Source organism: Silurus meridionalis, chromosome 18 (assembly GCF_014805685.1).
Source record: "Silurus meridionalis isolate SWU-2019-XX chromosome 18, ASM1480568v1, whole genome shotgun sequence".
NCBI lineage: Eukaryota > Metazoa > Chordata > Actinopteri > Siluriformes > Siluridae > Silurus > Silurus meridionalis.
Genome location: NC_060901.1, coordinates 5,606,858 through 5,678,946, shown reverse-complemented (window position 1 = coordinate 5,678,946; position 72,089 = coordinate 5,606,858). Strand labels below are relative to the sequence as shown.

At 37.0% G+C, this 72,089-nt stretch overlaps 3 protein-coding genes and 1 non-coding gene across 6 annotated transcripts in view; 1 reads left to right on the top strand and 3 right to left on the bottom strand.

Annotated features, from left to right (window-relative positions):
• tmpoa (thymopoietin a) overlaps positions 1-5,913 on the bottom strand; it is a 12,571-nt gene extending 6,658 nt beyond the window's left edge. For 2 of the 3 annotated variants that reach the window (XM_046873850.1, XM_046873851.1), the window contains exons 1-4: positions 5,527-5,913; positions 1,814-1,931; positions 1,311-1,463; positions 721-848 (exon numbers count right to left, since the gene is read on the bottom strand). In XM_046873850.1, the coding sequence (XP_046729806.1) occupies positions 721-848; positions 1,311-1,463; positions 1,814-1,931; positions 5,527-5,757 (630 nt within the window). In that variant the 5' untranslated portion in view covers positions 5,758-5,913. The remainder of the gene's footprint in view (positions 1-720; positions 849-1,310; positions 1,464-1,813; positions 1,932-5,526) is intronic. The other variant, XM_046873852.1, reaches the window with a different exon arrangement.
• A 1,235-nt stretch (positions 5,914-7,148) lies between these two features.
• LOC124401854 (serine/threonine kinase receptor associated protein) lies at positions 7,149-15,448 on the bottom strand. Its single transcript, XM_046874378.1, has 10 exons — positions 15,241-15,448; positions 14,827-14,953; positions 13,233-13,368; positions 12,217-12,298; positions 11,570-11,642; positions 10,979-11,078; positions 10,672-10,809; positions 9,411-9,547; positions 8,935-9,084; positions 7,149-7,896 (listed from the first exon to the last, which is right to left on the bottom strand). Exons 2-10 carry the CDS (start codon positions 14,936-14,938, stop codon positions 7,835-7,837), a joined length of 990 nt encoding a protein of 329 aa, XP_046730334.1. The 5' UTR covers positions 14,939-14,953; positions 15,241-15,448; the 3' UTR covers positions 7,149-7,834.
• Positions 14,064-14,136, bottom strand: trnag-ccc. Its single transcript has one exon. It is a non-coding gene; the product is annotated as a tRNA-Gly (tRNA).
• A 2,794-nt stretch (positions 15,449-18,242) lies between the features above and the next one.
• On the top strand, positions 18,243-46,748 carry etnk1 (ethanolamine kinase 1). Its single transcript, XM_046872927.1, has 8 exons — positions 18,243-18,593; positions 30,219-30,478; positions 32,058-32,198; positions 36,369-36,511; positions 39,705-39,788; positions 40,968-41,137; positions 44,023-44,096; positions 44,193-46,748. The coding sequence occupies exons 1-8, from the start codon at positions 18,447-18,449 to the stop codon at positions 44,263-44,265; spliced, it is 1,092 nt and encodes a 363-aa protein (XP_046728883.1). The 5' UTR covers positions 18,243-18,446; the 3' UTR covers positions 44,266-46,748.
• The last annotated feature ends 25,341 nt before the right edge of the window (positions 46,749-72,089 follow it).

Genomic DNA, 72,089 nt, shown 5'->3' with positions numbered 1-72,089 from the left:
ACACTGGAAATATATCAATCTGTGTATGATGAATGTACTTAATCAACTTTTAATGATATTCTAATTTATTGAGATGCACCTGTATTAATAAAAAAAAATCATATATACAATTCAAATATTAATATACCAATTAGATAATAAACAAAAGAAAAAGAAATAAAGCATGTTGTAAAAAAAAAAAGTCTCCTTGAATCTCATTGTGTATATATACACAGTATACACACAAAATCAACGAAAAAAATTGGGAATATTCCATAAATTTCTTTTTCTCGAGACAATTTAAAATCTTTTATATAAATTTGGTTATCAGTATTGATTATGTTTATATATAACTTTATATATGATGGCAAAAAGACAGCACACACACACACACACACACACACACACACACACACACACACTTTAATGAGGTGTGCAGTGTTGCCAAAGCTATCAAAATCCAGCCAAAACCTTTGTTCAGATGTTATTTGTTCTGCATGTTTGATCTCTGTTGTGTACGATAAACTTCAGTCCAAATACACATGCAAATTTTGTGCTCAGAATAATAGAATAATATAAATAGATGCAATAATTAATGGCATGACATGCGAATCAGAAACACTGAAAGTAAAATACTGTATTCCCCCTCTATGTTTTATAACAGAATAAAAGCGGATTAGGGTTTCATACTTTTGCTTTGTTTGTCGTTTGGGTGTGCAGTATTTTTGCTTCTTTTCTCACCTTGTTTTGGCTGCTTCGAGTTCTGGTGGTTACTGGAGTTTTTCCTCGACTCCTCAAAGGCCTCTCCACCACAGGTACAGGCTCCAGTTCCAGTTCCAGCTCTGGTTCCTGAACTGTTGCTGATGTTTCTGCTCAACAAATCACCAAAATCATTTTAGTCAGCATGGATAAGAAATCATAGACTGTATAATTGACTATGGTCTCCATGCATGCAAAAGAGGGCAAATAGCGAGTGTGTGCATGTGAACATTTACAATGTAAAATAATTAGAGGTAATTTAGAGTGTCAAACATACACTAAATACTGTGCTTAGGTCTGTACCTAAATAATAAAAATGAATCAGTGTAAATTAAACTAAATGACATTCTCCAGTCATGAAGTGTTTATTTAAAACTCCATGACAACGGTGTTCTTTCATGGTTGTAACTTCTAAAATCTTGTTTTGTATTTAATTTTTATTTAAAACATGTAGACACACAAAGCAAACACCTGCTCCTCTATCCTGAGTGCATTTTGGTGTTCTCCCTGTTTGTGGTAAAGAACAGGCCGCTGACAACAAATAAAGCACAGTTTAAAATGAGGGAGTTTACCTTCCTCTTTGTCACTGTACTGATCAGAATCCACGTTCCCATTACGGCTGTTGTGGGTTGAAACTGTTTCTGCGACGGAGATGACCGTGGTCTGAGGAGGACCCTGGTCCAGTAACTTCTGTAACTTCTTCTCGTACACTTTACGAGTGGATGCTAGAAATAATTTTTTTATAAAATTTAAAAACCTATATAATGTTGATTAAAATGTTGATCAAATGAATGGTTTGTGTTAATAATTCTAATACAATATTGTTTCTATAGCAACCGCAGCAGTCACAAAAATCTCTCTGCAATTATTAAAACGGTGAAGTTTTTTTAAAGAGCCGTTTAACATTTGAGTTAACACACACTACGTTTTCAAAAATCTTCGAAGAGAGGAATTGACCCCACTTCCTTTCAACTACTCAAGGTGCAACAATAAGTCAATAATAAAGTGCAAAATGTAAACCTAACAACAACAATTTTCTTGATGATGATGCTCTATCTGGACCGGATCATCTCACCTACGATGGGTCCGGCATTGACTCCGTACTTCAGCAGCTGGTCCTTCAGATCCTCATTGGTCAGTTCGGTCACATCGATCTCCTCGGGACGAACTCTGTCTGTTTTCTTTGTGGCTTTCTACAGGAAAAGAAAGTGACTTTTTTTAGAGAAAGAACAACGAGACTTTTTTTTGGAATAAACTGCAGAAACTCTTGTTTTGATTGGTTTAATCGATTGTGAGCTAACTGCTACATCGTCTGTAACTGAGAGACTTGAAGTTAGTAAACACCTCAATACATCAAAGTTGTTGGACCTATACTTCAGCTATGGAGAAGATTCATAACAACAGATGGGGAAAGAAAATTAATAAAAACAAATTAAAAACTAAAATTAACAAACAAAAATAAACACTTATCTCCGTTAGAGAGCAAATTTGGTTTCCTAGCAAAAAATAAATAAAATAAATAAATAAAAACCCCTGTGCTTTATTTCTGACTATTTCAAAGCATTGACATCAAGAAGAACTTCTATAAAAGAGAAACCTCACCAGATAAAATAATTTTTCTATACGTTTGTGCGAGAGCGAGCTGGTATGATAGAAACGATAGTTATTATATACGCGTAAGGTTTGTAAGATCGTAGTAGTATCGTGCCCCCTAACTATCGATTGATGGCAGTATCTCCAGTGCCTCTGGGGGAGAAACAGGGCACAGCTAGATGTAGACAACACAGTGCACAAACGTTACAGTTTTAGAGCAGAAAAATCCCGGAAACTTGCTACAACTCAGATGTAACTGCTAGCTAAAAGGTTCAATGACAATATTTTGAAAAACTATTCTAATCCACTAAAAACATAAATTACAAAATATAAGAAATAATTTCTCTAATAAGATAGTTGTTTGGTATTGCCATGCCAGCAACCAGTTGATGGTCTTTAAGTTGAATCTTTCATAAGTTTGTGGTGTTAATATAACACTATATTAATATAGTATGTTCCAGTGAAGGCTTATCTGTACATCAGGTAAAAAAAAAAGTAAGTAAATATTAGCTCTTTTCCCTCCCTCAACGCAATCTCGCTCTTCTTTTACACACAGTCTGGGAGAGAGATAGTTCAGAGGAATTTGAAGGACGACAAAAGTCCCATTCTCATTCTACCTTAACGTTTATTAGTCTTAAAAATCAGGGCATAGGATTTTTAAAAGTAAATAAAACACATGTTCTGACCCAAACAAAGTAAATTCCTCAGTAATTGAGTCATGTGCTCCAAGTTTCTCTGGAGCGCCGCCATATCTCACTCTGCAGAAACAAAAGTATGTGATGGAAATTGAAGTGGAATAGAAAGACAGTAAGGGAGTTTGAGGAGGAAGAGGAAATGGAGATGCATGAGTGTGTACGCATGCGTGTTTACATACACTCTTCAGGACTCTTCAGAGCAAAAGTTGTGAGGCCAAAGCGTGGTGATCAGAAGTGACATGCATTTGAAGAACAGCTTTCACAAACTCAATGCTGTGAAGGGGAAGGAAAACAGATGGGAGGGAAAATATTCTTTCCTCAATCCCCTCACCACACCCTCAAACTCAAGTGTGCATGTGTGCTAGAGCCTGAACTGTAGTATGTACAGATAAATCAGTTGAGACACAAACTAGATGGATGGAACTGAGAAATATTATATATAAAAAAAAAAATTCCTACTATCATCATCTCACTGTATTTTCCTTTAACAACTGAAACCATTCTTTCACTCAAATAGTCTTTCTTGATACTAAATCAGGTGGCAGAAATACCTTTGCCATACACATTAAGCTACTAAAAGAAAACCAGTTCAGATGTCTGGCCTCGCTATGACCTTGAATTTGTTGGATCAAGGTTTTAATGATGATGATGATAAAGAAATTCTACAAACAAATATTTGAGATATCAGCAAGAATAAACGCCAGAGTGTAGAAATCAAACGAATGATATTCAACCATAGAATTTTTGAGATTTTATTTTCTACGGGAGAAACGACACACACACACATCTGGCAGCACTGAGCCAGAAAATTCCTCCTTACAGGCAACTATTTCCTCAATAAAGAACCCAAATCCAGAAAAAAACAGCAGTACTGAGATTCCTGAAAACAGAGCAGGAGCAGGATAGAAGTTCCTTTGGAATGATGAAGTTCTAATCTTCAGAATCTTTTGGGGAAAAAAAAAAAATAAAAAAAAAATAAAAAGCAACAGATAAAAATAGAGAGGGATCTAGTCCTGGGATCTAGTCCCAGAAATAAAGTGTGTGTGTGTGTGTGTGTGTGTGTGTGTGTGTGTGTGTGAGAATGTATTATTTACAGCACCTCCATTCAACCTGTAATAAAAAATAAGTGCTATTAACACACCCTTAATAATGCTCATAATTAGGAAGCCCCAAGATAACGTTACAACTGTTTCGAAAGTATATTAGAAACAGGAACAGAAACTGGAATAGAAAAGAGCTACTGCATGTTGGCAAAAAGAAAAAAAGATTTATATCAGATCATTTCGTTTTATAAAACAAACAAACAGAAATAAAAATTCCAGCACGTCCAGATGTGTTTTATCCCTCTGTGGTTAACACACAACTCCCATACGACTTAATAATCTTCCTTAACTTTTTATCCACTTCTAGCTACATTATCATTATTACATTATTATTATCATTTACATTATAGCAGCTATAACCATCCTTTCTATCTCTGGAAGTGAAAGACAGAATGCCATACAAATGAGTAACTGCTGTGTTATATTTTGGAGAAAGAAAAAAAAATTTACAATAGACGAGGAGATGATTGGAAAACAAGATGGGCCTAGACGGAAGAAGGAAAATAAAAAAATGAAAGTGTATTGATTGTCTTTTGGGGGCCTTCCGTGAAACTGCCTGGATTTACCATTGGGTTGAATACATGTGGAAGTACCTATCTTTATTTCTGCTGAAAAAAAAATCATCTTCGTGTGATGTCAACATCGTCTTTGACACCACAAACCAGGATCCTGAACTGTTTCGTTTAATTGCCTTTTTTTTCTTCGTTATTTAATTTGTTACTATTGATAATTTAATTTACTTTAGAAACAGCAGCATATAAAAACAAAAGCGTTTGTAAATGAAGTTTCTTACTAAGGTCAAAAAAACTAATCGAGCTCTTCAGGTCAATCAAAAACATCATAAGCAATTATATAAATGTGTTGCTAAAAAATGCGCTGAATAGAACAAAGCATTAAATAAAATGTGGTGCATAAAATTGTCTAACAACGACATGGTTATTATTGTAAACTTTTTTTTTTACATTTAACTTTTCACTACAGTACCGAGGCGGTACATTATCGCGTTGAGAATATCGTATCGAACCGAGTGGTGATCGATAATCATGACAACCCCAGGATCATAGACGCGGGAAAGCGAAGTTCATATCACAGCATGGCGGCGTGTTTTCCTCCTGAAAGTTCTACCAAAAGCAATCATTTTCATATCCCGTCTGTCTGCACTCGGGATATCAAATAAAAAGTTTAATGCAGGTTAAAAACTTTCATTTGTCCGTCATGTCCATATTTACTGCTGCTATACAGTCAGCCATATTAGAGACACTTGGATAAAAAAAAAAAACGTTTTCCCTCCTGTAAGATTACTGAATACTTTTTGGTGTAAAAAAACAAACAAAATAAAAATAAATATATACACTAATGCATCATTTTGTTAAGGGGAAATAAGAGGTGACCCTCACCCTGCCGGAGCGAGCTGTAATGGAGGCGGCGGGGGCTGGAGGCTCTTCGTCGCTGGAGAAAGCCTCCCCGGAGCCGCTCTTCTTGTTCTGTGAAGTCAGGTTTTTCAGATACAGCTCCACATACACTCCTTTCCGCTGGTCTCCGTTCGGTAACGCCACGTTGTTGGCCACGAGTGCGCTTTTCAGCTTGTCTTTAGTCAGAACAGACGGATCGCTAAGGAATTCCGCCATGACCGCTGCTGCTACTGCTGCTGCTGCTTCTTCTCCCTCTCTCCTTCACTCAGTAGCGCTGTTCCTCGCACGCGCGTGCACGCGCTCGTCTCCACCATTACCCGTTATAGCCCAGTCCCATGTTTAGCGTCTCGAGAGAGCCAGGCTCAGAGCTCCGATTCGATTGGTCAGCCGGAATGAGAAAGAACGCTCCTGATTGGTCAAGAGCTGTCACGCGCTTAACAGTGAGAGCCAATGTGATAGTGTAACAGGTCAACGGGACAAACATCAGGCGGTGATTTCTTACAAATTCTATATAAATTTTGATTGGATAAAATAAATAATAAACACCACTACTAACAGACACAAAGACCGAAAGACAGACAGATAGATAATCTAAAGCTAAACAGACAAAAATAGAGATGGACAGACAGACATACAGATAGATAGACAAATTGATAGATAAACAGACAAAAATAGAGATGGACAGACAGACAAAGATAAACAGACAAAAATAGAGATGGATAGACAGACAGATAAAGAGACAAAAATAGAGATGGACAAACAAACATATATTCATTAAATAATTAATAAACTAAATTAGTTAATCAAATAGATAGATAGATAGATAGATAGATAGATAGATAGATAGATAGATAGATAGATAGATAGATACAGAAAAAAGTTCCATGTTTGACAACAGATTTTGATGGAATTTTCAGCGAGACTCACATTTAACCAAACACAAGATCAAATCGATTTAAAAGTGCTGTAAAAAAAAAAAAAAAAAAAAACGCTTCATAAATACTTTTAATTACTGCATTAATAACAATTGCCTATAATGTGTATAGTCTTTGCTTTCATGGATTGACCCTTTTAGTGAGAAATGTATTTTACCCTCAGATAGGTAGATCATAAACATGGATAAAAACTTATGCTTATTACAAAATGTAAAAGGAATCAAAGGAACTGCTGGTCATAAAAACAAGTTTTTCAGTTCTTTCCTGAATAAAATTCTCAGCTCTGATTGGTTGAAAGAGCAGCAGGTTGAAGTTGCTATACTAATAGATACTGTTATACATATTTCTATTAATGTATTAAAGTTGATACATTTCTTATGGAAGAAGTCTGAGCTATGGGTATAACTAAGTTTCCAGGAAAAAAAAGGTTTACGCTTTTTGCGCTTACTGTGTAACGTGACAAACTTCAAAAGGCGAGAGGGGAAAAAAAAAAGAAAAAAAAAAGACAATGATAGATGAGCATTTATAGCTGCTATAATGTAATGACTGCTTGGGTGTAAAAGCAATAAAAGTGTCATGATATTTATTTTAGGATCATCACAACTACATAGCTGATTGGTGCACTGTATCTTTAATAAGAAATAAAATAAAAAAGGGCTAACAAACACTAACTAGTATTTCATTAACGTTTTTATTGACCACGCATTAAAGCTGGCATGTTGCAAAAAAAAAAAAACACAGCTAAGAACTTAAGTATTTTTTGTTTCAGTTTTACGTTACATTTCAGAAAAACACCCCAAAACTGACATCCTCGACGGGTGAATATTAATACACCAAGACACCATTGTGAATTACGTTTTGACGTTAACACTTGTTTATCAGGATCACCTTCACTGAGAGCGATAAACTGAATAAGAATCACTGCGGATCCCTTTTTTGTTTTAAAAGCACAAATCTTACACGTTCAGGAAAGGAAAAAAAAAACTAAACAAAACAAAACGATAGAAGGATGAAAGTAAAGTAAGCGCGATGGCGATGGTGGAGCTGGATGGTGTTGAACAGCATCAGAGAGAAAGCAGGCAGCTGGGAGTCGGAACGTGAGCACTCCCATCTCTACTACTGCCTCCTGGTGCTTGGTCTGGGGCGTGTGGCGTAACATGCTGCAGGATTCCCCTCATCCCGCTCCCCGTGTAACACTCAGCTCCACGGTCTTGGAATTTCTCTTTTATTTTATTTTACTGGGTGATGGAGATTGAGGTGGCACAGCACTCTGCAGGGGATCTGATCTGGGGCCCGTCTGGGACCTCTCCTTTTCTCCTTGCCGCTTGCTCACTCGCGCGCTCGTCCTGGTCCACACCTCAAGCCTTGATCTCAGCTGGAGGGCAGTACAGAGTGTCCGAGTTTTCTGAAGAGAGCTCTTCTGTTGGACGAGAAATCAAAGATCAGATATTAAAGCTGGGCGATACAACCAAAAACATCACACCACGATTTCCAAGTGCAAAGTCAGTTAAGCAACCAAATCGCAGCAAATACACATCTGCATTTAAAAATAACCATTATAAATAATTATTGGACTGAGTATAATGAAAGAAAGAGAGGAAAGAAAAAAAAAAAAAAACCCTAAATATTGACTGGCGCCACCTTGCGGCTGCATGTAGAGTTGGAATTTGGCCATTAAAAAAAAAGAAAGAAAAAAAAGAAAAAATCTAAATCACAGCAAGATGATGGTGCTCTTTTTTCAGAGAGATATTGTTTCCTCCTCTGGACAGACTGTTGATCAGAGATTTGCCTTTGAAGGTCTTAAGCTGGAAAACATCAAGTGGGGGGAAATAAACGCCTGCTGAGATTCCTTTTCGCTTCAGTTCCAGAAAAAACAGACTGAAGGAGCACAATCTGTCAAATACTGTACAGGGTATGGGATACGGAAGCGTAAAGCACATCATGTTTAGGGTGTGTGTGTGCGCAGGTGCATTGTTACAGTATGAGAGCCACTCCTGACTGCATCACTTCTCAAGATGTGAAGATTTCTCATGCTCCAGTACATGATCAAAAACAGGCCACCTTTGTCTCAATGTATGATTTGACCTTTTTTCTTTAGTTTTGGAGATGCTTTTGGCAGGACATGATTATTTAATCAAGCAAAATCTGCCATGGTGATTTTAGAACAAAAATGTCCAAATTCATGTGCAGGACCCATTAAGCAAGACGCCACTTGGTAGAGTATCCATACACTGTGTCTACTACAGCGTATTCAGCATTACACTACAGAAAAACATACAACAATGGTACATTTGAAATAGAAACCCTTTGTGCTTCACCAGCTAGCTAACAATCTGTTATAACTAGCGAGGTAGCATCTAAGACATGCACACTATATGAAGATGTTTGATGCGGTTGTCAGCGTTAGACAGGACTGAAAGGGATTATAGTGCACAGGTGACGTGAGACGAGGACTCACCGGGGAGCACGCACTTCCACAGTCCGTACGTTTTCCCTACGGCGGTCTGCCACAGGCGCAGCGTCCCGTCCTCAGAGCCGCTGGCGTACAGCTCTCCGTCAGGACTGAAGCGCACACAGTGCACAGGCCCAAAGTGACCCTTATACGACTCTGTGAAGAAGAGATTAAAGCTTAACCGACAGTGGATTTCTAGCTGAACTTTCAATAAAAGACATGAAAGTAAAAGAATGTATTTAAAGAAAAATGAGGAAAATACACATCATCCCCACACGCCGTTTTATCGGTCTGCATATGCAAATCCGGCAATGACGTCACAATTCTCAAAACAATCATTATTACAGTCTGTTATATAGAGTTTTCAACATTTATTTTAATACCGATTTGTTAATAATTGAATACAATTAATTTAGTTGACAATAACAGTTTTATTATATTATATAAAAAAAAATTTAAGTGATATTTCTTTAAGTTCCTACCCATTTCCTCATTAGTGGTGTAGTCATATTTGTAGAGCTTGAAGTCATCTCCTCCGGCGACAAAGAAGTCTTTGTCAGGATGCAGCGAGGCCGAGTGAATGGAGGCCGGAGCGTCCACGCTCTTGATCAGGTCCAGGCTAAGAGCATAAGAGACATCGTTGACGACTGGTTGAATAAAATATATATATTATATTTATTATAAAAATGTGACGTGATAAACTGAACATGAAATACTAAAAATTCATGCAAACTCTGGAAAAGAACAGAGGTTGAATTAGACAATCTTATATTCCTCTGTTTTTTCCCACACAACTCATCATGCTGTAAATTCATAGGTGGCTTCTTGAACAAAAGTCTCTCAATCTTATCATCATCTGGTTTGCAGCATGACGTTGTTCGACTCCACGTTCGGATTGGTCAGCAGTTTATATATAAACACTTGTTTTATTTTTCTCGTTTCTACAGTATCCGATCGTTCAGGGACGTGCTAAATATTTCTGAGAGTTATAAAAAATAATCTCCAATATCAGAAGTATGTTGGACATCTTCAGGTCACTGGAATTTGTTTCTATTTTTAACTTCGTGTTTTCTTTCATAGGGGGGAAAAAAAGGAAGGCTAACAAAAAGATGACTTTATATCTGCTATAATGTAAGAAAAAAAAAATGATGGCATAAGATTAAAAATACAATCAGAATCGCTGGATAATATGAAATATACAGCTTATATCAAATATACATAGATTTTTATTTACTTTTTAAAGCTATGTAAATGAGCTATGCTGCTGCAGAGCAGATCCAATCAGTGGAAATGATTCCACAGTTCGATCTGACTGCCACGACAGACATGTCACTTGCTAATGCGAACACAAGATTAGCTTTTTTAGTCTGCAAAAAAAAGCAAAACAAAATAAAAATAGCTATTTTAATTAGTTTTTACGATCTTTTAAGTATTCTGGCTTTTGACTACAAATGAAACGGATTAATTGATTTTTCTACTTAAAAAAAAAAAAAAAAAAAACGGTGAAACAACCAATATACACAAAAAATACAATATTAGCATTATTGATGGCTCAAGGTACACGTGTGCGCGCACACACACACACACACACACACACACACACACACACACACACCCCACCCCCACCCACCCACACCTAGTTTCCTTGGAAACTCGTGACTGACGAGTTTGCGAGCATGCGCTTTATTATGGCCTCTCATCCACTGCATTTGGATATTGGGAGCGGGGGAGAGATGTATTTACGTTTGTGCGTTGTAAAAGGCGATGGTCCTTCCGTAGGTGATGACGAGGACCTCGCCGTCGGGGACGTACTCCATGCTGCCGACAGATGCCTCGAACGGCAGCGTCTTCACCACCTCTCCCGTGTTTCTGTCCCAGAGCCTGTATAAAAAGATAGAAGCAAATATTGACTCTCCGGGTGAGGAGGAATCGCTACTTTATGTACTACACACATACAAAAGTGAGTCAGATGACTCAAGCACTGCACTGTGTGTGTGTGTGTGTGTGTGTGTATTATATATATGTAAATGCACAATGTACAGGATGTTACCGTATGGTTTTATCCTCCGATGCAGACAAGATCTGCTGGTCGTTGTTACACCACAGTGCTTTCCTAATGGCTGAGGTGTGACCCGAGATCTCTTGTGGCTCTACAGAACAAACACAGTGGTCATGTTCACTCCACACACTGCTTATAAACACAAATACGGTTTAAGGGGGGTTTTACACCACACTTTCAGCATGCAAAGATACTTTGGAGAACCTGTTGCAAATATATATGGGCCACTATTTACACGCTATGACATCACACTTCAATGCTATAATTGGCGTTTCTTCTTAATTTGGGATTTACAGGCCACGACATCTCGCTGTCCTTTGCGCGATAAAAATTTGCAGTTCGAACAGAAAAGTGGTCCCGAATCAATTCAATACGCTGCATATTATTTTTCGGAAAAGTATCTATCAAAAAGTACTCGATATAGATGAAAATATTAGAAATATTATAGAAAAAAAAATAAAAAAAAATACACCTAATCAAATGTATTAAATAAATCTATTATATATATTTTTTTTGGTATATAATTAATATTACTATTTATCAATTTATTGTCTGTCTGAAAACTGCTTATGGGTGTCGTACCTGCTTCAGGTTTGCTGAGGTCATAAATACGCAGCACTTTATCATTTCCTCCGGTCAAAAGGCAGTTACTGTCCTGTTTTTAAAACAATATATGTGAACAGAAAAATTAAAAAAAAAATTACGAGTTATATAGAATTACAGCACTTATGTTATATACACAAAAAAATGCTCATGCTGTTATAGTTAACTACAGTCAATCGATCAGAAAACCAAAATAAGTTCTCTTATTGGAAAGCATTTATTTTTTTATCTAAAATTTCTCAATGTTATCATTATATATAAATTGCTTGATTTGGTAGAGCTACTATGGTTAATATTCTTAAAAAAATAAAAATACAGCGAATAAATGAATGCAATTAAACATTTTGCACACCCAGTCAACATAATGCATTTTTTTTTCTTTATAATTTTCTGTAATAACAGCTCTGACAGCATTGCAGCTTTATATTCATGTGTTTCTTCTAACAATCATGATTAACGTCATTTTAACACCATCATGTAGTCTAAACGCTGTCGAGATAAAAATGCTGTACACAGGACCGGCATGTATAGGAAATTAACCCATATCGCTGTATTATCTGCACCTTATATAATGTGTGTTCCTTTGGGCCAGATGTTTCTTTATCATCACCCAATCAACAACCTACCTGCGTGAAGTTTACAGATTTGACGATGTGCTTGTGGGCCAGGGTGAGGACCTCGTCTCCGGTCACTGCGTCCCACACCTTTCTGCAAAACGATAACAAAAAATCACTGTTATAGAACACATATATACGCTAACGATGCGTTTAACTTCCTGTTCGTCTAAAATATGCCTCGTTTATTCATCTGGGAAAATGTCTGCATAACTAACTTTTGATTAACAGTGTGTTTACCTTCACTATAAGAAGATTAACTGGTATAAAGCTCACCTTGTTTCACTCATCAGATCTACATGAGTTACTTCACTATTGTATATACATGCGGTGATATGTGTCCTGAGTTTATCAGAGACTACATGTACCAGTGTGGTCAAGACCCCTATAACATTTATATTAAAGGGGGAATAATTTATACACATTTAATCCTATATATTTAATAACTTCATTGGTAAATTACTTCTCAATCCTGTTTTTTTCTCCCCCCAAACTTTACCTTGATTGTTTATGTCCAAATGACCTTTTATGGAGTTTTGTGGGCGTCACTATATGCAAATGAGCTTTTACACGAGATCGGCATAAAGCATGCAAATCAGAAGAAAATCAGTGTTTCTGCTGAAATGCTCAAAAAGGTTGGCGTATTACCCGAAATTACCCACAATTCTGTTCCTCTTATAGTGCTGCGGTGGAAATTTAACTGTGGCGTCCTCTCTTATTAGTAACGCAGCAGCGCTTTAGTGTTTCATCTGTTCAAACTGACCGACTTCCATACTTTTAGGCTAACTTTGCTGACTAGCAGGGAAGGTATACATACACATAGCTGAACTGTTTTTTAGACGTTTTTACAAAGTCTACGCAGGGTTTCTAATTTGTACTGGCGCTAGAAAAAAAAATCTTGAGCAAAGTGAAGAAAACGTTGACATTTTTTTTCTTCCATTAAATGTAACTGCAGCTGCATTAGATTTATTGACAGAAGTGTTTCACGCAAAAAAAAAAAAAGTGTACAAATGCTTAGTTTTCCTTACGCAGAGAAATCGGCAGCCGCGGTAGCCGCCTTCGTGGCTTCTTTGTTTAAGGTGGCGCCCCAAACAGCACCTTTGTGACCCAGGAACGTCCCGATCCAGTCCCCTGTGTCTCCCTGGCGCAACATTGGTTTACCATCTGCTCATAAAAAAACACAGCAGCATTATGATTTATGAAAATGTATGTACAGGGGTCAGGGTTATAAGTACTCATTTTCTAGACATCTTGCAAGTTTGCAGTTCTCCAACAGCTAGATTTTAGGTTAACGCCAAAACTGTTTTAATTTCGCTACAGCAATAATCTCAGTCCAAATTTTTGTTTGGTGCAAAAAGATTTGTCGTAGAAAAAAAAAAGATAAAAATTATCTTCTTTTTACAAAATTTAAAATTAAAAAAGAATTGGTAACTGCGTGTTCTTTATGAACATCCATCTTCGTGAATGTTATTTCGTGGTCATAGATTATGAGTATTCTGATCGTCAGGGAAATCTGGTTGAGCAGATTCTGAGGCAGAGATTCATCACACTGAGGGAACGAAGCCAAACTGACAGACGTCGTGGGTCAAGATGGAAACCACAAGATGACGCGTTATGAATCTGATCATGATTTTTGTGTTTTTATGCAAATGCCATGAGGTTCTTTTTAAAGGGTTTCTTTCATTGTCTTCCCAGCTTTATATACACTTTCATTACAAACTTTCTTTCTTTCGGCTTCTCCCGTTAGGGATCCTCCGCACGTTTGATTTGGCACATGTTTTACGCTGGATGCCCTTCCTAACGCAACCCTCCCCAATTTATCCGGGCTTGGGACCGGCACTGAGAGTGGCTGGGGTTGGTTCCCTGACCGGGAATCGAACCCGGGTCGCAGCGGTGGGAGCGCTGCATCTTAACCACTAGACCACCAGGGGACCTATACACTTTCATTACAACACAGTGAAAATTTCTTCACCCTGATAAGGGCCCTGAATCAGAGAAGGGCAGAACAGTGGAGCGTCATGGTGCTGCTGCTAAACCTCCTACCCTCCGTATCTTCCGATCCGTAACCCAAACCCCTAAGAATTGAGCTCAAACTGCCCCAGGTTTTTGTCCTGACTTGAGCCTCCCCAAAGCTGGGCTTAAACCCCTAACCATCTGACCAGTAACCACTTCTCCAGGTTTTCCAGAAAGCAGGGATCAGCGTCCCTGGATCAGAGAGAGCGTTAAGAGGCTTTCTTACAGGCTGAAAGAAACAGCGTGGAAGTGCTGGAGCGTGATCCTCCAACCTTACGATCCGTAACCCAGAGTGCAGCACACCTGGATCAGAGAGAGTTGAGGGCGTAACAACCCAATAGCAGAAGCTTGGTAATGTTGGTGCTTGAACGTCTGACCGTAACCCAGAGTCTTAACCAGTGAGCTATAATTACCCCAGGTTTTTATCAGGGGTTAGAGCGCCCCCTGGATCAGAGAGAGCTAAAGAAACCAACAGTGGCAGCCTGGCATTGCTGGAGCTTCACCTTCCAACCAATCCATAAAAATAAAACCATTATAACTGTCTCCTGTAAAACCAGTGATGGTTGATCCTTTCACATTAAGGAGGATTGGGAGCTCAGTCAGACCCACCTTTACAAGCACTGATGAGGAAATAACCGTAAGGAGTGATCCCACTGAAGGCCAGATCCACAACAGGCCTGGTGTGACCGGAGCATGTGAGAGGAGTCTGCCTCATAGCCATTTCTCCAAAGCAGACCTTAAAAAAAAAAGAACCAGGAAATGAGAGGAAGAAGAAGAAATCGTTAGATAGCTGAAAAACAGAGAGACCTGGGCCTGATAAAGATGCGCCTGTACTATAATATCAGGAATATTTTTTAAAACATAAACATCTCAAATGTGTCCAAATCATTCACAAAACATCTGTATACATGTACACGTGCATATTTTCTTCTCTTGAAGAAGATCGACACACGAAATCAGAGCTACGATAGCTAACCAGCTAGCGAGCCAGCTAGCGAGGCACTTAGCTTAGCATCAAGTCACCTGTACACGCGGACAGAGAAAGCGGCACTGCGGTGTCTTTCCTCCGGGCAGTTACAGAGCGCTGAAAGGGTTGGATCCCGAGTCGCGGAGAGCTTCGCGAAGAGCCGCGCACCCAGAAGTGCTGTGCCACCGGCTGCAGCTCCACCGGAACAGCGCCGCTTGTTTCCACGGGGAAATATTTTTTGCTAATGCTAACGCCAATGCTAATACGGTCACTAGGGGGCGCCGTGGGCTCATTTGAATATTCATTAAGGCGTCGTGAGTATTTGCATATCACAATTTTTTCCCTTTATATTTCATATATCTTTAAATATGTTTAATTATAATGTATTTATTTTAGGAAAATAAATAATTTCACAATAATTACAGTCTCAATTTTCTTATTACAGTAGAAAGCAACAAAATAAAACGGGAAAATCTTTGAATAGGCGGAACAAAAAAGGTTTTGGACAGTGATTGGTTGTCGGTACAGATTAATTGTGATTGGTCATTTCAAACAATAAGGCTCCGTGATTGGTCGTTGGTGAGCTGAGTGATTCTGGTTTATCGTATAAAGTTTCATGTTTGCTCAGAATCGCGTCAAATGTGCGTATTTGGTTATCTTCATCAATACAGTCTTAAAACTCAATAAAAAATACATCGTTTAGCGCCACCAAAAGGTTGCTTAGAGAAATTATAGGTTGAATTCCAATCCGCCGCGTTTTCCCTGTAAATGTGCACTTCTACATAACGCACATAGCGAGTTCTGCACCCTACATAGTGATCTTAGTGAGTAACAGGAAGTCGATTGGGATAGAGCCACAGACCAGAACACGGAGGAGGCACCTAACATAAGAACATGGTTCATAAAATAATGTCCGGGTTGAAAACAAAACCCTGGAAGAATGGTGCCTTCAGTGTACGTTAAATACGTACAAAACCTATAACTTGGTAACGTGTTTATATTTATTTTTACATTTGTTTTCACGGATGTCATGTCTAAAAGTCAAAAATATATATATTTTTTGTGTTTGTAAATGTGTAATAATAAAGTTGACAAATGAATGGGGATGGGGATGAATTTTAGTGTAACATGCTGCACCAAACAAAAGAATAAATAAATACCTCATTTATTACAAAGATTTTAGTTTGTGTCAGTAATAGTAGTCCCCCCGAGAAAAAAACCCAGCAAATCTATTAATTTGTATATTTTAAAAAACGTCGACGTTTTTCATCAACGTGAAAAATAGCATTACTAAGTTTCTAAAAAAGTGTTTGTGATCACACAGGAAAGTCTGTCCCAAAACACGTAGATTTACATAAAATGAATATCTATCTATCTATCTATCTATCTATCTATCTATCTATCTATCTATCTATCTATCTATCTATCTATCTAAATGGAATGTTGAATAGAGGGAATAATGTAAAAAAAGTTGAAACAAAGCCTGTTCAAGAATTTGGGGAAGATTGCAGCCAGAGTCAATGCTTCAAGAGCCACCATGCACAGATTTATCCAGAACATTGGCTACAACTGTCACATTTCTTGTGTCAAGCCACTCTTGAACCAAAGACAACGCCAGAGGCGTCTTACCTAAACTAAGGATAAATAGGACTGGACTGCTGAAAAGTCCTCTTTTCAGATGAAAATACATTTTATCTTTCATTTGGAAATCAATGTCCCAGAGTCTGGAAGAAGAGGCACATAATCCAAGTTGCTTGAGGTTCAGTGTAAAGTTTGCACAGTCAGTGGTGGTTTGAGGAGTCATGTCATCTGAGAGTGTTGGTCCACCGTGTTTTATCAGGTCCGTCAACCGTCTACCAGGAAGTTTTAGAGAACTTCATGCGTCCATCTGCTGATCAGCTTTATGGAGATGCTGATAAAATTTTCCAGCAGGACTTGGCACCTGCTCACACTGCCAAAAGCACTAATACCTGGATTAAGGACCATGCTATACCTGTGCTTGATTGGAACTCGCCCAAACTAAACCCCATAAAGAATTAATGAGGTATTGTTAGGAGGAAGATGCGAGACACCAGACCCAACGAAAGAGCTAAAGACACGCTGTCAGAGCAACCTGGGCTTTATTAACAGCAGTGGCACAGAATGATTGCCACTCCACATTGCTGCAGTAATTCATGCAAAGGGAGCCTCGAGCAAGTATTGAGTGCTGTACATGTTCATACTTTTTAGTAATCCAACATTTCTGTGTAAATTATTTTTTACATTTGTTTTAAATAATATTCAAATTTTCTGAGATAATTAATTTTAGGTTTTCGTTAGCTGTAAGCCATAATCATGCAAATAAAAATAAGGATACACCTAAAATATATCAGTCTGTGTGTAATGAATCAATGAAAACAATGTGAGTTTCACTTTCTGAATTGAATTACTGAAATAAATCAACTTTTGATAATATTCAAATTTACTGAATAATTCTATCTACTATACTCATATATAAGTATATAAGATTTATTATATACAAATCCTTTACCATACTTTATCGATTTAATAAACCAATATTGTTTGTTCATCTTTCTTTTTTTTATAAATCCTAGCTCATAGTAAAAACACAATCATCATATCAACACAGTAGACATTCCCAAAACAATCATAAAACACATCCCTGTTATTTTATTAATTTCTTTATACATATTTATTGTCAATGTTAATGTTACAGATACATTTACAATGGAAATCATTAATAACTGCATTAATCTTGGCACATAGAACAGTAATGATTCATTCATTACTCAGCACTTGGTCACGGTGGAAGTATCACGTGCAGATGTACTGATAGTAAATTATAATATGCAGGAAATGTGTTTTTTTTCTTTGAGACTTGAGAGTCTTAGTATCGGATATTGGTATCGATTGGTACTGTATCGCCGTATCGGTTTATCGGCCAAGACTGGGTGAATAAGTGGATTGAGAGAGGGTTCTGCCCATGCTTTACCAATTGAACTGATGTAACGATGATGAGTCACACATGGCCCAGCATGCACTGCGCGGTTCTTCTTCTATAGGGGCGGAGGGGAGTGGAAGAGAAGGCGTAGCCCGAGCTGCTTTACCACCAGCACATTGACCAGCTTTATAAATTCCGCTCCCGGGGAACGACGCAGTTCATTTTTGCGCAACCCGTTGCAGCAGAGCTTTAGCGATTTTCCAAGAGCGCGTTTTTTTTTTCTCTCTCTTCTTCTTCTTCTCCCGACTCCATTCCAAGCCCATGGCGAACTACATCCACGTCCCCGAAGGTGCGCCAGTCGTGCAAAAACTGGACGTGACCGTGGACGAGAACGACTACAGACCAGTAGCTCTGCAGCTCATTAAGGCGCTCAGACCTCACTGGAAACCGTCCGAGGTCAAAATGAAGGTAATGATCTGCTCGATTGGGTTCTCCCGCCCGTCTTTCATGCACTCTCTATTCTCTTAATAACGCATAAGGAGCAATAAACCCCCTATGAATGCCCCCAATCCCCCCCTCCCCATCCCCCGAGCGCGCACTGTAGAAGCTGCGTCACTGCGCCAATGCGCGCTCCCCGACTTTCAAGAAATTCAGGATATTTCAGGATATACGGGATATATGAGCTAAATATTCGATGTGTCATATTGTATCAAGCTCCAGGAAGCAGGCTGAGTGATGATTGGAGGGATGTGTGTGGGTGGGGGAGCTACAGAGTGAGGTTTGTCTGCCTTCACGTGTCATCCGATAAAAAAAAAAGAAGAAAGAAATCTGTTTGAATTCCCGACATTTAATTCTAAGGTGTATTTCTACTCTTATAAATTATTAATCGCCCCCGAAAGAATGTTAGAATGATCTCAGGACCTTCAGCCTTCATCACACGCACGCAGTTGAAGCTCGATGATGCGGATTTCCTTAAGCGGATCGAACATTCGGTGGTGCGACTGCGACCGACTTCCGCGAATTCCGAATAAAATCATTCAAATCAATTGAAACAAAACGCGACACTTTAAGAAAACACACTACACCTGACCACCAGGTTTATGTTCTTCACATGTTGCTGATTGCGTCTTTTAAAAATGGATACATTTGCAGGAAATGTGCATTTTCAAGAATGCGCAATAAAACGTGTAAACGTAGAAATTCTGATATCTAGAGCTCTGACCACAATGGATGCTCCCCAGTTTGGTTGTCTATACTGATCAGAAGGTTGTGAGTTTGAATCAGACACTCAGCTGCCACTCTTGGACTCTTGAAGTATAAACCATAGTGCTCACCCCAGTGGATAAAAGTGACTAAAATATAAAAAAAATATCCTTTTGATAATGTTCTTCAGTCATTTTGTTGACATCCCACACTCAATAATCGCCATTTTGCAAAATACCATGACGGTCATCAGCGATTTAGCGCTGAAAATGATTGCGATCAGTTATTAGACGTTGGGAGGAATGGTGGTCTGTGATTGGACGTTGAGAACGATCAGCGATCTCTTTGTTGGAAACGATGGCGACCCATGATTGAATGTTGCGAACGTTTGTAAACAATGATTGTTCTTTAGTGATCAGTGACTGGATTTTATGGTAGTGATTGGTTGTTGGAAATAATGGTGAGCTGGTGATTTGTGATTGGACATTGAGAATGATGGTGATCAGCGATCATTTGTTTGACATAAAGGTGATGCGCGATTGGACGTTGCGAACAATCGCGATGAGTCATTGACCATTGGTTTTACACAGAAGATGAATTGAGTGAACCTGCTCTTTCATCTCTTACAACCAGCAGTAGTTACATAAGCCGGGAAATGTTGCTAATGTCATTTACTTATGTAAAGACAGCAAAAGATTCTTAAATGTCAATAAATCTAGCTACAAAGTTTGTCATTGTCTCTCTATGACCCCTATGCACATAGCACTTAAATACTTGTTAGGTATAAAGGTTTAAACGTTAACAAGCGCGAGTGCTAAACAGACTTTATGTGTCCAATGATTAACTTTCATGCACAGTTGTTTCTCCATATGTCCAATTTTAGCGCACAAAACATCTGGTATGACCATTTTTTTGGTATGTTTTTATTTAAAGAATCAATAGATATGTAAATATTTCCACCCACACAAACGTTGCGATGTACGTGTGTGACATTCCGCGCAAAAAGTTGGAGCTGCTTTGGCTGTATGACGACAGACGGCAGGCCGGTTTCTCTTCAAAAAGTGCTAAATCACAGGACCTAATCATCACCTCTCCACTGGTAGGACAAACAGGTTGGATGGTACATTAATGTATATAGATTACAAAAAAAGATGTCTGTCTTTTTTATTTTTAGCCATGTCACATTGGACTCGGAAGAGGACAAGAATGTGGAGTCGCGTGCTAAAATCACGTGACGCTGCTTTGAAAAGCTACATGGGTTAATATGAGACTGTGTTTTAGATGGCACAAATGTCTGTTTCTGACATTAATAACAATCGGGATCAGTGACTGGATGTTAAAAACAATTTTGCTCAGTCACTGGACACTAAGAATGATTGTGGTCAGTGATTGGTTCCTGGGAATAATAGTGAACTGTGACTGGACTCAGGAAAACAAAATGTGATCAGTCATTGGAAAGTTAAGAACAATCATGATCTATCTATCTATCTATCTATCTATCTATCTATCTATCTATCTATCTATCTATCTATCTATCTATCTATCTATCTATCTATCTATCTATCTATCTATCTATCTAATGTAGACTTCATTATACTGCATATAATTTTCAGAAAAGTACTACAGTAGATATAGAAGCAACATGAAATGCACAAAAAACAAGATATTTGCTTAAATAATTCAGAAATATAAACATACATGTAATAAAACATATGTTATATAAGTTTTACTATATCAATTATATTGTACTATTTTTAAGTTTATTGTCTTATTTTTGTGGGTATAGTTCTGAAAAATAAAACATGAAAATTCCAGAAATACAAATTATATATTATATAATTATATATATTATATATATCTTTTTTAAAAGAATTTCAAAGCAACCCAAAATGAGCATAAATAATTTTTATATATTTGCTTGAACATACTAAAAAGCAAACAATAAAATAAACATATCATAATAATGTTTAGGAAAAACAGGCACTAAATGCAGCCAGAATGAAGAGATTATACAAATATGTATTTATTGGAATTTATTAGTTTATTTTTGTGTGGTTACTTGTTTTCGGTCGAATAATGTCACACGAACACAGCTGAATTACTTCTCTTTTTTTTTGGTCTGCATGGTGATGAGCTGGTACTTTAATTCTCACAACTTTGGTCCAATCTTTTTTAATTCCCTATTTCTTTGTCGCTTTGGTAAAATGTGTTAACCATGACGGAGACGTTCACGTGATGCTTATTTCCCTGTTATTTGGAAGACAAACGCGGGTCGGGTCGAGGCGAGAGCGTTAAGTTGCGTTTTGTGTGTGTGTGTGTGTGTGTGTGTGTGTGTGTGTGTGTGTGTGTGTGTTTGTGAAAAGACAGGGAAACTTAAACCAGTCGCTTGAGTTCAGTTTGTGCTGTTCAGCGCCTGAACTTTTTACAGCTCAGGTTTCTGCTGGTTTTATCGTCTTGGCTTTTCAAGCACTATGGAGACCAGACACTTCTCACTGCTTTTTAGTTAAACAGGTTCAACTCTTGGTTTCGCCCTGGTTTCTTTCCTTTTGTATGGAATATGCTCCAGGGTCTCAGATCCATGACTTGAAATGACACTGAGTGCATCTTTGAAGCTTTAAAGCTTTACCTGCTCATCACACAACCACATAAAAGGTGTTATATTCAGCAAGAACAAATAAAAAGTACAAAATAAATAAATAAATCGGGCCCACACTCAATCCTTTTTCGTAATAAAGCAGTGTTTTGTTCCCAAACACCAGGGAACGTCCTGCTTCCCTGTGGAAGTTAAGAAGGCGGCGCCATCAAACTTCCGTGTGTCCAATGTGCACAGGGGGCGTAGCACACGCATGTCAGGTTGTTTTAGTCTTTATTTCCTTCCATGCACAGCGCTCTGTCAGCACATGCCAAACCATGGTACGAAAATAAAATTCCTGTCGTTCCACTTCGGCTTCGCAGGATCTCCTGATAGTGCACATGATTAGGGATGGGAATTTTCCAGATTCAGTTTAGAAAAGCAGACAATGAGGATCAGTGTGTATGACTCAATGACTAACAGAACACGCCTCTTTTATTTTTAGTTGATGTGAATTTAGGAGAAAATACACAAGCGAGGGTGGAGTGACATCACAAGCGACACAAATAGATAATTAGGTAACTTTTATCTCTTTGTTAATCCCGGTGCTGTTATACAGAACTACTTGTACAGTGTTGCTTTTTTGTCAGCAAGGTCAAGTTGTAAGGGAAACAAAATGCTCACAGACACACACACACACACACACACACACACACACACACACACACACACACGTGTCAGTCAGCTTGGTTTGGTAGTGTGAAACCGCAGCGCAGTTCAAACCAAACTATGCATAATAACTATACACACACAAACTCATAAACTACATTTATGTTTTTAAAACCCTAACGCTCAATCACATGTACTCAGATGCAAAACTCAAAACATCAGGTCATGACAACTAAACAGTGACTGAATATATCACATTATAACAATTTCTTTTTTTTTTTCTTTTTTTGACCTTCAGCACTTCACTTCCTGGAACACATTCAAATATTTCTTCCTGCAATGAAATTACATCGTTAGAGATTAACCCCAAAAAAAAAAAAAATTTAGTTCATGAATCTGGGGGTTATTAAAGAAAAAGGAATGTGTGCATGTTGGTTACTTTTAGACTGCGAAAAAAGAGAAAAAGGAGAAGTGGTTGTGGTGAGACCGAAAGTCGCAGTGCAGAATCATTGAAACGTTAAAATACTGATAGTTTAATTATTACTATCCAATCTAACTTTTATTATTATTGGAAGTTCGCTGATCACGTGACGCCTGTGTACAATTTACTGGAATGGAAATAAAGGTTGCAGTCCCAGCTGTAAATACAGCTTTTATATTTCTTTTTATTGGAAACAAACTCCTGATATGTAATTCCAGTTGTTTAATCGTGAACAGGGAATAATCTAAATCATTTGATTACTTCCAGTAGATAAACGAAGTGCTAATTTTACATTATTCCTCCAATGTTAAACTAACATTGTGGAACTAGCACAAATGCTACACGACATCTTTTATAGCTATTTTTATTTATTTTTTTTTATATAAAGACACGTTTAAGCTGTTAATTTCTTAAATAATTCACATTAATGTGAATGTTTGACTACTAAAATATGTGACTTAACAAATTAATATTCAGCTACTAAAAACAACATTTATTTGATTTATTAAAAAACTAAACAAAAACTAGTTGTGGTGACCCTGACCAGGTGGGTACTAAGGATGTGTCAGTGAACCAAATTAGCAAATGTTAGCATGGTGTGTGAATATTTTTTAATATAATGAACCATGGACATACGATAATCGTTTCAGAACACGTTAATAATTCATTACCGACATTGTTACAGCTGGCTTTATTATGCATTGTGTATCGCTAGCATCAAAAGTAGGGCTGTAGCTATCGATTATTTTAGTAATCAAGTATTCTAATGATCTTTACTGCGTTTAATCGAGTAATCGGATAAGAAATTTTTTCTTTATTAAAGAGTAATACGAAATATCCAAGGGATAAAAAAACGGGTCTGTTAAAACGAACAAGTAATTGGTTTCCTTTTTTTTTAAAAATGTAAATTTTATAGCTGAAATTTCTATATCTATAAAAACTAAACAAATGTAGTGCATTTAAATGGCATTTTAAAGAAGTAAACGCACTGTACGGTGGGTTTTTTTATGTTTTAGTTTAAAATTATCGCAAACTTTGTCGTTTTATTTGGCCGGAAACCTGTGGAAGCATGTTCCTACCACAAAAAAAAAAAGGTTTGTCCAGTTCTGACTTCCAATGTTTTCTTGACTTTATTTATCGTAAACATCCGACATTTCTGGTGCTTCCACCAGTAACCATGTTGTCGGCCTGAAGTTTGAAGCTGTTGGTGTATAAACGAGGCTCCTCTGCTTCATGTCTTGTTCCGTCTCCTCCAGAGCTGATTGCTAGACAGAGTTCTCTTCAGGGATCAGAGGCTCAGTTTGATATCATGCGATTCTATTGATTGTAGCCCATTTAATTTTCAATGTGTAAGAGGGGTGAAACTGCCAGATTGGCTAAAAAAAAGTCAGAATTGCGAGAAAAATGTCAAACTTTTTTCGTTTTATTTGGTGGAAACGGACTTCTATATGAATCGAATTTGCAGAGATGATTTTTTGTATTCGAATTACTCAGGTTACCCGAGACAGTGCTCAACAACTGCTAAACTAGTGGTGGTATTGGTGTTTTAAGAGGTTATAAATAACACAATTTCTTAACAATTTAAGAAATGCATTATAAGCACTTCTGTAAACTGTAAAGCATTTTCTCTTATAATGTATATAATGGTTCATTTATGATTTATAACTATATATAAGTAAATATAAATGTTTTTGCGCTAGCCTGCATTGTAACTAATACCTAGTTGGTTTATTTTAAAAGATAAAGTAGAAATAGTAACAGTGATCCTGACCAGGTGGCTACTAAGGATGAGCTAGTGAACTCTAATGCACCACACAGATTCACACATTCATTTTAGCGTTAATGATTGTGGTCTTTCTTCGCATTTCTCTTTTTTCTCTTGCTATCTCTCTTTTTCTCACTCTTTTTTTTCTCGCTTAAACACAAAAACTGACTGTGTGTGACCTTTTTGTTGTGTCTTTGCAGTATCCTTGACCTAAAGCACACATTGCTAGTCTCCAAAACGCCAAAAAACCCCATACTTGTGCTGCACGATTCGGGAAAAATTCATGTTGCGATTATTGGGGTCAATATTACAATATGCGATTGCAATATAATAAATAGTATCATGAGTCCATGAGTTGATTGGTTATCAAGAAAATTACACACAGATTAGTGATAATGCTGAAAAGTGTATTTGTAAAACTGTAAAGGTTTTCAAAAAGAATCATTTTAACATTTGCATTAATCTTTTCTCAAAGGTACAGCTGAATTTAATAATAACATACATTTTTATCATAAATAAAATATTTCAAACATTTTATCGAAACATACAAAGAATGCCCTGCCGCTGCGCATTTCAATTATTTACCTGTTTTTCTGCTGAGGTTTAAGATACAGTTTAAGTTTACATACTTGAATTCAGGCAATTTTGCAATCATTATTAAATGTGTTTAACCTTTTTTTAATGGAATGTTGCCCAGGGTTCCAAACAGCCATGTTTACACAGGATGTAACAGACACCGGAAAGAGAGAGAGATATTAGGCAGAGCTGACGATGTGTATGGGAATGTGTGTGGGAATGCGGAGGATGCCAGGTGAAGGCACGCTAATCCGCGAGTGTGCGCGAGTTGAGTTTGGCGTAGAGGAAAGATGTGTGTTACCGCAGTGGGTGTGTCTCGTCATGAGTTCGAGGAAAAGGAAAACAGCGGGGCAAAATAGAATGAAAAGTAAAAGAAAGCTCTGTTTCTTTCTTCCAACCAAAGTTGCCAAATAAGCAACTTTAATTAAACAAATCTTGCACAGTTTCTCTCTCTGCTCAGTGTTGGTGATCTTAAAGCTAAAATATCGCCATATAACGGAGGTAGCTATTTTTTTGGCTAACAGTTCAGTGTCCGAAAAACCGGGAAGTCACGTGACCAGACCCCACACGTGCACTGCCTAAACCGAGACTATCTGGTTATTTTTTTGTTTTGTCAGGAATATCTGCAAACACTTCTCAGAAAGTATTTGTTTTAACACATGCACTTAATTATTTCAATAAATCGCAACATTTGCCGTCATATAATCGCACAAGCTGACATTGCGATTGCGATACGATTAATCGTGCAGAACTAAAACAAACTAATAAAATGAACCCCCCCAAAATAACCAAAAACACTTCTCATATCTGTATCCTGCATGTATCAACTCAAGCCAAGTGCCATTTTTTTTGTCATTTCAACCATATACAGTACAATACACAGTGAAACGAAACGACGTTTCTACAGGGCCAAGGCACTACACAAACAATATAAATTAACACAAGATAACACAAAAGTAACTCGAAAAATAAGCCCTATAAACCAGACATTACATAAAGTGCACATCTGCAAACGTGTGCAAACAACACATTAACACATTGACAATGCACCGATGACCGGTACGTGCGGCTACAAAAAAAAAGGAAAAACTAAACAAAACAATAATAAAACTACTATGTTGAAAATGCAACAAAATAAAAATAAAGTAATCTTTAGACAATTAAGTCAGAGCAATAGAGATTAAATCATTACATTATATCATGATACATTTTTTCATTTCCTAAGTAAAATTTTTAGAACAGAGGTGTAAAAGCCCAGGGGTGAATATGAATTTTTTTTTTTTTGGCAACAAGGAAAAAGGAATAAAAAAAAAGAAAAAGAATTTGCTTGCATGTTGTTTCATGTGGGGGATTATTTATAGCTCACGCTGTATGAGGGCTGTATATAAGCGGTTAGAAATCAAAGGTGCTCAACTAGTGTAGTAGGCATTTTTTATTTCTGGGCTGTTTTATGACACTAATAACTTTGAAACTAGAGATCTGTGCAGGAGGGAAAGAGGTTTCTGCACAGGCTCCATGGAAATGGCCGTAAAATGTTTCGTATTAGCACGCTAATGGAATTAAAAGCATGTTTGTTTGAATAAAAAAACAAAGACATAGATATAAAAATTGCTCCTTGTATTTCAGTCCCTGACTCATGTTGATTTTGTTCACTAATTTGTATTTAGCCGTCTGACAACAATATGTAATAGTTATAGAAATAGATTGCTAGTTTTAATCTAGAATTAGCTGACAGAAAGGTACAGCTGAATTTAATAATAACATACATTTTTATCATAAATAAAATATTTCAAACATTTTATTGAAACATACAAAGAATGCCCTGCCGCTGCGCATTTCAATTATTTACCTGTTTTTCTGCTGAGGTTTAAGATACAGTTTAAGTTTACATACTTGAATTCAGGCAATTTTGCAATCATTATTAAATGTGTTTAACCTTTTTTTAATGGAATGTTGCCCAGGGTTCCAAACAGCCATGTTTACACAGGATGTAACAGACACCGGAAAGAGAGAGAGATATTAGGCAGAGCTGACGATGTGTATGGGAATGTGTGTGGGAATGCGGAGGATGCCAGGTGAAGGCACGCTAATCCGCGAGTGTGCGCGAGTTGAGTTTGGCGTAGAGGAAAGATGTGTGTTACCGCGAGTGGGTGTGTCTCGTCATGAGTTCGAGGAAAAGGAAAACAGCGGGGCAAAATAGAATGAAAAGTAAAAGAAAGCTCTGTTTCTTTCTTCCAACCAAAGTTGCCAAATAAGCAACTTTAATTAAACAAATCTTGCACAGTTTCTCTCTGCTCAGTGTTGGTGATCTTAAAGCTAAAATATCGCCATATAACGGAGGTAGCTATTTTTTTGGCTAACAGTTCAGTGTCCGAAAAACCGGGAAGTCACGTGACCAGACCCCACACGTGCACTGCCTAAACCGAGACTATCTGGTTATTTTTTTGTTTTGTCAGGAATATCTGCAAACACTTCTCAGAAAGTATTTGTTTTAACACATGCACTTAATTATTTCAATAAATCGCAACATTTGCCGTCATATAATCGCACAAGCTGACATTGCGATTGCGATACGATTAATCGTGCAGAACTAAAACAAACTAATAAAATGAACCCCCCCAAAATAACCAAAAACACTTCTCATATCTGTATCCTGCATGTATCAACTCAAGCCAAGTGCCATTTTTTTTGTCATTTCAACCATATACAGTACAATACACAGTGAAACGAAACGACGTTTCTACAGGGCCAAGGCACTACACAAACAATATAAATTAACACAAGATAACACAAAAGTAACTCAAAAATAAGCCCTATAAACCAGACATTACATAAAGTGCACATCTGCAAACGTGTGCAAACAACACATTAACACATTGACAATGCACCGATGACCGGTACGTGCGGCTACAAAAAAAAAAAAGGAAAAAACTAAACAAAACAATAATAAAACTACTATGTTGAAAATGCAACAAAATAAAAATAAAGTAATCTTTAGACAATTAAGTCAGAGCAATAGAGATTAAATCATTACATTATATCATGATACATTTTTTCATTTCCTAAGTAAAATTTTTAGAACAGAGGTGTAAAAGCCCAGGGGTGAATATGAATTTTTTTTTTTTTGGCAACAAGGAAAAAGGAATAAAAAAAAAGAAAAAGAATTTGCTTGCATGTTGTTTCATGTGGGGGATTATTTATAGCTCACGCTGTATGAGGGCTGTATATAAGCGGTTAGAAATCAAAGGTGCTCAACTAGTGTAGTAGGCATTTTTTATTTCTGGGCTGTTTTATGACACTAATAACTTTGAAACTAGAGATCTGTGCAGGAGGGAAAGAGGTTTCTGCACAGGCTCCATGGAAATGGCCGTAAAATGTTTCGTATTAGCACGCTAATGGAATTAAAAGCATGTTTGTTTGAATAAAAAAACAAAGACATAGATATAAAAATTGCTCCTTGTATTTCAGTCCCTGACTCATGTTGATTTTGTTCACTAATTTGTATTTAGCCGTCTGACAACAATATGTAATAGTTATAGAAATAGATTGCTAGTTTTAATCTAGAATTAGCTGACAGAAAACTACAGCCGAACTCTATTAGTCACCACAAAATTTGTCTTTAAAAGTTCTCAAAAAACAAAACAAAAATAGTTTGTTAAAGGAAATGCACAAATATCATTTGCTAAATTGTTTCAGTGAGATGTGTTTGACTAATGGCAATTCATGGCTAATATTATACAACTCCCAAAAATGTTCCAAGTGGATTAATATTTTATAGCATAATAACAACACTGCATTGTAAAAAGTGATTAATGTTACCAAACACATAATCTGTAACATCATATGTTTCTACATATATACACCACCTCCCCCCTCCCACGATCAGTTTTGCCATATTGGTTCTCAGCTACAGTTTTATCTTCAAGATCGGCGACATAAACTGTTGTTCTGTTTCTAGCAAAACTTGATTGATTTTAAAAACAATTATTATTGAAATATGGCTAAACGACATTTTTCTTAACATTAGACAGAATTCCGATTCTGTATTTAGTTCAATTAATACCACATGAAATCATTTTTTTCTTTTGAAAAATGAAACAAGTAAGAAACAGGATTAGTTGCTGATAATTATGGTACTCAGGAACTTGTTAGCATATTATTATCATCCAGCTCTTTGTCAAATATAGAAAAAAACTGTAAGCTTTTGGGCACTTAAAAGAATTAACAGTTGACATGACATGGGAGGAGTTGTTATACAGTAAGACCGTACATCAGCGTGTTGGAAAAGGAAAAGGTGCCTGCAGTGATTTGGGTGGAGAAGCATAGTTGTGGTGTTAGGTATGATCACGGATTGTGACAGAATTTCAGAAAGGTGCGTTCTGAATTTTCAGGCTAACACAGCTTTGGAAATTTACTATTAGCGTATTCTTAAAAATACATGACAGGGTACAAAAATATCAACTAATTATACTCCCGGATGTTTCTTGTTTACACTATAAAAAGCTAATTTTTAAATTGAATGTGCACAGTGTAGACTTTATAGTTTGTAATGAATAAAAACTATTAAAGGTGTTATGATCTCTTAGGAAGAGTATACTAAAATACTTTACTTTATCGTTATATAATTTGATACTAATATACACACAATGGCCAGATGTTTGTCGTTATGTATTACATGATCTTTTTAGCCTCATTCCTCTTATATGTACATGCTGAAACAGGGAATACGCATAGAGGATTGACAATAAAAACAAACCCCACCGAAACCTAAATGCTTGCTTTAGTGTCACATGAATCATCACTTTATTCTTTTCCCTGTTTTGGCAGACTTTCACAGATGGCATCACCAACAAGCTGATTGGCTGCTACGTGGGTGGGGCACTGCAGGACGTAGTGTTGGTGCGCATCTATGGCAACAAAACGGAGCTTTTTGTAGACCGTGACAACGAAGTGAAAAGCTTTCGCGTGCTGCAGGCGCACCGCTGTGCCCCTCGTCTCTACTGCACCTTCAACAATGGCCTCTGCTATGAGTTCCTTCAGGGCGTGGCTCTGGAACCTGAGCATATCCGCAACCCCACTATTTTCAGGTGAGGATCCATGGATGACTTGCGACCGTTTTGCATGTTTGCCACTCAGTTTTTCGGCCTGGCACAAGCCCTGTAACACGATTCTTCTGCCTCGTGACCTTGCCAAGCCCCTCCAGCCTTCCCGTCCTAGGCCTCATACACACGAGGAAATGCCTTATGTCTTGCCAAAGTTGTCTATGGCATCATTCCATCTCATGTCTATTAACAGCCTGCCCTTAAAAAATCTTGCACACGTTAGCTGTACATGTGTAACGTCCACCATGGTAGCACGCACATGCAAGAAACATGGTTGTGTGCCTACGCCCAAGAGCACAGCCAATCAGATGCAAATGTTTAGAACTGTGAATTAAAAAATAGCTATATTTTATATTTATACATTTACTGTATATTATTAATATATTTGTATGAAACATTCCTGTGTAAAAATTATAATTTTATATATATATATATATATATATATATATATATATATATATATATATATATATATATATATATATATGTGTATATGTGTATATATATACACATACACACACTAAATTATATTAATTAATATATATATTAATATGCGTGCGGGGGTACTTTGAAAATTGGTTTCTACTACCGTTGAATGGCAGAACAAATAAAGAAATTAAAAATGAAGCATGGGAAAAGTTGGTCTGGGTAAATCATGTCTTACTAGCCACATATGGCTTGGCATTACTGTCACGTTGCCTCCTGCTTGCATGTATCTCTAAATTGGCTCAGATATTGTTTAGCTTGTTGGCAAGGATTAGCTGTGATGAGCACTATAGACTATTTATGAATAGGGCTTAAATTTCCTCTCAAAAAAAGACCTGTCAGGTTAGCTATTGTTAGCTAGATTGCCACCCTTAATCGAGTCAAGTCATGTCAAGTCGGATTTATTGTCATTTCAACCATATACAGTACAGTACACAGTACACATTCCCATCAGGGCCAAGCTGCTCCATACGACAACCTGAATAAACAAAAAGTAACTAAGCAAGTCTGGGGCACGACAGAAAATACACTTGACATTTAGTGCAAAGAACAACGTAAGACAGTGAGACAGTGAACACAGTGACATTGCAGTCTGTATAATAATAAATACTGTACATGTAATCACAGTTACTGTGTGTTTATTTGTGTGTGTATTTGTGTGTTTTTGTGGCAGTCCATTCATTTTGATTTGAGTAGTAGGTGGTAGTAAAAGTATATTTATTCAATTAAGTTCGCACTAAATAAGACAAACATTAATATAAACTACAAATCCTCTCAGAAATTCTGTCAGCTTAGCTTTTTGTTTTGTTTACTAGCTTAATTTTTGTACAAGATTTATACGTTCTCTAAAAAGAAATCCATTCTGGTAAACTTAATAGCTTATTCGCTGACGGTAAAACTAACAAACATTTTTAATGTCAAATACAAATCCTCTCAGAAATCCTCTCAGGTTAACTAATAAACTTGATGAATGAGTAGCCTTTAGTTATAAATACCACTAAAAATCCTGTTTGATTATGTAATTAGCTGGAAAATAAAATGATGTGCTGATGTGTAGCTTTTTTTATTTTACTTTTAGGCTCATTGCAAGGCAGATGGCAAAATACCATGCCATCCACGCACACAACGGCTGGGTTCCCCAGTCTGATCTTTGGCATAAGATGGGCAAGTACTTCTCTCTCGCCCCCACCTACTTCGAGGATCCAGAAAAGAACCAGAGGTGAGCCTTTAGATGATGTCACGAGCGAAAATATATGTCCATGTGCACACAGGAATGGCTTAAAATGTATAGGTATTTAAGTCAACAACACTGATCGACAAGACAGCTACAGGAAGGAATCTTGTCATGCTTCATACTTACGGGTAAACATGAGGAAGAAGAAAATAAAGTGCTTTTATCAGATGTCTGACAAGAATGTTTGCAGATTCAATTCCAAAAGATAGTTTTGATCTGTTACATGTCATTAAATTTTGTTTGGTAATTACGCATTGTACTGTATGTCGTGTGAAAGGTTTTAATTCTTCACAGCTGCATCAAAGGATTCTAATTATCATGTATGCACTTTTTATCCATTTACAGTTGTGTTTCAGAACATGGAGAAACAAGATTGTTCCTGTCATTACTTATTTTATACCATGGTGTGTCCGAATAGACGGTTGATTAGTTTAAACTACACAAGTAGAAGTTTAAACTACACAGGTTTTGTACAGCACTCGAAATTAAAGCATTACATTCTAAATAACTATAACCGTAGAGTTACAGTTGCACAGAGAGTGAGAGGTATTTCTGAACATTTTCTAATTACCCTGCTGAGCTAAACAAGGTATTTTTACACAGTGTCAACTTTTAACGTTAATCTTTTTTTAATAGTGAATATGGTAATTGTGACGACTTGTAGAAATATAACAAAACAAAAACAAAACAAAAAAAACACAAGATGTTACACAGCTTCATTATGAGTAAAAATTCAACTGGTCAAAAAGTTTTACAAAATATATGTTAAAACTTTAGCCCCGACACTGGAGACTCAGTCTTTAAATGTTACATTTCTTTACACAAAAAAAAAGACCATATTAACAATGAATTTTTTCATTTTTTTGTCGATTTTTACAATTATTTCTATATTAAATGTAACGTAAAAATATCTAGAATCATTTTGAGAAAGTTAGAGTTCACTGCAGAAAGCTGTAAATAAATATAGAGATGCAGGTCTTATTTGTTTAGCTGGTAATCGTTAATAATCTTGACAGCTACACATAACACCCTGATGTGACTAATAACCACTAGGTAAACACTAGACCTTAACTGGATACGCCTGCCACATCCTTGAATGCCTGTAGGACATATAATTCATTATCATGGTTTAATCATGACGTGGATTAGAAGGTGTGTATAGCATTTTCTTAGTCACAGTAAAACAGTTTCTAGTTAAAAGCTGAGCAGGTACAAACTTTAGGGCTTATTAAAAACACATAAACAAACTGATAGTTGTGATTTACTGATTAATAAGAAAAGGTAGTTATTGAATTAGGTCAGTTCTGATGTCTGGTTAATTGGATAACATTTTAAGGGGTTAATAAGCTGCAGTGTCAGTAATGATAGACGTATTACCATATCCAGTTATCAGATTTATCCTGACATTCTTTGTGTATAGTTTTAAGTGGTGTACTGGAGTTTTAATCCACTTACGGTAGTCCAAAGTGTCAAATATATGGCTATAATTGTATATCTACTCAGATTTAAACCTGAAGTGGATGTGGCCTAAAACAGAAGAATTTATTTATTTATTTATTTATTTTACTGAACAGCTTCACATTTTAACATTGGAATACTGTACTATAAGCTATCGCACAAAATACACAAAAAAAGCATACATTTGAACACTAGTAAAGTGTAAAAATGTATGTAGTATCTAGCGCTTTTACAATTTTCCAAAATAGTAAAAAAAGTTTTACCTAAAATGTAGTTAAAAACTTGTGGTCAGTTAGTTGTGTAAATAATAACTGATGACTATTTTAAAAAATTACATTAATCAATGCTAGCAAAAGGCTTTTTGTGTGAAAGTTATGTAAAATGAATGAATTTAGAGGCTGTCAAGCTAAAAGGGGACTATTACATAATCAGACTTCCACCTGTTCATGCAAACTGGATTTTGATCCATGTAAGCAAATGTGACGTGACTGTAATCACATGGGACCAGCCTGGTTTTCATTTGTATAAGGACTTCACTTGTATGCAAATGATATCAGGCTATGTCTTGATGCTGATAAAGTGGTTTTGTCATTGCCTGGATGAAAATGTAATCCAAATCTATTCTAGGTGAATTCAAGGTCAACTACGAGTATACATTGTTAGGCAGCTATAAAGCTTTTGAGGATTTATAACCTTTAAATTTTGGAGAGAAATCTAATTTTCTAAATGATGAAGCTGTGGCGCTGCTCAGACTAACACTATAGACTCATACAATAAAGCTAGCTAGCTAAGTGTATGCATTTCATGTGACTTAAGTAATAACTTAAATAACTTAACTTTAAGATTAGAATAGCTAGTTAGTTAATTTTATGGTGCATATTTTGGCTGAACTTTATGTGTTTGTTAAAGCAAAAACAAGCTAACTATGAAGGCTAGCATAACTGGTTTAGTTTTATGATACTTAGCTATTTGAAAAGATGTAAAAGCTTGATCGTCCATAGTAAACAAATTATTATCGACAAACATGGCGTGGGTTTGAGATAATGTTGTCTCCTGATTTAGTGATTTATTTCTTCTATCATGGCACATTGTTTTATACCACACTGACTCTTCATTAACATATTATTTTTAGAGTATCAGCTCATGCACGCACAGGGAATGTGCTTAGTGAAAAGGATAATAAAAAGAATTTTTTTTTGTTTGTTTAAATAAAAAAACTTAAAACTATATAAAAGTGTTAGGAAATTCATATGATGTGCAATACTAAAGGAAGTAACAAAAACAAAACCCCAATCTAAAGATTTTATTTACATCCAATTTTTATTAATGAACATTTCATTCTTTTTTGCTGTTGGTGGATGCCTTTAAAATTTCAGCACTGAAATGTGTTCACTCATGTATAATCGGATTATTAAACAAGATTCTTGAATTGTTTACCGCATCATTAAGAAAAAAGATTGCGTTTTATTAGGTTGTGTTTATTATGATTTTTTAAGTGATTTCATTGTTCCCTTTTAAGGTATTTAAACTATTTTAAACGCTCTTCACATTCATGCAAATTTCAGGAGGCTTGTTTTAAGGCTCTGCGTAAAGAAATCCATGTGACCTGCACATCTCTATATCCAAACTCGCATGATTCGTATCGCAAAAGCATTTCATATGTAATGAGATCAGATCAAGGCCTGGGTGAGATGATGATGATAAAGACATTTGGACATGTCACGCTATGGGTTTCTGTAATTACGTGATGTTTGCGGAGGAGTTGTTTTTAAAATCGGCTTAGATCCTGTCTAGTTAAGTCAAGTTTATTTCTATAGCGCTTTTTTTTTTCTATAGCGCCTGATGAGCAGCCGCTACTGTGGCGACTGTGGCAAGGAAAAACTCCCTTAGATGTTATGAGGAAGAAACCTTGAGAGGAACCAGACTCAAAAGGGGAACCCATCCTCATTTGGGTGACATCAAGATTGTGATTATGGTCTTTAAACAATACAGAACACTGGAGAGTGAGAACTAACATGAGCACTTGAATGTAAGATTATGAGTAATGTCCTCGCTACAGTCTTACACAGTCCTGTACCTAAGATACAGTGTGGATTGTATATCAGAGGAAAAAATTTGTCCAATTTTGTAAGGAATTAGATTTGGAAAAGTAACTGGACTTTTGTTTAAAATTTATATTTATTACATATATACTTTATGCTGCGTCGATTATTGCGCCACCTGGATACGATAGTCTCAGCGCTGTGACTTATTAATCTCCTGTCTGTCTTCACGTGATATGAAGTCCTTTGGCGCTCAGCCTACTGCGTATTTGCACCGAGCTTACTTTTCCGATCTCCAGGTCGTTTGCATGAGTATAAAAAGCAAGTCAGTGGGACGATAAATGTAGCATGAGCACAACCTCGCCCCGCTGCTGTCTCACAGTGTTCTTATTACCTCATTACAAAGCACCATCATCTCAGTCATTCATTTTTAAACGTGTTTTACATCTGATAATTTGCTTGTGCTGTCAGTGTGTGAATCTTAACCTCGTCACAAGCGATACGGTACCTAGCGATGGCGAATAAACAATTTGACCCGTCGTATGACGCGTTTTTGTTGTACCACACCCCTACTGTAATTCCGGCTTTCAGACTTTCATTAACTAATAAAAGAAAAGCGTGTCATTCTTGACTAACTATTGACTTGTGTGTGCAGGTTGAGAAGCCAGGTGCCTGATGCGATGTGTTTGAGTGAGGAGCTGCTGTGGCTCCAGCAGAACCTCTCCAAGCTCAACTCGCCTGTTGTTCTCTGTCACAACGACCTGCTGTGTAATAACATCATCTACCAACAGGAAGGAGGTGAGCACCTTTACCTCACCGTGATTTCACTAATAAACCTACTGGCTTCCCCACAACACAATGTCCTGCCTGAGGTAGGCCCGGTTTTTACACTTTTCTGCACTTAAAAAAGAGAGAAAATTAATAGAGAGAGAATAAGAAAGGGAGAAAGAAAGAAAGCAAGCAAGCAAAGCCCCTCTTCAAGGCCTTCCTCGACCCATTTTAAATTATGAACCATAGAAGAAAGTTTTTTTTTCCTCTATTGTGTGTGATTTATACAGCAAAAAAAACTGTATGCTCGTGGGAATTAATGTATGCTTATTGGGTATTTAATTCCCCATGTTGTGTGATGCTGTGAATGCTTTTGTGTTCCCTATGAATAACCGAGAAAGAGAGTGCAAGTAGCGTGTTGTGGCTCGACGTGAAAGTCTCTCAGTGGCTGGCATGCGCTTCAAACGTGCATAGCTGCAACATTTGCGGGTGTTTTGTACGGAAGCTGCCGACAACAAAGGGCCCAAAAAAAAAAAAAAGCCACTTCCTTCAGCTAAAATTAACCACATGGTGTTAACACTGTAAAGCTTAATTCTCTCTTGTAGTACTTTTTAAAAACCTGCATAGAGACAGACAGAATTTCAGAGTCTCCCTTCACCTTTTGTGCTATTTCTTATTCAGAATAAGTACCACTGGGTCCACCTGTGCAGAAAAAACGTACCGTTTGTATGAAAAAATAAAGCCGAGGCACTCAAAGCCGAGGTCTGATTGGTGCTCTTGGTGGCGTGGCCAGGTGGGCGGGGTTTCAAAAGGGGGAAGTTCCTCGGTGAATCGAATAATTTTTTTTTAAAGAAAAGAGAAAGAAAGCAGGAAGGGGGAGGGACGCAGAGGCCGCTCTGCAGTGAAGCTGTGTGTGTTCTGTGACAGATGTGAGTTTGCCCCAAATCTCTTCATCTGCTACACAGGCCTATAGCCACTGACTGGAGCTGTTCTGTGTGTCCGGCTAGGATGCCAACGGGCCCGGTAACCACCTCACGTGTCTCTTTTTGTAGACCAACACTTCTGTCTACTCTTAAATCAGAACCTTGTTTTTTTTTTTTTTGAAAACAACACACACAATACATATACACATAGACTATAAGTATAGGAAAGCAAGGTGTCATTTAGATTGCTTGCACACATGCACACACACCCACAAACCTTATGCACACTTTACACACTTCTTATTCTAGTTTAGAGAAACATAACTCTGTGTGTGCACTGTCATGGAGGAGGAGTAAGGCTCAGTGTTCTGAAACGTCTTCGGTCGCCTGACAGTCGCTTCTCCGAGCCACTAGAGGGCGACACTATTCCTGTTCTCCTCTTATCAATTCTTTATATCTTTGTTTATTTCTACTCTTAAAGCATGATGTACGGACATGAAGGGGGAAAAGGTCTCCCGATTTTCATGCTAACCCGTCCTCTTTTTTTGTTGTTATCGCCGCTCCGAAACATTCCAAACAAGGGTGAAAAAATTATCCAAAGGATTGTACTTTAATGTGATACTCAGACTCTGGTGCTGCGACCCACCGTACTAAACCCCCCCTAATTATTATTATTATTTTTATTTAAAATCTAATCCAATAATTAACCAACTAATAATTGATGTAGCTTGGCCACATTATGCCTTTTCATTCCTGTATATATTCTTAATATAAAATAATATCTGACACAATCCACAAAAATACGATCTGGATTGTTTTAAGAATCTATACATGAAATAAGATAAATAATGTATTCATTTAGGCCAAGCAACATCATTAAATATGTGTCCTCAAATCCAAATTTCAGGACAGAAAAGTGGAAATCTTTTCACAATTTACTGCCTGTGCCATCATGTTGTTTTTACATCAGGTATGTTTATGTCCTCATTTGGAAGCTGCCCGAGTTTAATGTCGGAGGACATGTTTTTTTATTAAGTTATTAGTACAGCGGATTGCAGTGTCACTCAAGTAGATCTCCAAGAGAAAGAAATACATTTTGTTATAACCAGATATGGCACTGATCCATTCACCAGGCCCGGTATCTGTCCAGAAATCAATGTTTGATTGGATAGTTGGGGGGGTGGGAAGAATTTGTGTCAATATGAACAAATTGAAAACCAGTTTGATTTAAAAAATAAATGCAAAATTATATATATATAATTTAATTCTAATAAATTATTTTGATCTATTTATATTATTTTTTTTGTATAAACCTGAAATGAATATAAAGTGTTTAAATAGAGTTTTAGAAAGAGAAATAGTTGATTGTATTTTTTTGAATTAATGTTATATTATGATTTATATTTAGATAATATTTTTCAGTTGGAAACAAATCCAAAAATCTTAGTAGTTTTTGAAGAAAGCAAACATCGGGGATGAATCTAACTTTCAGCTGATATTGGAAAAGATAGTGGTGGTAGTGGTATCATGCCATCTCTGATTTCTTTTTTTTATTGAAAAACATTAAGATTTTTTTTTTATATCAATTTTTATTTTATTTTTTTATAAATATAACATCCAATTAAACACACATAAAAGTCAAATGAAACCTTACATGACTGACTTACCAGAAAATATAAAAATCAAAAATACATAAATTTGCTTTTTGAATAAAAATAGATCCTTCAGATCCTTTGTACATTTTCCACCCCTGTTCCTCGAGTTTCTGTGATCACGTGAGAATCACGTCGCTGCCTGCTTCTCTTGGCTCTGAAATGTTTTAAACACACATACACGTGCACATACACGCGCACACACACACACACGCATACACAATCTAAGCAGAAATCATGCGAACACAGCTTCCTCACTTCCTCGGCTCACGGCATTCTCTTTAACCCCGATGCATTTGATGCATTATAAGCATGTCTTATAAGAGCATGTGTGTGAGTGAGTGTGTGTGTGTGTGTGTGTGCGTGTGAGAGAAAGAGAGATGGAGCTCGTATGTGCTCTATGCTCAAACCGCATGTCCTTATCCGCCAAAGCGCCTCGTTAACGTGTAACCGTCTTTTTTTTTCCTTTCTTCTTTTTGCTCTTTCCCAGCACAAAGCCTCACTCCGACTCCACAGTCACAGCTCAGATACAACAGTGTTGATTTGGTTTGTGTATAGATTTGTTATATTCGAGGATTAGGAAGGGTTTTGGACACCCTCTTTCAATGTTCTCTTCTAAACAAACCTTCCTTTGTTTGCCCTCCTCAGGACATGTCAAATTTATTGACTACGAATATGCAGGGTACAATTACCAAGCCTATGACATTGGGAACCACTTCAATGAATTTGCAGGTAAATTACATGTTAATAATAATAATAATATTAATAACAATAATAATAATAGTCAAATGAACATGAGTATAAATGTTTTAATGAAAGAATTTTTGCATTTTTTTCTTCCAGATGTTTTTCATACATAAGATTTTATATTATGGCAAATTAATTTTGAATAAAATGTTTTTAATATTTACATTATATCTAAAAAAAAAAAAAGCTTGGAATATTTATTTATTTACTGTAGGTAAAAACATTTATATATGTTAAGGCTGTCAATCGCTGAAAAATATTTAAGCGCAATTAATCGCACGATTGTCGTGAGTTAACTCGTGAATAATCGTAATTTAATCACACATTATTATCAGTTCTAAATGTACCTTAAATGAATACTTTTCAAGTTTTGAATACTCTAATCAACATGGGCATGAACAAATATGGATGCTTTATGCAAATGTTTCTTATTTGTGAAATCAAACTCAACATAGAGCATGAAGACAAAATAATACTTGCAAATGTTTCAAAGTAATTATGGTGTTTTAAATTACGTAAATCATCAGAACACCAAAAGAAACTTTCGCTTTGTTTCCACACGGACAGGTTTAATTGCCGGATGTGGACGTCATGACTGATTTGAGAATTGGCGCACGAATAAAACAAATGTTTAGTTATTAAAAAACAATTTTCGGTGGAGTTTATTTATTATAATTTTTTATCTGAGTAAAGTTTATCTGAGAAAGTGAATAAATGTGTGTTGTGTTGAAGGTTTTAATTTCCCCTCATATTTATTAAATTTTTATAAAAATAGTCACAGAAATGCGCGCTGCATTAATAAAATTAGTGGCCTTAAAATGGATTTGTGTTGAAAAATGTGTGTGTGTGTGTGTGTGTGTATATGTATATATATATATATATATATATATATATATATATATATATATATATATATATATATAGTTTCAGTTCAATTTGTTGATTTGTGAAATTAATTATTTTTTAATAATTAATAATAATAAAGTGAAACTGTTTTAAAATTAAATCTGTTAATAAAGCTTTTCTTTTGTTGAGTCGCCAAGAAAAAGTTCTAGCCAGGTCACCCGAAAATGTGGATATAATAGCAGTAATAAACAGCTATTTGTGACTTAATTTTAATGTTAATTTAAATGTAAACGGGCGTGACCTGGTTGTGATTGACAGGTCTGAATGAGGTGGATTACAGTCTGTATCCTGAGCGTAGCTTCCAGCTGCAGTGGCTGCGAGCGTACCTGGAGGCCTATAAGGAATATAAAGATCTGGGCACTGAGGTCTCCGAGGTCTCCGAGGCAGAGGTGGAGGTCCTGTATGTCCAGGTGAACCGCTTCGCCCTGGTGAGTGTTTCAGCCACTTTTCCTCCCATGTTAAAAAGAAATGATAATTTATTATAAATGAATGTCATAATTTATGTATAAAACATACAGTGGTATGAATAACATCATTACAGTTATATATGTAAATGTAGCTAATTACGGTAAATTACGGTAGTTTGTGGGCGTGGCCTACCCACCATATATATGGTATATATATATATATATATATATATATATATATATATATATATATATATACCAATCACCTGCTAATCATGTACAGTTCAGATTTTTTATCCGGGGCCATTTCTTTTTTTTCCATGAACGTGGAGCGAATAATAGAAGGAGTTTATTTAGAATTGTTATTATTTTCATTCACAAGAAGAAAAACATATTTATAGACTACACATTTAATAGCATCCTTAATACAATGCCAGATTTCTTGTTTATGTGCCAGATAAAACACAGAATTACCTTTTTTATAAAAAGTTATCCTTATTATTGTGTAACATTGACATAAACATGGGCGTTGACTGTGTGAGGGCAATTAATGTGTCAAAGCCTGAGTATTTAAACTCCATTCAGCACTAATCTTTCCAACCGGTTTTCAAATAAATAATGGCATTTACATCATCCAGCTTGATGTCGCAACACAAGAAGTAACCTTGGAAGCCTGTGGATATTTAAGATGGTCTCTAAAAGCTTTCGACTGGGAATGTTTAATGGCATGAGAGTGTATATAGTGTATATACTTTCTATACTTTTCTTTTTTTTTTTTTTTTAATTGAAGTACAGTTCAGACGTTTTTGCTCTCTACTCTTTTGAAACCATGTTATTATTTTCTTTCCCCAAAAAAACATGATTTCTCTCCAGTTTGTGGTGCATGAAAGCTCTGTAAAATAGAAATAAAAAACTCTCGACCACAATAAAGTTCCATTAAGCGGGGCTGCTGCTTTATTGTTGATAACGCCTTGACGTGATGGACCTTGAAAAAACAGTGAAAAGAAACACTGCTCAGCTTTAATTAATGACGCTCGTTGCTTTGTTACGGTATTAAATAAATACATTTCGATATTTTGTGATTTGAGAGAAAAGACAGATGACCAAAAAAAGACGTAAGGGTAAACTAAAACAGATGCCGTGCTTATTAGAGTGAAAGGCGTAGCTGTAAAATATGGTTAATAAACCTTTTGAAGGCTGTGGTGAACTCTGGCTCGGGGCCTTGCACCACTAAATCATCGTTCCCATGATAGATAAATAATGGCGAATTAAAATCTTATCATGAGACGCATGATTTTTTTGTCTCGCCTCTAACCTGCATGTCAATGAGCCAACTCAAACACAACTGGCATATCGGGTTTTTAAAATGTCATCACTCACAGGAAATCAAGCTGGGTATGAACAATAGCACTTATTTGTAGCAGAGGTGTAGGTTTTAGTACTTCTAACACTTCTAATCCTAATTAATGATTCTAATGCATCAAAGTCTTTAAATCGACAGTGTTTTACACCTGGATCGTGCTACGTGATGAATTTTTGACCTGAAAATCTGTCATTTTTAAGTATCAGCTCCCCCTTTTCAACACACTTGATAAAAACTTGCTTTCTTTGCCATCGGTTCCAATAAGGACTTTTTTTACGAGGCTTTCGCAATCCTACCAAAACAAAAAAAAATCTTTTTCGATCCAATCAATGCAAACTATTTAATGCCGCATTAATATTTCGAAAACAATGAGCTCTTTCTCTCCGTTGGAGCTCGTGAACAACTCGGGCAGGAATCCGAGCCGTGAAAATAAGCAGCACACTGAAATAATTCTCCGAAAAGTACGGGCTATGGATACTTGTTTAAAGTCGTAAGAAAGCAAGAAAGAAATGCGCTCGGTTTCTGTTAGCGATATAACATTGCATTACTTCCAAGGAACTTTCAACCCAAAAAAACATTGTGGTCTGTGCCGTTTTTTTGTTTTAGGTTTTAGTACTGTATCGAGTGACCTCTTGTAATGCAGGTGGTTCGGAAATAAAGGATTTTTTTCAGCAATAGTTTTGAGCAAAAACGTGTTCACGCAGAAAACGCTCTAGCTTTGTTCTATGAAACATTTCTACGAATGTGTTCACATACGCAGTGTTTAGTGTGTTTGAACGGAACCCTGGGGTGTTCTCCACCTCGCGGCAGTTCTATAGGAAGTCGCGTTTAAAAGAGGTTTAATCATTTACAAAAGTTTCCCCAACAGTAATTTTTATATATATACGTATGTTGAATCAATGACAAAGCACCTTCTGGGCACAGCTGATTTATATTTAACCACACCAACAAATCTCCTTATAAGGCTTAAACTTATATAGAGACAAAAATATATACATAGAATTTAAATATATAATAAATGATCAAATTGTGGTTTCCATAGACATCCACTAACACTTAGGAATTTTCCACAAGATGCCATTAACTTTGTCTTAGTTTTTATTTGCTATAATTAATAAATTCCCAACATTTTAAACGAAATAAAATGGAAATTATTAAGTGATTTAAACACAATTATTATCCCTACTAACCTAATAATCCCTATTATAATTATTATTTAACGAGTATTAAAAAGTGATTTGACTCAAATCAAAACAGTTTTCTGGAGACCTGAGCAGCTACCCTGAGCACAGAGCTGTAGCACTGAAGAACATTTTGAGACGTACACTGCATGTGGTGCACAATGTTCTAACTAGTTAAAGTTATAATATTTTAAATGATCTCATTGATTAATGAAAGACGCTGCCTCCATAAACCAAACATGGCAACCTGAGTGAAGGGTGTTGAAAGAAGTAATAGTGAAGTAGGCCATTAAAAGATATACATTTATATATACGTTTATAAAATACTAATTTCACAGTATATTCTTATACTCTCTTTCTAGGCATCTCATTTCTTCTGGGGTCTGTGGGCATTGATCCAGGCTCAGTACTCCACCATTGACTTTGACTTTTTGGGGTAAATCTGCAACTCCTGACTAATCATGTCACCATTCTGATTAAAATCTGTAACGTTTACTAACGTGTTCTTTTTTCTTTTCTTTTTTCTGCACAGATATGCCGTTCTTCGCTTTAACCAGTACTTTAAGATGAAACCTGAAGTCACGGCGCTGAACTTTCCAGAATAGTGCCTCTAACTGGGTGGTTGTGCTCCCCCTGGTGGATGTGGGCAACACTAGCAGAGCTCTTCGTTCTGTGGGTTTAAAGCTGAACCTACCAGGTTGAATGCTAGAAAACAAAACAAAACAAAACAAAAACCATGAGGAAAAAACCATCTTTCTCTGTTCAGCACCTCCTTTTTAGTTTGTTTGTTATGTCAAGAGCCATCTCAAAGTGTCGTCGATGTTCTCATAGAAACCTGGGATGGTGTCCCTAGATGTTCTGCACACCCTGGTTGAACCATTGCAGTAAAAGGGGATTAGGACCAAGAAAACAAAACGAAACAAATAAACAAAGATGTATATTATATATATATAATCTATATATCTATATCAAGGCCTCTATCCTTCATCACTGATAGAGTGGTCCAAATTGTGTATATTTGCTGTATATGTGGTAACCTCCCAGACTCAGTAGTGCATTTGTCATTCCTGGTTGTTTACAGTGAAAACGAGTGAATACAGGTTTACTGGTTCCATCTGCTAGCTGTTAGAGTTTTCAAATTCAGGCTGGAGATTTTCTAGCTGCTTTATGATCTGCAATTGGGGGACCAAAGGAACCTCACGTTGAGCTCATGCTTGCTATGTTTTTTTTTTTTTTTTTTTTCTCCTCTTGTCACTGTGAGACACTTTACTGCATTTTCATTATCTGGTTAAAAAAGGTGCTTAGTGATAGTTTATCACTAAGGTATACTATCAGTACTACTATATTAGAGTAGTATATTAGTATATTTTTTAAATATGAGAGCAAGTAGCGGTCACCCTACACCAAAGTGCTGAGGTTCTTCCTTTTGTACAGAGTGCACAACCTTAAAAAAAAAAAAAAATTTCTTTTTATATAAATAAGAAAAGGTTTGTTTGAATGGTTGTTGTCGTGGCCTTGAAGTGATGCCTTAAATAAGGACTGCTGATGGACAGACCATGATGCTAATCCAGCTCTCTTCAATTGGTCTTAAGTGTATTAAAACTGAGTTTTGACTTGGACTTGTGAGACCAGACTTGCACTAAAAAAAAGCTTTTTTTCCCCCACCTCAAAAGCCCTATTCGGACAGGATTGTTTATTATCTGTTTGCCCACTTTCATCTAAACCTCTATAAATCACATGATCCAATATTGAAAAAATTCACTAAACTCTATATAATCTCAATTTCCTGCAGTGCAAGTTTCAGTGTCCAGATTTTCTTTAAAAAAAGAAATCAGTTTCACGTCTAATTCACTCACATAAAAAAAAAAAAAACGGTGAGCTTCCAACAGCTCCACACCCACGAATTGTATAAAAAAATATTACAAAATATTACAATTGTGGTATTGTGCCAAGTGTGCATTAATCAATATTGTGTTTCGCAGTTTTTTTTTTCCTGCTAATCTGCATCCTGTTAAGAAAAGTGTGTAAAAGCTGTGTGTAAATGTTTTCACAGGACAGAGATTGAACACTAATTTCATACATGTGCATATGTTGAAACATTTCCAAGCTAATTGACATTTAACCATGGCCACAAAACTCCATGAAAGGTAAAGCTCACAAACATATATATATATATATATATATATATATATATATATATATATATATATATATATATATATATATATATAAATGGTGACTAAACTGTGAAAGAGCATATCTTAAATGTGGAGTACATTTAATCTTCTTGTAATGCAGCTCAGCCACTGCAGTGCTTCCACTTGCCAAAGATATACACTAATTGTCCCTGCTGTTGTAAACATGATGGGTCACAAAATTTTTAATTAATAAATATGAAGTAAATAAGTCATTTAAACGCAACCATGTAATGTTATAGACAACTAACCTTGACTGAATAGGGCTTTAAAAACCTCAGTTGCGTCTCACATCTGTCTCTTTCATATTTATCAGCTTGTTTGAAACTGTAACAAACTGGCCGTGTTGTACATAATAGATACTGTGAAAAACCAGGTCTCTAGATTTGATGCTGTTAATAATTTATCCTTTCTCCTCTTCTCGCTCACCCAGTATAACATTTCTGAGTAGTCCAGACACCGGGATGTGTGTCGTGATTCACCAAATCACTGCTGAACCTTACGCTTCGAAGAAAATCAAAAATTACATTGTTTTGAAACAGTTCGTTTTCTGTCTGCCTTCGTTAGCAGGGCTGTTTCTTTTCAAACTGATGAAGTTTTTACTCTTGGACGTGTGATTGTACAGAAAATAATTCAGCGCAAGTGTCCAGTAGCACTTGAAAAATTGTATGTGAATATTTGTACATCTTTAAAACAGTTGCAATATCTTTACTTTGTGAGTTACTGTACATAAGCGAGATTTACTTTTCTTTATTTCCGGTTTGTTTTCTAAAAATGAACTGATTAAAACTGTTATTTTTTGGGGGGGAAGGGGAAAATAAAAAGATGGGATGTAGAGATAACGTTTAGAATCTGTATTACTTTATTTGAATGCTAATAAAACTATCAAAACATCCTAGCATCATGTGCTGTGTTTTCTTTAAACAACGCTTAGCTCGTCACTGCACTGCTAGCGGGATCTCTGAAAGCATTTTTTACACTGTGTACACAAATACCCAAAGTAAAATTAAATACATTGTGTGCATAATTTCAATCAGTGAGCTTGGAGGAAATTTATGCTTGAAGATATTGTTAAATATGCGAAAAATACAATAATTGAAGCATGGCACAGTTTGATTGCATATAACAGGTCTACATTTCATTTTACATCAATTAATTTTTTGTCGTATTTCAGACTATAGGTCTTCCTAACGATTTAAGTTTCGCTTGTACTTGTCGCAGTGTATGTCACTTTGCCTCTATGAACTTTAAGAAATGTGTGCCAATAAATAAATGTTAATAAATGATTACATTCTATATATACATTGTATATACATATATATATATATATATATATATATATATATATATAGTATATACAAATATATTTTTGCCGGTAACGCGTTACTTTTGACAGTAACTAATACTGTACCGCGTTACTTTTAAAAATAAAGTAACTTCGTTACCGTTACCGTATGGTGCGTTACTCGTTACTTTTTTAAAAGAATGAATTTCGAATGTGTAGACTACAGTCTAACGTGTACAGCAGCGACGCATTGTAGGATTGGTAGATTACCGGATTACCCTCTGTAAACACGAAGGAGACGCACTGTGGGTGTGTCTCCGTTTATTTAGGTCTGTGCAGCAGTAATGGCGAGTCGAGGTGAGAGAAAGACGAGTTTCTGCTCATATATGCTCATTATTTCACTTTAGTTGAGTATAAAGACAAAAACTTTTAGTCAAATGTAAGCTGTGTCTTTCTGGTTCGAAGCTCGTATCTACTGCGATAAACTGCAACTCCAATCTGTTGAAGCTCCTCCAGGACCTCCATGCTAGAAGCTAGAAGCTAACCCGGAGTTCTGTTCTACATTGTTGATAGTTATAATACTTCAGCTGTGAAAGGAACATTTTTAAGAGCTCAACACAACAGCAGAAGCCACTTTAGTTTTTGATTGTGAATATATTATTCAGCTTGTTTTGTTCTTTATTTCAGAAATCCTTGTGATATATTCAGTTTGTGCTGCTCTGACTTTAATAAAATAGTGTTTAAAAATTACTTTGTGTTTAGGTCAGTTTTGTGTTTGTATACACCATAACGCATAAAAGGGCATTAATGGGAACAATAAAGAACGTTCTTTAAAAAAGTAACTAAAAAGTTACTTTTAACAGTAACGCATTACTTTTTGGTGTAAATAATCAACAAAGTAACTAAGTTACTTTTTGAATGAAGTAACGAGTAACTGTAACTAGTTACTATTTTTTAGTAATGAGCACAACACTGTATATATATATATATATATATATATATATATATATATATATATATATATATATATATACATACATACACACACACACTCCTGAAGATGTGATCACTTCAGAATCAAACTGAAGTGTAACTCTACAGCTTATTTTATTGTATCTACTAAATTATTAAATGTTTGAAACACTGAGAACAAGATATCTACACAAGGACAAGGGAATGTCTAAAATGTTTGTCTTTGGACATCTGGTTAATACCCATGGGGAACATTGCTTTTTTTTAACTCCATAATTCAAAACACTGTTGCTTTTATAACAAAAATACACAGGTTAGGATTAAGTTAGTATTATGTTTAGGTGTAGCACAGCATTATTTTGCTGTATTAATATTTGCTTCAACTGAAGGTCATAGCAAGGATAGTAACAAACGTTTGTGTGTGTGTGTGTGTGTGTGTGTGTGTGTGTGTGTGTGTGTGTGTGTGTTTAAATGAATGTATGAATGTGTAGCTCTCAAAATATGAAAATATTTGCACTTTCCAACCTTTCAAGATGATGACATTTTTGTGTAGGTGTGAAAGAGTTTTACAGGATGGTGTACACACAGCGTCTCAAAGCATAGATTATATACATAAAAACATCATTTACAGGCTGATGAATAATGAATAATGGTAAGGGGAAACTCAACCTTGGTACTGGTTAAAATGCATCCTTCTTAACTTTGACCCTGGAAACACTTTTGTATGTATCTATCTATTGAATAAGATCTCAAATTAAATCCAAATCAAATTTTATTTGTCCCATACACATACATACAGAGTACGACATGCAGTGAAATGCTTTATACGACTGTCCGGCAGGAGGGAATAGGATGGGGAGAACCGACAGGACCAAGACAATTCCTGTGTGATGTCAACACCTAGGTACCGGAAACTGTCCACTCTCTCCACTGGGGTCCCGTTGATGTTTAGCGGTTGGTATGACTTCGTGCTGAAGTCCACTATCAACTCCTTAGTCTTGCTGACGTTCAGGAGAAGGTTGTTCTTCTGGCACCATCTCTCCAGGTTTTTAACCTCCTGTAGGTAGGCCGTCTCGTCGTTGTTGGAGATCAGGCCCACCACAACAGTTCCATCAGCAAACTTGATAATGGTGGTGGAGTTGGAAGTGGCCACTGTTGAATTTTAGTGGATCTGTTGAATTTTAAAGACCTCGTGTCTTTATTACACTCCTAAACAAAATGAGATCTAAAATTGCAAAAAAATAAAGCTTTGAAGAACAATTAAACAAGGCCACACCTGAGACTCTCCTGTGAGTCATTTGCTCTTGTCTTTTGCTACACTGAACTGATTTGAAAGGGGGAAAACTAGAAACAAAGGAAATTAATTTCAATAATCTTCCAATTAAACATTTGGTTTATTTTATTTCCCTTTAAACTAAGCGCAATCCATCTTTTCTAACACTACCAAACCATTTTTTAAAAATCAGCGAATGGAAGAATCGAATCAGAATCAAATACTTGCACATGAGCACCACAAGGGGTCGACAAAAGACCACATTTTTCCTCTTAACTACTTTTTCAGTCCTATAAATAAAAGCTTGAGTGACCCCAAACGAGGTGTTTAAGTGCATTTTATTTAATATAATAATACACAGCTTCATATTATCACCAGCGAGTGTTTTACAGAGACAAGGTTAGGTTAATGTAGTTTGTAAAATGAGGACTATAACAGCCTCTGGAACAACGGACAAATCCCAAACTGCACGTCTAGGGCACTAGATAGTGATTACGAGCCCTCCTTGTTAAACAGATAGGTAGTATAGTTGGACAAGAAGTAGGGAGAGCGTTTGGTATAGAGCCAGTACGAAGATGCGGGGAGCTAGAAAACAGGCCAGGGTGTTCATTCATCTTGATTAGACGTGCCAACCTAATTACAAGCAGAGGAAACAGTAATTAGTGCACGTCTCACCTCGTTAATCACAAAAGATTCCTCTGCTCTATTTTTATCTGATTAATGGCTCTTTGTGTGTGTGTGTGTGTGTGTGGGGGGGTGTATTTATATTTGGGCCTAGTCTAATTGTACACAGCTTGTACACCATGGATTCATTTCGCGTAACCTCATTAGGTTCCTCATTGTTGAGCAGAAAGTCTTGTTAGTGCTAATTTGCGCACCTTATCAGCCGAACAGTCAACTTCTCATTTTTTAAAGTGATTTGGGTGAAGCGAAGTCAATGTAAATCGAAGATCGTGAGTTAAAAGCGTGTAATAAGTTGTAGGAAAACACAAGCCGGGTTATTACTTTGGAAACCAGAGATCACTTCGGGCGCCATTTAGTTACGCGCGGAAAGGTGCTGGATGTAATATTTCGCTCGCGATAACAGATTTTCGGCTTGTGGATGGTCAGGATAATGAAATACGAATAGCCTAAAGATTTACGCATCCCAAAACAAGTTTACATCCAAGTCTCTGAATCGCTACAGAGCTGCTGTGGTAACCAGAAAGACTCTTAACAGGTAATAAAGGTAATCTTTGTGCTGCTTGTAGTTTGCCTCTTGGAAGCCGGGCCTGTAGATAGCTTCAAAAACCAACTCAAAAACAAAAATTGTATGTACATAATACGACTGCTAGTGTAGCTTAGATTAGCTAAGTATGCTAGCTGAACTAGCTACATGCATGCTACAAAGGCACCAACAATCTCGATCTTCCAGGCTTTACTTTTAACTTTGTTTAACTAACAATATAATGTATGTGAGTATGTGAGAGGACACGATAACATCAGGGTTATAATGCGATAAATAAAACAGAGCAGGAAAGTTCTGATTGCTTAAATATTTACCCTCATTATATTCTTCTTTTGGCTGCTCCCATTAGGGGCCGCCACAGCGGATCATCCGTCTCCATACCCCCCTGTCCTCTACATCTGCCTCTTTCAACCCAACCACCTGCATGTCTTCCCTCATCCATAAACCTCCTCCTTGGTCTTCCTCTTTTCCTCCTTCCTGGTGGCTCCATCCTCAGCATTCTTCTACTGATATACTCCATGTCCCTCCTCTGAACATGTCCAAACCAATCAGGCCTCTCTCACTTGCTGAACTCAGGTCTGAAGAGACCACCCCGAGTCCACAAACAATTTCTGCTTCACACCTGAGTTTAGCAAGTGAGGTCGAAACGACAAAATGGCTGCTCAAGGTTTTAACTGGAAACACAGGATCACTCCTTTATTGTGAATGAGTTATGCAAGTATTTCCCTCTGATCAGTCAACACACAGATAATATGCTGTACAGTCATTTGTTAAATCTATAATACTGACATGAAGGACAGAACGCAGAGGATGAATCACCTAAATCCTATTGAACTGCTCTGGGATGAACTTGATCACAAGGTTTAGAAAGAAATCTCCAATTAGAGAAGAACACCTCTGACAAGAATTACAAGAGACACGGCAAAGTATTTCAGCTGAATATTTGGAGAAATGTCCAGATGCCCAGAGTGTGTAAAGCTGTTATTGATGCTAAGTGGATTTTCCAATGAAAATAATGTGGAACATTAGGACATTTATATATTTGTTTACTCAAAGTAAATCTTGATACTGTTAAATGACCCGAGTATGCATTTAGACAAATAAATATAGTCAGCAAACGCAAATACAAAAATATAATGAGGATATCAGTAATGCATTGATAAACAATAGTCAGGATCTAGTAAAAATTTTCCTGCATCTGTCAATATTCCACTTTCACGGGATTGCGGTGCTCCAAAAAAAAAAAAACTGAAATGCGACAACTTTGTTTTACCTTGCAGGCACTCGGCTACTTTTCCGGCGAAGAGAGCCGAACAGCTTTTGCGCTCAGCTGGTCTGCATTTGGTGCAAGCTCCTCGAGCAGGTGTGCTTATAGTCTTTTTTCCCTCACACCCACACCAGCCTAAAATCAAATATGGCGGACGATGAGAAACATCTGGCGGGCAGCTGCGTCGCAGTGGGACGTTTTACTGTGTACAGATGTGGATGGGTTCTGGCACAGATTTACGCTGGAGAATAATAGGCGTCGTAATGACCAAGGATTCAAAGGCCTCGGATAGAGGAGGTAAGTTATCAGAATAGGATGAGTGATTGTGTGTACGATGCGAACAGCTGCGTCATAACATGTCGACTAATAGATATACCCCTTTAAGTTAAAGCCAGTGCTGTAGTACACACAGCTGCTGAAGCAGAGGAGAATACAATAGGCGGTGGAGAGAGAGAGAGGTGTGTGTGTGTGATGGGTAAGTACATTGAGCAAAAACGTGCTATCTCCACAAAAGGGCCTGTCAGCTTTGAAGGTCTTACATCCTTCAATCCTCCAGGATCAAACAGGCTTTGTATCTGAGCGCTGCTCGACACTCTTGCTAATCTCGACGCTCTTTAAGGCTTTTCCCGCCGCTCGGAGTGCCGAGTCAGACGGAACACTGGAAAAAAAAAACAGGCAAAAAAATACTAAAACCCGCTCGACAGAATAAATCTCATCATCGGAGGGCCGATCGGAAGCCGATTTATCGCTGCTTCGGATCCATTAGCGCAAATCCTGAAACAGAGTGCAAAGCTCTGTGAAGGCCAACAAAGCATAATGATCTGAGAGCTCAGAATGTTGGTTTCTGATTGGAGAGGTGGTGTTGATTCATTTTCTGTAAGAACGGTTCCATTAGATTTTATAGCTGCTATAAGGTAAGTGAAAACTGGAAGCAAACTATTCCTGGATGCATCATTACATTAAATGCAGCTGTTAAATATATTTAAAGGTACTATATGGCGTTCTTGAAAAAATACATAAAACACAATGAAATGAAATTTTAAATAAACAAATTATAACACTTGACAAGATTGCTGTGGTTTTATATGAGGAATCAAACATTTCTGGACACATTGGATAAAAAAATAAAAATAAATAAAATTTGGAGGCTTTATCATAAAAGCCATAACTAAATATTAGCTTTCCAAATGACACTTCAGTTCTGATAGAAGGGATGGATATTTGGATAAATAAAACACTCAGTGAAGTGATTGGTGAAAAGGAGCACGGTTACTGTTTTAACACCAATGCTGATTCTTCTCTAAAACCCTCTCCTTTAGAAAAAAAAAACTTTTCATTAAAGACATTGTAGTTTGTATAATTTATAGTTTTAATGATAAATGAAGAATGCAGGAGAATTCATCTAATCACGTCAATCATCGCTTCGTCCTCAATTCACGCGTCACTTCACAGAACGGCCAACAGATGGCAGCAGCGTGTCGCATCACAGGACACAGAAACCTCTTCCCATCGATGTGATGCTGAGAAGTCGACCGTGCACCAGAGAGTCTGGAGACCAGAGAACAGAAAGTTCAGAAATTCTAGAGAATCCATAAAGTCCAGAAATTCCAGAGTGTCCAGAAAGTCCGTAGAATGAGTTGATTCCTTAATGGACCCCGAAATACATTCGGCCAGATTTTCACAATTAAACTAGCATTTTATTTATAAAATGAAGAAGAATGCGTAATATACACGCATAGATAGATATTACCATTTCACTAAAATAATATTTTATATGTTCCTTATAATGCTCTTGTGTGTGTGTTGTGTATATGTGTGTAGTTTGACTCGATTCTGGTCCAACACTGCACACTGCACAAATCCTTCATCATCATCATAATCATCTTCCTCCTCCTCCTCATCATCATCATCATCATCATCATCATCATCATCATCATCATCATAAGTCAGGTTGTTTTATTTAGTTTTGTGTTATCTTTGTTAATGTATGTTTTATGACACACCCTGGTCCTGGAGGAGAATTCTTTCCTTTCACTGTGTGCTCTACTGTATATGGCAAAAATGACAAAAAAACACTTGATTTGACTTTGTTTTATCATCACAGGATTTTCAGGATTATTGTTAAAGAAAATAGAATGAAATTCTCAAATATGTAGTTAGTTCATATTTTTATAAGTCTGAAATTTCCTGCTCTTCCAGTGCGAAGAATTTAAATACAAACCCACAATCAAGTGGACTACGGCATTTACGCCGAGGTCATCGAATTGTGTAATGAAAAAGTACGTCTCTGGTTAATCTCCTTTTTATTTGTGAGCATCACACGAGAAGAACCAACATCAACATCCTGCTGGTTTAAAAGGTCATGCAAAGAAAATGTATTTAAAAACCCCAAACAACAACAAAAACTAAATTCCTGGAAATAAATTCAGGAAATTAACGGCATGATGTCTGGTTGTAAATGATGTTTTGTAATGATCTTATAAATTAGGACTGGGATTGTATTCTGGGTTGTGTTGTTGTATATATTTATATATATATATATATATATATATATATATATATATATATATATATATATATATATATATATATATATATATATATATATATATATACTGTTTTTTTTTTAAGAAAAATAAATGTTTTATTTCTTTATATATACATACATTGGAGACAGTGGGTGAAAAATGAGCCATTGTGCTGAATCTGATGTAATAAACAAACAAACAAACATACATACAAACAAAGAAATAAATAACTGAAGTGAATGAAAGGCCTTTTAAATCTGAGGCCTGCTCACAGATTGTGTGTGTGTGTGTGTGTGTGTGTGTGTGTGTGTGTGTGTGTGTGTTATTCTCTTTATTCTTAGTAGAAGCAAACACACAAGACCATTTTGAGTGCAGAGTAAAAAAGTAGCATTACCAATAATAACTATTAAGTCAAAATAATTATTCCCATCGGCCTTGGACGTTCGGTTGCCATGGTGAGCACTGAACACTATAATTTGAAAAAAAAAAAAAAAGAGAATATATATATATATATATATATATATATATATATATATATATATATATATATATATATATAATTTATTTATTTGTATTTATTTTTATGCATGATGCACTGTAAAAAAAAAAAAAAAAGTCTTTGCCTTGTTTTGTGGTTTGAAGGACAGGTGTTTAACTGCATAAAAACCTGATTGTGACTTAAAAAGGAAAAAAAAAAACGTGGATTCAAAAACAAATAAAACCCACGTTGTTAACGAACCTGCATCAGGAGAACAAATGTGCATTTTCTTTTTTTTCTTTCAGATGCACACAGGAAGCATTGGATCTAACGGAGCACATTTATTTATTTATTTATTTATTTATTTGACACATTAAGAAAAACCACATAAGACATACAGCCTCGTGTACGATAATTAATACGTCCTTGAGCAAAACAAAAGGGCCTTTTTCTCCCCACAAAAGCGAGAGACGTGATGATGATGATGGAAGGAAGATGATAATTGTTTTAAGTCCTGGACCGCTCTGTAAACGAGTTGCATCGTGCTGAAAAACAGCGTTTCCTGTCTTTCAGTTTCTCGCCCTTTCTCTCTCACTCTGTGTGTATGTGTGTGTAAGTGTGTGTGTGTGTGTGTTTTTTCATCATCCGTTTCTTGCCATCCTGACTCCTAACACCTGACGGGCTTTCACGCGGCTCGTCCTTTTGTGTTGGAGGCTTTTAACATGTCAGTGCGTCTGTTCGGTCTTCTCGTCTTCTCCTCGAGCTCCGGCGTGGACTTGAACCCGCTACAATGCCACACATTTTAGCCTGTTCTTTCGTCCGTAATCACACAAGGTTCAAGTAAACACACACAAAGTAGCCCAAGCAGGAAAGGAAAAAAATAAAAATATATATTTTATATATATAATATATATATATAAAAAATATAGATGGTTTGTGTTATTTTGGGGAAAAAAAAATTCCATACTCTAACCATTCCATTCACACACAGGGTTTAATTTATTTTTATGGAAAGATAATTGTTATTGCATTTAGTACAAGATGGTGGTGTAGGTTTTGTCTTTAGTATCTACTATATGAATTTTTTTTACAATATAATTAAAAATGGCACGCATAAAATAATGCGTTAAATTGTACCAGGAAGTGGGCGTGGCTTATACCAGACAGAATAAAAAAAAAAATCTATTTATTTGTTTGTTTTAAATATGAACCGGACCACTTTGCCTCAAATTGTCATCAAAGCGTGTGGTTTAAACCTGTCTGCAATATTTTCTAATAAATTATTTTTACAATATAAACGAGTAGCCTGGTTTCAACCACTCAGACCCTGACCAGGCCGTCACTAAGGATGAATGGATAAATGAATGAATGAATGAATGCTGTATATGTTGACATATGTGGTCTTTTCTTCATCTTGCACGCTTTATATTTAACTGCTAATTGTGTGTTGCATGAAGAGCGTGTATTGTACAGACATTTTGTGTTGCGCATATTGTGTATTGTAGTGCTATTGTGCTTAGTGTGTATTGTAAATATATTTTGTATTGCACAGAGTGAGTAAATTCTGTCTATTGTATATTATACAGATATTGTTTAAATTGTGTATATTGTGTATTGTAGAGATATTGTGTAGACTGTATATATTATATAATGTAGAGATATTGTGTAGATTGTATTATTCTGTATATCGTAGAGATATTGTGTGTATTGTGTAATGTAGAGGTATTGTGTAATTTGTGTACATTGTGCAATTGTCTGAATATTCAGAAGATTGTGTATACAGTGTGGTGTATATCGTAGAAATATTGTGTAGATTGTATATATTTTGTAATGTAGCGATATTGTGCATATTGTGTCTTGCAGAGAGCTTGTGTACATTTTGCATTTTGTGTATTGCAGCAATATTGTGGAGATTGTGTATTATAGAGATATTGTGTAAATTGTGTATTGTAGAGATTGTATGTAGATTGTATAAATGTGTAGATTGTATATTGTGTATATACGCAATATATATTGTTATACATTGTGTCTTTTGTGTATTGTACAAAGGTTGTGCAGTTTGTGTACATTATATAGATAATGTGTATATTGTGTATATTGTATAGTGTTTATATTATATACTGCAGATTATGCATTTTGTGTAGCTATATTGTGCAGATATAATGTGTAGATTGTGTTTTGTAGTCCTGAATGGTAATGTGTGTATTTTTCTCATTCAACACACACACACACACACACACACACACACACACACACACACACACACACACACAGACAGCACTAATCTTGGATGGAGGACTTTGTGCCAGGAAATAAAAGACCTTTGGCTCTGCTGCACTTTTCCCAAAGGAAAGATATGAAGAGAAAAACCATGATGGCCTCCTGCTCTAATTATATATATATACTAACACTCAAAAACAAAAAGAAAGAGATCCAAGCACAACTTTCAGAGAGACGGATATCATTATTTTTTGTACAAGCTGATTGATAGATATTTAGGCGAGCTGATGAGAACTGATCGGCGTACGCCGTTTACCCAAATGCCTGAACGCCAAGCACGGTGAGGTCACGTGACCCCTCACGTGACCCGTTCCCTTAGCATTTCTCCTCAGCACTTCCCTCTCGTCCTCGTATCTGCGAGCGCGGATGACGCGGTGACGGGTGGACCCGGGGGACCGAGGTTTCCCAGACGCGTCTCGCTCGCCGCTCCGAACTGCGCTCGTGTGCCATCAGATAAATGGCAGTTATACATAGCCCTATTTGCATAGCAAGTTTCCATTAAAATCCACGTGTGTCATTACAGTTCAAATTCTTAATTATGCCACAATTTTCCCTGAGGGAAAATACATGGAGGCCACTTCTCTCCACAATCTGTCCATATGGCGTTTAATTAAAAGTTTTCTTAAGCAGTAAATTGTGTTCAATTCAATTAAAAAAAAACTGTAATGTCATAGCAAAATAATAGGCATAGCATTCTACAGGGAAAAAAAAACATTTTTCTGCAGCTTTTGCACTGGAATATGTGTCTTATATCTTTTGCGAGGAAAAAGAAAGCCAGAAAGAAAGAATGAAGCCCAGAACAAAAATATGCAAGAAACAAAATATCACCAAAGCCTCCTACATGATATCAGGCCTTAGGCATTGCAAATGAACGTCGCAGGAGCTATTTGTAGATTCCACTCTCGGGAAAAAAAATTCAGGCCATGACAAATGAAGCATTGGAGTTCGGGATTCCTATTTATCTGCGCCGTACAGAGGCGCCTCTTAGGGGGCGAGGAAACAGAGGATTTAAGAGCAAGACAAAAAAAAAATTCTGGCAAAAAAAAAAAAAAAAAAAGATCGATTGTATAGCATTGGAAAGTAAACCGGTGAAAATGTGGTCCTTTGAGAGGGAGGATGAATGACATTGTAGAAAACAAAATATGGCCAGTGAAATGAAATGAAGTGGCCTTCAACAAGTCCTGTAGGCAGAGGATATTATGATGATGATGATGATGATGATGATTATTGGTGTTCTACAAAATGCCAAACAGTCACATGGCTGTGATGAGGAGTGTGTTTCTTGCTTCTGATACCACACAAGTAAGGTGCGAGGAAAACGCAAACTAATTGATTATTCATGTAACATTAATTAATATGCGCAAAATGATCATGGATGTTTATGAATTGTATTTTCTCTAGTACGAGATATTGTTTTTGCATCAATACACTGATATGGTAAAGCTTTCGCCAGTTAAAAATATGTTCATTTAGCATTTACAGAAGCTATTATGCAGTATGTTTTCCATCTTCAGAACGGAGGAGTTTTTACGCTGCTATCAGATAATAATCATAATCAATAGTCTGAATTCTGGATTGTGATTGGCTGGAAGTGCAGGTGTAAGTTCAGAGCATTGAACACACAGGTAGTTTGGGATATATAACAAACAATGGCACTAGGAGTTAATTCCAACAGCTTCATTTTTTTTTTAATAACTATTTATTAAAGCTAATTTAGATAAATGTAATCTTATGGCATTATTATTTCTGTGTATGATTTACAACAGCACAATTATGGCTGTACCATACTTTGTATAAAATCAGTAGTTGAAACAAAACGTTATTTTTCATCCATTCAGTCAGATTTACACTACAAACTCCAATGACAGCTTTAACTTGGAAAGTGACCATGTTATAAGGTGACAATTCACGGATAAGTGTGAGGCCTTACACTATTTTAATGCACACCGCTTCACATTGGGCCGTTATTCGCCTCCGCATCATGCTATGAAATCCTATAACACCTCACACCTAGGACCTAGATTATCATCAGATTTCCTACAAGACCTTTTGATCAACTTAAAAAAACATTTTGCTAAGCATTTACATCATTTTTGCGTAAGGAGTAAAAAAAAAAGCTACATATCAAAAACCAACAGTATCCATTAAGGCTTCTTCATGGTATTGCATATCAATAACACAATCTTCTTGACTTCTATTTATGCGTAAATTTCAGCGTCTATTTTGTGCATCCTGAATCCTCTTCATGACTTCTTCACGGAGACAGTGCATGTCTCGGAGAATTAGCTTAGCTTAAGGCTCTTAAACAGCCTCAGACGCATCACTGTCAAGCTAAAAAAGACAGTCAGAAGCCTGCGAGGTCTCCCTGTATCCCTGTATAAGACATACGGGGTTCGGAACGAGGCAGCGGCGACAGACAGAACAAAAAGAAAAGGGAAAAAAAAGCCTAGCTCCAGAACGGAGTGAGCTTGTTGGAGGAGTACTGAGGAGCTGCACTGCATTCTTCACTTTTAATTGAGTGTCAAGAGCAGGCCGGAGATTAACTGCGCTCAAATCGCGCAGATAAAGCCATGCCTCATTACAGATGCTTTATTTGTTATTGATATTTACGGGCTGTCATATTCCCCCTTGGGGATTAAAGCTTAGAGCGAGTGGCTTAGCAAGAGAGCAGGCTGGAAAATCTACTACTACTGCTGCTGACCCCCCCCCCCCAAAAAAAAAAACCCTCTCCATTGTCTCCATTAATTAACATCCCTGCATCTAACATCTGATGTCTCCTTCCACAGAACTACTGCAAAATAATTTTTTTTAAACAAAGGATTTTTATTACAACAGCAGTGGAAGTTTGCTTTTTTTTATTTTAATTTTTTTTTACCTCTATAAGACGTAAAAGTTACAGTTTTGTGTTTTTCTGTGATTTTTTTTTTTTTACTTTACAGTAGCTGGGATATACAAAGCATTTTACTGTGCTGCACTGTATATATGACAAAAGAAATTAACTTCTAGTAATAATAAAAAACAGTAATTGAAAAAAAATACAAAAAAAGAGACTTGTAAACAATTATTTTAATTTTAATTTTATTATTATTATTATTTTTTTTATCCTTGAAATTAGAATACTACAGAATGTAGATCCAAAACTTTGTGAGTTAAAAAATTGCAGACCTTTATTTAGAAAAACAAAACAAAAACAAAAAAACACTGGGGCTAATGCTAGGAAAAAGCTAAGCGAGGCAAGAAAACTTAAACAAGAAAAAAAGTCAAAGGGATTTTCACTTCAATTCACTTGGTTTACTTACATAACGCTTCAACAAAGAAAATAGATAGCATATGGTTTATATAGCAGAGCTCATGAGTTAAAACAAAACAGGTGTTTGGATTAGCTCTGGAAATGGAAATGACAACAAAAGAAAAAAGTAAAAATCAGAGACGGACATGACAAGCAATGTCCTAGTGGTCTGTCAGGGTTTCCATGACACACTCGTCAGTGATAAAATTGACAACTAAAAGAGCAAAGTTCATTTTTAGGATTTTAAAGACTTGATTTGATGAAAAAAAGGGTCCCAGGAAGTGCTAAAGCAGACAAAGAAAATCTGAGGAAAACTAACTAGGTATGTGATTTTTGCTCTAGTGATCACCACCTCCATAAACCGTAGCCCACATAAAGAAATGTATGTTTGTTCGATGCTAAAGCTGCATTTATTTTACCTCAGAAGTGGAGCATAATGCTGCATTGGTTGTGTCCTATAAACTATAATTTGTAAGCTGTAATGACGACATATCTCATCATTTTCTCTGAAAAGGGAAAACAGAAAACATGGCTGCCTTCCAGTCAGAATAGTAAAGTTCATACGGAAGTGAAAAGACAGTTCACAGTTACCGGTCTGAGAAACAAATTTCCACGTAGAGAAGAGGAACTATAGACTCTTACAGCATGAGTGGGCATTTTGATTACCATCACTCTCTAAACAAAGATACAAAAATCCCAAATTGTTAAGTTGAAATTGCAAGTTAAGGGTGTTTTTGTTATTTTTACTGGTTGTACATAGAAAATTACAAGTAGTACCTTCACCTTGAGCAAAATATTTAACCTTGACCTCTTGCTAGCTTGCATGCTGGAATTTATTTTATTCATGGGTGGGTGTGGGTGAAGGATGTTGAGGATTGAGAAGGTTGTGTGGATTGAGAGGAATAAGAAGGTTAAGATAGTTGTCAGGACTAAGAAGGTTGAAAGGATACTGAAGATTGAGAAACCTGTCAGGATTGAGAAAGTTGAAGAGTTTGTGAGGGTTCTGATAGGTAAAAATGTTGTGTTGAGGAGGTTGTGGTCATTGAGAAGGTTGTGAGGGTTAAGAAGATTATGATAGGTGAAATTGTTGAGAGAGCAAAGAAGGTTGTAAGGATTAAAAAGGTTGTAAGAATTGACAGGGTTGTAAGGATTGAGAAGCTTGAGAGGACAAGGAAGGTTGATTAAATTGTTAGGATTAAGGAGGTTGTGAGGTTTGAGAGGGCTGTGATAGTTAAGAAGGTTGTACATTTTCTGAGGGTTCTGAGTGTTGTGAAGGGTATGAGAATTGGGAAGGGTGTGAGGATTGAGAAACTTGTTAGGGTTCGAAAGATTGTGATAGTTGAGGGGGTTGTAAAGGTTCAGAAGATTGTGATAGTTTACATTTACATTTACATTTACATTTGCGGCATTTAGCAGACGCCCTTATCCAAAACGACGTACAAAAGTGCTTTAAATCTCTAGTAATGAATAAATCTACACTGGTACGCAAGATTACAAACTTAATATAAATATAACTTGAATTCTACAAACTTGGAAAGTGCTAATTTAAGTTTTTCAGGAAGAGGTAGGTCTTCAGTCGTCACTTGAAGATAATCAGGGACTCTGCTGTATGGACATCTAGGGGAAGTTCATTCCACCACCTCGGTGCCAGAACAGAGAAGAGCCTTGAAGTGAACTTACCTCTCATTCTGAGAGAAGGTAGTTGTGAGGGTTGTAAAGGTTCAGAAGGTTGTAAATGTTGTGAGGGTTGTGAAGATTGTGAGGGTTGTGATAATCGAGAAGGTTGTGAGAAGTAAAGGGTTGTGAGGATTGAGAGGGTTGTGAGGATTGAGAAGGTTGTGGGGGTTCAGAAGGTTGTGAGGATTGAGAAGGTTGTGAGGATTGAGAAGGTTGTAAGGATTGAGAAGGTTGTGAGGATTGGGAAGGTTGTGAGGATTGCTGGGAATTGATTTCCCAGATGGAGAAAAGTTTGATGAAAGAGAGCGGTCTGATCCTGCACTCGTACACTACACAAGTTAATAATTCATTGTGTATCCGTCTACAGTTACAGACAGAAAAGCAGAGAACATGTGCATGTTTCTTTCTCCATCCCTCTCTCTCTCTCTCTCTCTCTCTCTCTCTCTCTCTCACACGCTTTCTCTTTCTCTCCGTGTTCTTTCTGCCTGTTCGTCTGACAGACAGCTCGTGCTCTGGTGGCATCTGCCTGCTGCTCCGCAGCTTGCCTGTGTGATCAGCTCTCTTCAGCTCCTCAACACTTCGTCTTCCCTTCTTAGCCCTGCTCTCCCTTCAGAACGCGCAGCTTGCGTGCCAACTCACTGCCTCTATTAACTCGCATACCATCTTATGTACTGCCAAAGCAGATTGTGTTTGGAGGGCAGGCAATTAAGGGGGAGAAAAAAAAAATAATCGCAATGTAATTTTGGCTGCAATATTTACGAAAAACGCCCAAGCTTAAGCGAACGAACATGACAAAGTCAACACCGTGGAGAATAATGATTTAGTGCTGAGATTTAGTGGGAAGGGAAAGCTGGCACATTCCTAATTACGCAAGGCCAAATGTCAAGCCTGCTCGTATCGTCAGCGCTATTTTTTTTCCCTTCTCCTCTTCCTTTCGTTCTTTTTTTTTCAGCAAGTTTAGCCTGTTTTATGAATCTAATTATAAGTCATTAAACTGCGTCGTCTCCTCCACGAGTTGTGGAGCGAGTGCCTGTGAGCGTTGTCGCGGAAAAAAAGGGACCCGGCGTACAGGAAGAAGCGGTGAAAATGACCGCCGTTAATTCGCCACTCTGCCGTGCGATGGCTGAGCGGCAAACCTAAGCGGCGTAAAGTGAATTACGATGTCCAAATTAGTTCAGGGTAACACCGCTGTGTAATTCGCCGTGTAATATTACTATGCCCTGACTACTTCTCTCTCAACCTCCCCTCCACTCCACCCCACCCGAGAGAGTGATCACCTAGAGCCTCGTAATTACTGTGAGATGCTCTGATGAGATCCGCGGCTCGCTGCCGGTTCTGTGGTTCTGACGCTAATCAGAAGCGAGAGGACACGGGAACGTGCTGGGGTTGGGGGTTAAACCCCTGTCTCATTACCAGCAGAGGGTCTAGCAATACATAAAGCTTTGTGGAGGTGTGTGTATGGTTTATGTATATGTGTGTGTGTGTGTGTGTGTGTGTGTGTGTGTGTACGTGTGTGTGGTGGAGGCTGTGCGGGGGCTTGTGCTTTGGCAGCAGCCAGGCGTTGCGGTTGCGTTAGCAGTGCTGCAGATGGTGAGCACTCTGAGCTGAAGGTGATAGAAGTGTGTCTGCATTTGTGTGTGTGTGTGTGAGAGAGCTTGGCGGGCCATGCTGTGCCAGCGAGAGCAGGCAGGCGTCGGCGGCGTGATATTGATACCGCGTCGCCGCTTTGCTCCGAGCCCCGCCGGCACCCTGCGACTTGGCGAGGGGAGAAACGAGGCCTGCGTGGGCACCAGATCCACACCGATCCACACATTGTGTGTCTGTGTGTGTGTGTGTGTGTGTGTGTGTGTGTGTGTGTGTGTGTGTGTGGCATATTTTGCGTGACATATACGATCCTTCTCACCTGTCACCTGCTTGTGATGTAGCTGACGGGCAAAATAAAATATATAAAAAAGCTAAAAGCATAGATTTGCACCAAACACCAATATGGAGCTCTAAGGCCGATCTTGAGGATCTTGCAATTTTTGGATGGCAAGGTCTCGCTTTTTTTTAAAGCTGCAGGTCTAATCAAAAGTGAAACTTTCTAAGCATGACTTCAAAGTTGTGACGAAGTGCGTAGCATGCCGTTCCGCGTGCGAATTTGGCGCACGTCGATGACCTCAGCGAAGTGGGTGGGCTGTGAAAGTCGAAAGTCTGTTTGATCTTGGCTCGAAACAAAGCCAACACATTTTATTGTATATCGGCAAAAAAAGAGGAGAAACGCGCAATATATTCGGAAACAGTGTTTCGATGTCGCTCAACGCACAATGATTAATAATTGATTTCGGGGGAGAAAATGTACTAAAAAAATAACTGGATAGAGACAAAAATGAGGCTGAAAAATTTACAGTATTCTACACTGTAATTAATTACAAAAATTCAATAGAGTATTTACTTTGTTATTAGATGTACTGTGGCAGTCAGTAGTTGATGAAAGTTAAGGTATAGTACAGTGTATTTTACATTGTATTAAGTGCATGACTTCACTGTACCTTCATTATATATTAAGAGCTGACAAATGAGGTCAAAAGTTGAGGTTAAAAGTATAAATAAATAAATATAAAAGAGGCAAAATTACAACCTTCAATGCAACACACAGTTATTCAAGATGCCCTTTTTTTTATTAAGATCTAAAAAAAAAGTAATAAACTTCACCCAAAAATAATGTTTAATCACTAAACATTTGTTTTACTGATGTGCCAAGTCTCAAAACAAGCACCAAAATCAAACTAAAACCGTCCGTGTGGAAACATAGCAACATTTCCTTTTGGTGTCCTGATGATTTACGTAATTTCAACATCATTACTTTTAAAAAATATTTTGTCTTCATGCTCTATGTTGAGTTTGGTTTCACTAATAATCAATATTTGTCCATGCCCATGTTGATTAGAGTATTAAAAACTTAAAGAGTATTAATTTAATGTACATTAAGAACAGATAAAAATGCAATTAAGTTGCAATCAATCGCGAATTAACTCATGACGATCATGCGATTAAATATGTACATGTTGGAATCCATGTTTCCCTCAATGAACTGCAGCTTCTCAGTACCTGCAGCACTCATGCAGCCCCAGACCATGATGTTACCACCACCATGCTTGACTGTAGGCAAGACACCATTTTTCTTGGCTCTTCACTTACTTGGTAAGTGTATTTTAGTTTCATCAGACCACAGGACATGGTTTCAGTAATTCATGCTCTTGGACAGGTTGTCTTCAGCAAACCGTTTGCACGCTTTTTTGTGTGCCAGCTTCAGAAGATGCTTCCTTCTGGGCCGACGGCCATGCAAACCAGTATAGCGGTGTACGGCGTATGGTCTGAGCACTGACAAGCGGACCTTCCGCTTCTGCAACCTCTAAAGCAATGCTGGCAGAACTTCTGACGCACAGCACAAGGACTGAACTTCTTTGACAAACTGAAGTGCAGCTTCTTTCCCAAAGCTGTAGCTGCAATCACACACACCTTCCCATCACCCTTTAATTCACTAATCCTTCAAAGCTGTTAACGACTAAGGACCATTTTACACCAAGCTTCCCCTTCGCTCCTACATGCACTACAGTGCACTTGATCACTTGTAGACTCCAGTTAAGGTGTAGAAAAATCTCAGCAACCATCAAGAGAAATGGGGGCCATTTCTTATTGTGTTATTGCAAAGGGTCTGATTACTTATGTAAATGTGAAATTTCGGGTTTTTTATAAAAAGAAAATCCAGTCATTTCTAGAATTTTATTTTCACTTTGTTTTTATGAGGTGAACGATCGTACAGTAGTATCAGACCGCCACGTAACAACATTTAAAAATGTGAAGGGGTCTGAATATTTTCTGAATAAATTGTATGTACAATCTTGAAAAGATTTGACAGTGTATTTGGTTTATTTATTTATTAAATATTATTATTCTTTTTTTTTTTTACTTTTTAATTAAAATTCCTGCAGAGTTTTATGTTTAATTGCCCTTGTAGCCTTCTCTAATTTGGAAAACTAGATTTTGTTGTATTGTATGCAATGACAATAAAGTAGCTTACCTTTACTTTACTTTACTGGGAAGTGGTAGTTCAGTGGTTAAGGCTCTGGGTTACTGATCAGAAGGTCATCAGAAGGGATTTCAAGCCCCAGTATTGCCAAGCTGCCACTCTTGGGCCCTTGAGCAAGGCCCTTAACTGAATTTCACTATGCCATGATGTACATGTTTGCAAGGTTGTAGCTCAGTGGCTCAATTGGACTCTGGATCAGAAGGTCATAGTCTGCTAAATGCCATAAATGTAAATGTAAGTAAAAGCATACCTTACATCTATTGTTTAAAGCGCAATACAGTACAAACTGATTTGAATTCGCTATTCTAATGTTCACAATTATAAATGTATTTGTTAAGAAAACTATAATGTTGGCCAAACTGAAACGCTCTGATTCAGTATTTGTTTATGTACACGGTAAAATTGATGAGCAGAAAAAAATCAAACACAAGGGAAAGAAAGTTTCTTAGATTGTTTATTACATCATGAGAGGTTCCCCATGTTAGTGCCAGAGAAAGAGAAGCTAATATTAAATCTATCCCAGGTCACTGAGCTCAGGTGTGGCCACAACTTGCAACACGAATGCCAGCACTCCTTACAAAATGTGATGGGAATTTGTTTTCCCTTCGACATTTGTAATTTAGTTTTGGACGGTACCAGCGCAAGCATGTTGATTTTGTAATGCGAAACAGTGCAGGTTGGAGTTGGCACAGGAAAAGAGTAAGAGTGTGAAAGAAGGAAAAAAAAAGGGAGCGAGGGATAGAGTCCCTGTAGGAAGATGGAGGAGAATGGAGAGAAGTGAGTGCCAAATGGAGAATGCATGCCCCTGAGGTTAGGGGCTGATGGGAGTGGGCGTCAGGTATGTGTCTTTAACGCCATCTTCCTCACACACACTTACACACTGAAGGGCTGGATAACAAATCGCTGCCGGAAGCAGCTTTGTAAACCTCCTCGGCTTGTCTAATAACATTTGGAAATGCTAAGCTTGTAAATTAGCGAATCTGGACCGCTGAGATATTATTTATGCTTGTCTCGAGAACTGAAAGAGGGCGCGTGATGGGCAAATTGTGTTCAATTCTTGGAAGAGATACTTTTTTTCTCCACCGCGGCTTTATGCGAGATTAATCCCTTGACAACCTTTGGCTGAGAATGTCAGTGCTGCAAGACTTTGAGTTGAAATGAAGAGGGAAACGAAATAAAGCGCACAGTCTCAGCAACACACAAACGCTTGTCGTCTTACTTACACACAATGACACAATCTGCTTTACGCACACACTCAATATGTTTTAGATATCCAGAGATCATAATCACACACACACACACACACACACACACACACACACACACACACACACACACACACACAAAAGTCTTATTGAACAACACTTAACCTAGCTGCTTTCTCTTGAGCTACCATTTCCAGGCCTGCGTTTTTAAGAACTGGGGAAAAAAAACCCCAATACTTTTAGAACAACTTTCTTCAAGATTGCCTTTGCCAGTGCTGCCATTTTCCAGAGCGCATACACCAAAGCTGCCTTTTGAAGGCTTACTTTTTTCCTGAATTGTCTTACCAAATCTGTCATATCAATATCAATATCAGTTTCAAGATTTTCCTGGCTTCATCCAGAGCTGCATTTTCTAGAGCTCATATACCACAGCTGTCTTGGAAGGCTTACTCTTTTAAGAACTGTCTTGTCTAAAACTATTATTTCCAGAGCACCTCCTTTAGCATTGACTTTTGTCAGAGGTACAGTATCTGGAGCCTAATTGCCTTATTCAGATGCCATATTGAAGTTACTTTACCAGGAGTCTTTTTTTTCTAGACCAGTCTTGACCAAAACAAAGTTTCAGAGTTTCTCTAGGGCTGCCTTCATTAAAGGTGCCTTTGTCAATGCTGCCTTCTCTAGAGCTGATTTACCAGGACTGCCTTTTCAAGGCTGTCATCAAAAGATCTGCTTTATTCAGGGATGTTATTTCAGGGCTGGCTTCTCTAGAGTGACCTAATCCAGAGCAGCATAACCCAGAGTTGCATTCTCTTCAGATGTCTTCTGCATAGATAAGTTCATTATGGATACATCAAGCTACCTATTTCTTGCCCTGCCTACTTCTCGATTGCGTTTTTAGGGCCTGGATTGCCTTCTCTAGCACTGTGCTGAGATTTTCTCTCTGAAGCTGCCTTGCCTATACCAGCCTCCTCCTTTTTCATTCTTCTCCAGAGCTGCTTTCTTCTGGTTGTTCTTCTTTAGCCCTTTGATGCATGAATCATAACCTGAGTCATGGTTGTCCACTGTTGTGACATTCATGTGTCATAGGGGTAATGCTGTTATATTTAGGGCTTTCTTCTCTAGAACTGCCTTCTTCTGGCGTTCTGCTCTAGAGCTGCCTTTTTCTGGCTTCCAACTAAAAATCTGCCTTCTCCTGGAGATTTTCTATGGTTGCCTTCTACAGGGCTGTCTTCTAAACAACTATGTTCCTTGCTTGCATTCTGCCCCCTTGGTATTCTGTAGCACTGCCTGCTAATGTACAGCCTTTGCTACAGCTGCCTTCTCGATGACTTTCCATCTTCAGGACTGCTTACAACTTGGGTTAAGACTTATTTTGTCCAAACCTCCCTTCCCTATGGCTGTTTTTTCCCTCCTTCATCACTGTAGTACAAGCTTAAGAGATTACTTTACTCCTAAGCTGTCATCGCTATTGTTGTCTTTTTCAGAGCTATCTGCTCTATTGCACTGCTGATAATAATACGTTAAAAATACATAATTGGTAATACCTCAAAGTAGCTTTAATGTCTTCAGCCTTTAAGGCAACACTGTCCAGACAAAAAGGAAAATTGTCACCGATGGCGTAGGTGTTACTTTCGATTGAAGAAATTCTTTCCGAAGCTGGTTTGAGTTTGACGACTCTTGATCTCAGATCAGAGCCCTGAGGCGCCTGGATCACTTTCAGGGGGTACCGGATCTCTGTATGACCCTCAGGACTAGGACTGTCGACACGTATTTACCTTCTGTGGGATTTCTTTGTCTTGTGCTTTCTGCTTTTTTTCCTCCTGTGTGTTTTCATCTAAAAAAAAAATCTACAGGTGGGAGGGATGGAGACAAGTAGAGTGGAGTGCAGACAGTAATTAGATTGTAAATGCTTGCTGATATCAGGGAAACTCAGAGGGTAAAATCATACACACACACACACACACACACTAACACATACACAAAGAAAGAAATGCTTTATGCATCATCATTAACAAGAAGGCCACCGACTTCGACTGCCCCCGCTTTCTTTTTTAACAAGCTGAAAATGACAAAACGTTGTTCAGCATTTCACATCTCAGTACGCAAGTTCAATCTGGCAACAAATCAACTCAAAACAGAGATGCTCTAATAGACGGGTGGAGACAAAAAAAGACAGCATGTGGCAGAAAGTTTTTGCAAACATCTGACCGCGGCAATCCAAATAGAAAATGACACGTCCCTGTTTTCATGGAACAAGTCATTTAATGATAATTACTGTTATTTGCAATATTTCAAACACACCAATTATGCATGGCTGGAGCATTTTAATGTATTTCTCCACTCAAAACAGGGGTGAGAGAGGAAGAGAGAATGAGACGAGAGAGAGAGGGAGAGAGAGAGAGAGAGAGAGAGGGCGAGGAAGGGAAAATACATTTGTCAGTGAAAGAATGAATAATTTGTCGACATTAAAAAAAAAAAAACCTTCCTTTGATAATGACAGTCTGAAGAACGTCTCGCGTGACACTGTTTATCGTTTCAATATGCAGGAACGAAGCTTGTACGTTCTTTTAGTCGGTCGTACCATGCAAAAAAAAAAAAAATACTTTTCGTCAACCCAGATTACACGCTTGTGCACAAATTTCCGAGCTGGAGAAAACAGGAGAAAGCTAAATGTCATCTTGTCGTAGATAACGTGACAAGAGACAGCGCCGCTAATCCGCTCCGAGTTCCTCAAGTTCATTCAAGTTCGTTTTGGCCCACGATCTCTAACCATCGGTCACACAGTCCGTCCAAACATTTCTCTGATTTATCTAACGTGCACTTTGACTCCCAGCCCCATTCTCTTGCAAAATGCCTCAAAAAGGAAGCGTTTCTCTGTGAAAAAACTCGGCTTTCAGTGTTTTTCTTTTCAGCATCAAAGAGGTTTTTTTTTCATTAAGAACAGAATAATCCATAGAGCTGCTGGAACGAGGAGGAACGTTCTCTGCCTCCGCACCGAGCGCAAGCTGTCGGTGACCCTGTCGGCCATCTCGGTGTACGGAGAAGAAAACCCGAGTGAGTGAGAAAGAAAGTGAGAGGCACACAAACAAAAAACACCAGTAAAATGTTCAATTTCACGACCCGCTTTATTGATGCATCAGTTCAGTCACCCCTTTTCTCTTTCCGTCAGTCCCTCACTTTGTAACCATTATATTTCACAAAAATCATTTTTCGAGGCCTGTTTTATTTATTCTGAATATCTGATATAAACACACAAAAATGTGACTATTATTTAAATGCTTCAGGCAACTAAATTAAAATTGTAAAACTAAACTAATGTCTTACAGGATGTTAAGGTTAAGGTGGCAAAAGAAAAAACAAAAATAAACATAAATAAAAAAAAGAAATATAACAGCTTCATTATTGAATCGGTTTCTAGTGTTTCATAAATAATGCTCTTTTTGCGCTCTTTTGGTCGGTAGACAAAAGGTGATCATACATACTCCATACAACTATACAATTTCTATATGTCAGATCATAGTTGTATAAAAAACATATGAATATAAAACCATATAAAAACCAGTTAAATACTTTAATAAAAGAAAAACACCCAAAATAAAAAAACAAAACAAAGTACAAAAAAAGAGGTAATGAAAGAGGAACATGGAAAAAGAAGCATGAACAACAAATGAAAGAGAGACATCAACAAATAAAAAAACACAAGAGTGCTGTGAGATGTGAATATATACACAACGTGTGTTAATTACATACGAATTAGGCGACCAAAAAATATGTGATATACGTAGTGCGTAGAGATGCACTGTGTCTGGGTGACACTTTATTCTGTCTGTAATTCTGAGAGTAAAAAAGGCTTTAGAAGCAAACATTACAAAAAACATTCAGTGTGCATCTGATACGTGGTGATGTAGAAACTGTAAAGACCGGAACGCTCACGCCGTGTCATGCCAAAAACAGGAACGTGATCAAGAACGGCTCGAGAACAACATGAAAGCAATGATTTTTCTCTAACTGTGCATCCTGAAATGCTTTATTCCTCATACAGATGTTTTGTAGTTATAGGAATTAAAATTAGTTTTTTCTTGTTAGCATGTCTTGAAAAACAAATATTTTATATATATATATATATATATATATATATATATATATATATATATATATATATATATATATATATATAAAATATATAAAAAACACCCAGGTTGCCATTGTTACCTTAAAATCCAAATCTATGAATATGCATATATATATATATATATATATATATATATATATATATATATATATATATATATATATATATATACAGTCAGACCCCGACTTCTTATGAACACTGGACTTACAACATCATAGAGTGGTCACTCTTCTCGACTTACGACCTGATGGACTAACGAATGGTTTTTCGGTCCCTTATCTACGTCATAAGTTGGGGTCTACATGTATATATATATATACACACACTATGGAAAAAAGTCTGTGGACACTGGACCATAACATTGCTATGCGCTTTCTGAACATCTCAATCCACATTTAGTTCCCTTTTGCTAATATTATATCCGCCACTCTTCTGGGAAGATGTTCCACTAGAATTTGCAGTGTACTTGTGGAGATTTGGGGCTCATTCAGCCACGAAGGTGTTAACAAAGTCAGGTACTGATGTAGGTGAGGTGAGGAAGCCTGGGG

Coding starts and splice junctions, on each gene's coding strand:
- etnk1 (XM_046872927.1), top strand. CDS start 18,447: ATGGCGAACTACATCCACGTCCCCGAAGGTGCGCCAGTCGTGCAAAAA. Junction 18,594..30,218: donor CGTCCGAGGTCAAAATGAAG/GTAATGATCTGC, acceptor CTGTTTTGGCAG/ACTTTCACAGATGGCATCAC. Junction 32,199..36,368: donor GATCCAGAAAAGAACCAGAG/GTGAGCCTTTAG, acceptor TTGTGTGTGCAG/GTTGAGAAGCCAGGTGCCTG.
- LOC124401854 (XM_046874378.1), bottom strand. CDS start 14,938: ATGGCTATGAGGCAGACTCCTCTCACATGCTCCGGTCACACCAGGCCT. Junction 11,643..12,216: donor AATCTGTAAACTTCACGCAG/GTAGGTTGTTGA, acceptor TTTTAAAAACAG/GACAGTAACTGCCTTTTGAC. Junction 10,810..10,978: donor TCGGAGGATAAAACCATACG/GTAACATCCTGT, acceptor CTTTTTATACAG/GCTCTGGGACAGAAACACGG.